General features: G+C 43.4%; 3 protein-coding genes across 5 annotated transcripts in view; 1 reads left to right on the top strand and 2 right to left on the bottom strand.

Moving 5' to 3' along the window:
* QNG1 (Q-nucleotide N-glycosylase 1) overlaps positions 1 to 10,190 on the bottom strand; it is a 14,553-nt gene extending 4,363 nt beyond the window's left edge. Inside the window, exons 1-3 of the mRNA XM_065406783.1 lie at positions 10,107 to 10,190; positions 9,478 to 9,824; positions 5,936 to 6,195 (exon numbers count right to left, since the gene is read on the bottom strand). Of these exons, the coding sequence (XP_065262855.1) occupies positions 5,936 to 6,195; positions 9,478 to 9,814 (597 nt within the window). The 5' untranslated portion in view covers positions 9,815 to 9,824; positions 10,107 to 10,190. The remainder of the gene's footprint in view (positions 1 to 5,935; positions 6,196 to 9,477; positions 9,825 to 10,106) is intronic.
* A 2,536-nt stretch (positions 10,191 to 12,726) lies between these two features.
* Positions 12,727 to 39,360, bottom strand: HNRNPK (heterogeneous nuclear ribonucleoprotein K). Of its 3 annotated transcripts, none has more exons than XM_065406959.1 (16): positions 39,276 to 39,360; positions 36,342 to 36,416; positions 36,137 to 36,219; positions 35,089 to 35,186; positions 33,343 to 33,399; positions 31,790 to 31,833; positions 30,740 to 30,812; positions 30,041 to 30,154; positions 28,626 to 28,754; positions 27,406 to 27,713; positions 27,164 to 27,218; positions 17,336 to 17,386; positions 15,086 to 15,107; positions 14,926 to 15,008; positions 14,330 to 14,499; positions 12,727 to 13,575 (listed from the first exon to the last, which is right to left on the bottom strand). In XM_065406959.1, exons 3-16 carry the CDS (start codon positions 36,183 to 36,185, stop codon positions 13,542 to 13,544), a joined length of 1,287 nt encoding a protein of 428 aa, XP_065263031.1. In that variant the 5' UTR covers positions 36,186 to 36,219; positions 36,342 to 36,416; positions 39,276 to 39,360; the 3' UTR covers positions 12,727 to 13,541. The 3 variants fall into 3 exon arrangements, with proteins under 3 accessions (XP_065263031.1, XP_065263032.1, XP_065263030.1); XM_065406960.1 differs by lacking the exon at positions 39,276 to 39,360 and adding an exon at positions 38,938 to 39,083 and having other exon boundaries at positions 12,727 to 13,515; XM_065406958.1 differs by lacking the exon at positions 39,276 to 39,360 and adding an exon at positions 38,938 to 39,081.
* A 127-nt stretch (positions 39,361 to 39,487) lies between these two features.
* On the top strand, positions 39,488 to 43,742 carry RMI1 (RecQ mediated genome instability 1). The gene is made up of 2 exons (XM_065406957.1): positions 39,488 to 39,632; positions 41,844 to 43,742. Exon 2 carries the CDS (start codon positions 41,880 to 41,882, stop codon positions 43,740 to 43,742), a length of 1,863 nt encoding a protein of 620 aa, XP_065263029.1. The 5' UTR covers positions 39,488 to 39,632; positions 41,844 to 41,879.
* Positions 43,743 to 71,824: the final 28,082 nt, after the last annotated feature.

The following is a 71,824-nucleotide window of genomic DNA, read 5'->3' as shown; positions in this document are numbered from 1 at the left end:
GTTGTTTTGTGGCAATGCAGCTCGGCATTTAATAAAACCAGGCTTGCTCTATTGTGTTCTGGCAATCAAATAAAAAGGCTTGGGTGACGGCAGCATTATTTCTGGATTAGTTCCACAAGTGTTTCATTCCGGAGGTCAAGTGGTACCTCGAAGAGAAAGGACTTGACTTTAAAGTGTTGCTGATTGTAGACAATGCTCCTGGCAACCCTGCGGCACTCCGGTTTCCACATAACGTTGAAGTCGTCTTTCTCCCCCCCAATACCACCTCCATCCTCCAACCTCTCGACCAAGGCGTGATTAGCTGTTTCAAGGCTACGTACACGAGGCTTACGTTCTCACGGATACGTAGCGCTATGGATGCTGATCCCAATCTTAATGTGATGTAGTGTTGGAAGTCCTTCAACATTGCCGATTGCATCACTTATATTAAACAGGCAATGGATGCAATCAAGCCTGAAACAGTCAATGCATGTTGGCGAAACCTATGGAAAGAATGTGTGAATGATTTTAAGGGTTTCCCCACCATTGACAAAGAAGTGAAACGCACTGTTCAGGTGGCCAAGGCAAGTGGGTGGTGATGGCTTCGTCGAGATCCTTGAGGAAGAAATTGAACAATTAATTGAGCGCCATAGAGAAACATTGACTAACAAAGAGTTAGAGGAACTGATAAAATGGTCTACAGAAGACGAAGATGATGACAACGAACAGGAAGAGCCAGCAAGTTGGAATCTTCATAAATTTGCTGAACTGTTCCAAGCAGCGAAACACTTGAATGATTTAATTTCTGAATACAATCCCTCTATAGAACGAAGCCTCAAAATCACACATAGTATTACGGATGATTTGAGACCGTATCTCTTGAGCAGCTCAAGAGACAACAGCGACAGTTGCCGATCACCATGTTTTTCAAAGAAAAACAACCAGCAGCAGATGAGCCTACGCAATCAACTTCTTGAGCGGAACCAGAACCAACCACTTCGTCTACAACTCGCTCTCCGTCACCCAAGCTCTCCCACACCTCTGTCTCCTGGATCGACATCAAACCCTGATGACCCCCCTGTAATTAAAAATACAGTACTGTAAAATTATATTGTGCATATGTACTCTATTATATAGTGTACATTACTGTAGACATTATACATATTATTGTACAGGGTTGTATACACAAAATCATGTACAGTATACTGTACTTTATGGGCGATTTAAGGGATTTTCAAGGGTAATTTTGACTATACGTGATTTTCGCCTTACTTTAGAACCTAATCTCCGCGTAAGATGCGACTCCACTGTAGTTTTCATGCCCTGGCATGCATGCACTTTTATCCTTCCCAAAATGCTACCATAGTGACCCCATCTCCCTCTAAGCCTCCATAACTTGTCTGTTGGACAGAGTGGAATTAGCTAGGGTTGTTGGTGGCAGTTTCCAGGAAGAAGCATATATCTTTAGGGAAATAGTGTTACCATTTGAACTGCTTTCTCAGATTGTTTCGGAGGGAAGTTGGGCCAACTATCAGTTTTGGCAGTGGGACTCCATTGAAGGATTGGATGGTGATCCCTCCTCCCCAATGAAAAGAGGAAAAAACAGCTGGAACCATCAGAACCCTTACTAATTCTGACCGACCAATAGATCTCATCTTGAGAGTCAGACAGAGGCCTAAGTACCATGTTACCAATGCTAGTTGCTGCTAACAAAGCAGTGTATTGAGCATGTAAGGTATGATAATGCTTCTAGTACCAAATCAGAGAAAAGGTGGATTGTTAGGGAGTGAGGATTTTACAGTTCCAGAATGTTGGACGCAAGGGATATATATCATTCATGGGTCACTGCTTGGAAAGGATTCCATGGTTTAACTGGCAGGCATAAGACTCCTGCAGTGTGAATCTCAAAATTCTGGGACACATTTCAAGTACAGCAGTGATTTTGAGTACAACAGTGATTCACAAGTAATATGTCTCTGGTCCCCACTTCAGCGCTTGCTTAATTGTGGCCTAGAACAGCAACTAATTTTTGTTTTGTTTTTTTGGGGGGAAGGGGAGCACACGGGGGGGGGAGAAGAGAGGGAGGGCAGTCTATTAATATTGTTAAGGGCACAAACAAAACAAAAAGACTTTTTTGGTTTGTAATTTGCCTTTAAGATCATAAGGACAACAGGGACTCTGATTTCTGTAATTTTAGTAACAAAGTGTCTCGTATGTAGTACCTTTTGTGAAACTTATGCTCATAGAGTTGGGGACATCTTGTTTTAGTTGTAAAAATTCCCCTCGAAAAATCAGAGCATGACAGAGAAAAGCTGAAGCCTATTTTGCTTATACTTTTTTAATACGAATGTGTGACACTAATACACATTACATTTTTGTTCCTAAGTGTTATTAGGGAAATTTGATTTGTTTTCAGATTCCTCCCCTACCCAACTTCAGTTTCTGCTACTTCCTGATCCTGTATCATGTCATGGTCCTGCCTTGTGACACCTCAGTCTTCTACCATGGAAGCACTGTTGAGAACGTGCAAACTGGGACTGTCTCTCAACTGCTAGCACTGATTTTGTTACAACTAGGGTGTAAATTTGGCCAGCAATGTTTCATCCATCTTCAGAACATATAGCTGCCGGGCAAAAAACAGAAAGATAGGCCATGCACTAGTGCAATAAACTTTGATCATATAAATGTTTATGGTGCAACATCAGCATTAGTGACTGATTTTCATTCTGCAGTTTGTTTGCAGCTGCTATTTATAATGCAAGACTCATTAAGCATTCAGGCTCTTGTGAAGGTTACATAAACACATTTTGCCATTCCGCAGATAAGAAGCATATTCTGCTTATCACTTTCCAGTAAAGTGTTTATCTTTTAATCAGACATGTATTTGCTGGAAGGAGGAAAAATATGCTTTGAACTGTTTAACGTGAACAGCATAGTAAGTTCAGAAACTAGTTAGGGTGGACTTATTGTAGAATATAGGCCCACCTTAGATTTGGATGAACTATGATTTTAAATTGAGTTGGGATATTAGCATGAGCAACAGATCCAACACAAATGACCAAAAAGAATAAGACCGTGAGAAAGAAGAGTTGTTGTGTTAAACGTGTAGTGACCCTTCTGCGGCAACACTGCGACATGATCCCATTCTGGCCTATCTCGGAGTGAAGCTGGATCGCACGCTAACCTTCCATAACCATCTGAAGAAGGTAATTGCCAAGACGAAGACAAGGGTCAACCGGGTCCAGAAACTGGCAAGCACAAGCTGGCGAGCATCACCATCAGTGCTAGACACATCAGTCCTTGTGTACTCCGTAGCTGAGTACTGTGCACTGGTATGGACCAGAAGTAGTGATACTCAACTTGTTGCTGTCCAATTGAACACTGCAATGCGGTGCATCACTGGAACCCGCAAGTTGACCCCAACACCTTAGCTGCCAATGCTGTTGCACATTGCTCCCCCATCCATTTGCTGCAATGCCACAACCCTTCAGGAATTCCAGAGGACCATGGAAAATGAAGTCTTCCCATCCCCCAGGACCTTAACACCATTTCTCACCAGCGCTTGAGGTTGCATAAGCACTTTTGGACCCAAGCATTTAAGCTTCAATAGTGTGATTTCAACCCTGATGAAGCTTGGAAAGCAGAATGGAATTCATAAGATGTCACAAATAAATGCCTTGTGAAAGACCCAATGCAGAAGATCCCTGGTTTGATCTCCCACAAAGTTAATGGGCAACCAAAACCACATCTGCAGAAACCATGGCAGATGCGGATTCTTGCTGTACAAATGGAAAATTAAAGACTCTCCAGTGTGCGACTGGGGTCACCCAGAACAGACCATGGAACATATAACAACTCAATGCCCGATTCACAAATACGAAGGAGGCATCGTAGCAATACACTCTGCTACTCCAGATGCAACAATCTGGCTTAGCCATCTAAATGTAAAGATGTTGCTCTACATTTACATCAGCCATACGAAGAAGAAATAGTGACTCTTCAAATATTAGTGCTATCTTATTTAAGATTCAGGCGAAATAACAGAAATAAAACACGGTTAATTGGGTACCAGGTGCAGTAAATAATCAGTTATAAAAGAAACTCCATCTGGCCTTTGCCGATTATTGGACCTTAGCTATTACATCACTTATTTGTTAAAAGGTATAAAAAAGGAAACTCTTAAAGGGTTCATTGCTAATACCTGCCTGACCATGCTGGAGCTAACCAATATGGATCTAAGCACCGTTGGGTTTAGGCCATTTGTAAGTATCTTGATCAAATGCTTATAAAATGTTTTGTTACTGTTTGGAAGTAGTAAATTACTTATTATTTAGGCTTTTTAGACATGATATTTATACAGTTGATTCTAAATATTTGGTTGATTTAATAAAGGAATTTATGATTAAATTAATATCATGGTAATACCCTGCATAAATAATAATTCAAACTCATCTGAACTGTTTCCCATACAGAAGACATCTTATTTCTCAGTAGGAAGCCACACAAAGAAATAAAATAACCTCGCCTACTGAAGACTAGCTAGGGAAAAATTAACAATCAATTATAAATACCATTCTGCATTTTATTGGCCTGCTTCCTCTTTGCATGTTGTCAGTATGCTTTAGGTTCAAGTTAAGATGTTCAAAAAAGGTATCTTGAAAAGACCACCTATTATCACTAATGCTCGTGCAGGTCTTCTTCATGTGTGGTGTGAAAGTGGAGTGCTAGTATAGACAGGACTAAACACAGTGAAGCTCACTTGCTCTGACACCCGGGACAGAATATGCTAGTACAGACCAAGCTCCAGTATAGACAGGAGATGCCAACAAATGAAGCAAAAATTGACTAGACCCAATTTCCTGAAAGGCAGCCCTGTAGAGATGATGTACGAGCAGAAGTATAACATTATGGGTTCATTCTATTTTATATTCATCTATATAACACCCACTGAAATCAACAGGAGTCATGGGGCAGATCCCCAATTGGTGTAAATTGTTATACTCCATTAAAAGTAAAAGTTTCTTCAGTGGCTGCTGAAACCCTTAAAAAATGGGGAGAAGGGAAGAAAAAAAAAGTCTGGAGACAGATAAAAGGAAAAATAAAGTTAGTGGGAGCAGAATATGAACTTTCAGCTACTGGAATCATCTCTTCCTGTGTGTTTATATAGATCCTGGTACAATGGGGCCCTGATTTGACTGGGAACCCTGTCACTCCTAGAATACAAAAAAACAAAACAACAACAAAAGTGGTGAAGAGGAAAAACAGAAGGGGGGGGAAAAAAAAAAAAAAAAAACCAACTGTGCACTTTTACTCAGAAGTGTATATCATCCACAAGGAATGCATCACTGACTAGTACAGGAATTATTTATCAGTGCAAGTAATTATGGAAGTCCCTACTGGGTTTCAAGGAGCACGAAAGCTTTAGTTAAGCAAGTGATTTTTAAGTAATTCTTGTAATTTTGTTATCTATTGTTAGCTTTATAAACAAAATAAAATTTTACCACATCTTAAAAATTAAATTATTTTTTAAAAACAAAGTTCCCTATATTACTAATGATTACATATTATTAAAAACCCATTAAAAATATCAGATTTTCTTTTCACTAAATGCTGTTTGCTTTTTACCCCAGAGAAACATCAGTAAAAATTGAATAGTCAATTTCACTTTCAGGTTCTCAAGCACTAACACCCTGATATAATGTTTGGATAGCAAACATAGCAGAAGAATTGTTACCATTGAAATTCAAAAATAAAAAGATTTCATGGCAATATTTCTGTTAGCCTTTGATTTTATGGAAGCTTATTTTCACAAAAATCTCAATTCTGGGCAAAAATCTGACCTGTTGTCATTTAAAAAAAAAAAGTTTTCATGGACAGCCTAACAATAATTTTGGGGTACACTCAGTAATAAGTGAGCTCTTTTTAAGTTCAAAATTCCCCAGCAGAACTAACTTACCTTAAATGTAGCCTCATCTCTGTAAGAAGGAAAATTCTCTACTACTATACGCAGTAGTTTCTGAGCACTTTTTTCACTCATTTTAACACAGGTGACAAAAGAGCCTCCAAACTTCTCAAGCAGAATTGTCCCCGTTTCATTCAGAATACGATGTCTCTCTTCAATCAAAGGCATGGGGACATCTGTGTTAGAGCGAAATACATGTCTAACCTGCTCAAGTGTCATAGTGGCGTAATATGCAGCACTGGTAATAGGTATTCCTTCAGAAAAATAAAAACAAAACCTTTTAGAATGTCATGTTATATAGGCATTTGCGAAATAATACACTTAGGATTGGAACAGTTATATTACAGCTGTACACTAGAAAGTTATGTTCACAAATTAAGATGAAGCAAGTATTCAGTCAACTGTCCATTTAAAACCAAACTTGAGACAATGCTTTATTATGTCTTTAGACTCCTATAGATAACAGCTCCCAATAGCAAGTCATCATTGTACATTTCTTCTCTTTTTTCTGTATCTTTCCCCATTTCTACTAGTCTTCAATACTTGACTTGATGTTTAAATAATATCCCATGCAAATATCAGCACCCAATTCTTACTCCTATTTTTACTTTAATTGCCAGTCATTCTGAATCCACATAAAATATCCTTATAGCTTTCCCCTTATTTGTATGCACTCATTGTGGTTTCTTCATAAAGACATTTAACTAGACCCACACTGAGAATTTTTGGCCATACCTTCACCATTGGTCTAGCGCTCCTTCAGTGTTAGCAACTGTGGAAGCACCAGCCAACACCAGGTACAGGTGTTTCTATTACTGTGGTTTCTAGACTTGCTGGAGCTGCATTGGTGTTAGATTAACAGGAGAAAATTCCCTAAAATTCTCAGTGTAGACAAGGTTTATTTGTTAATCACAAAAATATAAATTAATTTTAAAAAGTACGTACCTGAAATAACAGGAGTCACGTATGCATATAACTACAGAATTGTCAAAAGTATAGTTTATCAGAAAAAATATAACCCGAGACAGAAATGGTTTTGCATATATATGATTAAGTAGTTTACTTTATTTTCTATAAGAATGGGTATCATTAGAGCCCTTCTAGTTCATCTCATGTAAACTTAATAGGACTACCCAGGTATACTAAGCTGCTCACCTCCATGTATTTGCAGGGTCAGGGAGTAAATTTGAAACTGACTCTGAGACAGTTTTAAGCAACAGAGGGTCCTGTGGCACCTTTAAGACTAACAGAAGTATTGGGAGCATAAGCTTTCGTGGGTAAGAACCTCACTTCTTCAGATGCAAGTAATGGAAATCTCCAGAGGCAGGTATAAATCAGTATGGAGATAACGAGGTTAGTTCAGTCAGGGAGGGTGAGGTGCTCTGCTAGCAGTTGAGGTGTGAACACCAAGGGAGGAGAAACTGCTTCTGTAGTTGGATAGCCATTCACAGTCTTTGTTTAATCCTGATCTGATGGTGTCAAATTTGCAAATGAACTGGAGCTCAGCAGTTTCTCTTTGGAGTCTGGTCCTGAAGTTTTTTTGCTGTAAGATGGCTACCTTTACATCTGCTATTGTGTGGCCAGGGAGGTTGAAGTGTTCTCCTACAGGTTTTTGTATATTGCCATTCCTGATATCTGACTTGTGTCCATTTATCCTCTTGCGTAGTGACTGTCCAGTTTGGCCAATGTACATAGCAGAGGGGCATTGCTGGCACATGATGGCATATATAACATTGGTGGACGTGCAGGTGAACGAGACGGTGATGTTGTAGCTGATCTGTGATGATGTTGCTGGTGTAGATATGTGGGCAGAGTTGGCATCGAGGTTTGTTGCATGGGTTGGTTCCTGAGTTAGAGTTGTTATGGTGCGGTGCATGGTTGCTGGTGAGAATATGCTTAAGGTTGGCGGATTGTCTGTGGGCGAGGACTGGCCTGCCTCCCAAGGTCTGTGAAAGTGAGGGATCATTGTCCAGGATGGGTTGTAGATCACTGATGATGCCAACATTTTTATGGCTGACCTGGAACAACGCTTCCTCAGCTCTCGTCCACTCACGCCCCTTCTCTACCTACGCTACATTGATGACATCTTCATCATCTGGACCCATGGGAAGGAGACCCTGGAAGAATTCCACCATGATTTCAACAGCTTCCACCCCACCATCAACCTCAGCCTGGACCAATCTACACGGGAGGTCCACTTCCTAGACACCACAGTACAAATAAGCGATGGCCACGTTACCACCACCCTACACCGAAAACCCACCGACCACTACGCCTACCTTCATGCCTCCAGCTTCCACCCCGGACACACCACACGATCCATCGTCTACAGCCAAGCACTGAGGTACAATCGCATCTGCTCCAACCCCTCAGACAGAGACCAACACCTACAAGATCTTCACCAAGCATTCTCAAAACTACGATACCCACACAAGGAAATAAAGAAACAAATCAACAGAGCCAGACGTGTACCCAGAAGCCTCCTGCTACAAGACAGGCCCAAAAAAGAAACCAACAGAACTCCACTGGCCATCACCTACAGTCCTCAGCTTAAACCTCTCCAACGCATCATCAGTGATCTACAACCCATCCTGGACAATGATCCCTCACTTTCACAGACCTTGGGAGGCAGGCCAGTCCTCGCCCACAGACAACCCGCCAACCTTAAGCATATTCTCACCAGCAACCACGCACCGCACCATAACAACTCTAACTCAGGAACCAACCCCTGCAACAAACCTCGATGCCAACTCTGCCCACATATCTACACCAGCAACACCATCACAGGACCTAACCCGATCAGCTACAACATCACCGGCTCGTTCACCTGCACGTCCACCAATGTTATATATGCCATCATGTGCCAGCAATGCCCCTCTGCTACGTACATTGGCCAAACTGGACAGTCACTACGCAAGAGGATAAATGGACACAAGTCAGATATCAGAAATGGCAATATACAAAAACCTGTAGGAGAACACTTCAACCTCCCTGGCCACACAATAGCAGATGTAAAGGTAGCCATCTTACAGCAAAAAAACTTCAGGACCAGACTCCAAAGAGAAACTGCTGAGCTCCAGTTCATTTGCAAATTTGACACCATCAGATCAGGATTAAACAAAGACTGTGAATGGCTATCCAACTACAGAAGCAGTTTCTCCTCCCTTGGTGTTCACACCTCAACTGCTAGCAGAGCACCTCACCCTCCCTGACTGAACTAACCTCGTTATCTCCATACTGATTTATACCTGCCTCTGGAGATTTCCATTACTTGCATCTGAAGAAGTGAGGTTCTTACCCACGAAAGCTTATGCTCCCAATACTTCTGTTAGTCTTAAAGGTGCCACAGGACCCTCTGTTGCTTTTTACAGATTCAGACTAACACGGCTACCCCTCTGATACTCTGAGACAGTTTTGAATTTCCTCCTTCCCCCATCATAATGATAACTGGGTATGTAGATTTTTAGTTTAATAAGCAACTCAACCATATAGCAGCCATGCAGTTCCACTACAATTCAGAGTAATTATGTACTAACCATCATCAAGTGCTCTGTTGATTGCAGCACAAAGAGACCAGTAACCACTGTACATCTTGCCTCTGTACTTCACCAGACACTTACGGTCTTTGTGTTCGGACCAAAAGGAAAAGTTAAGGGTATCTGCAAGAAACACCCAATTCACTGCATCATCACTAACTGCTTGAGGGTTCAGCTCGTGAAGAGATTTCCAGCCAGCCAAACTGAACTCTTTTGTTGAGACTTTGTCAAACAGAGCCTCTGCAACTTTCCTCACCCCCTCTTCTTCAACGAGCACGTCTTGGCTGTTCTCGGCTATGAACTTGGCAGAGTCTTTAGGGGACAGGAACGCTTCCATGGCTCTCCTTCTAGTGAGGGAAAGAAAAACATTCAGAGCCATCCTCTGCGGTACTCAGAGAGCGCGAGGTGACCCAGGGGACTGACAGGGCCCAGCACGAATAGGGCCATCATTAGATCCATACATCACCCAGGTCTCGCGGTAGGTTGCCCCACCCCTTGCACATGGTTAGCTACAGGCCGCCACCACAGCACTTCTCTCCGCAGAACGTACCGGAAAAAGAGAAAAACTAACGCCCCCACCGGGCGGGCGCTGCTGCAGCGGGGACAAGCGTCCCCGGCTCTCTGCTTACCTGGGCAGGTGCGCGGGCGCTTCGCAAGGAGGGCTCGGCACAGCAAGTGTCAGAACGGTGAGAATAGCAGGCAGAACGAGCAGCAGTAGCAGCGCATAGCCCGCCCCTTCCGCCCTTCTTCCAGCCGTCAATCTTCAGCCGCCAATGAGAACTTGCCTCATTTGCATAATAGCGGCGATACGCCCAGAAGACGGTGAGCGCCAGCTTCCGAGCTAAGCCACAGACTGCACGAAAGAGCCGTTTAACGGAGTGGGGGCTCAGCAGATTCTATCAGAGGGTGGTGAGGCGCTAACTCCGCCTTAGACTCTTTATGGCGCTTCTGCCAAATTCTTTCCCTCTCTGTGATTCCTGGTCCAATGAGGAGAGGCGCCAGCTGCTGATTTGGGGGTAAGGGAGAATGCAGGGAAGGCGGAAAAAGGCAGTTCTGATGGAATTATATAGCAGCGCGGATAATGAGTTGCTTGCAGAGTGATTTGAACACAGAACGCACCATGCTTTATTTTGAAGTGTTACACACCTACAACAGGCTTAAGGAAAGTGAACAAAATACCAGGTCACGTTCCCCCATAGAAGCCGTTTGTTAGCCTCTGATAGTCAGAAAGACACAAGACACTATGCTCTATAACTCAAAGCCTTTAAATCATGCTTTGAGGATTTCAGTAACTTAGCCAGATGTTATGTGTCTATTACAGGAAAAGATGGGTGAGATTCTGTAACCTGCAACATGCAAGTCACTCTAGCCCAGTTCTCAAAGTTCATTGCATCCTGACCCCTTTCAGGCAATAAAGTCTCTACATTGGGGGGGGGGGGGGGAGAGAGAGGAGAGCGGGTAGAGTACAGGGTTTAGCTTCAGCCTTGGGTCCCAGCAAGTCTAATGCTGGCCCTGGCAACCCCAGTAAAATGGGGTCCCAACCCAGTTTGAGAATCACTGGTCGAGCTGAAAATGGTCCCATCTGCCCTCAAAAGCTAATGATTGTAACACCGGTTTCAGGCTTATTTACACTGTATTGTGAAATAGTCTTTACAGTCATGCTAAAATAGTCCCCATTTTATAAAATACAATTGGACACTACTGCCATTCCATGCACAGCAAATACCAGCAACCCCATATATTCTTTTCAGTGGAACACTACTTACTTGCAGCATTAACACAGACCCAAAGCATTGAGTTGGATACATATCTTACATCCGTAGGTATTTCTCCTGCAAGAGCACAACAGCAATAGAAGCAGCACAGTTCACATATGAAGGGATTCATTTTTGCAGTGTTCTTTCCCCCAGACACTGAGAACTCACTCAAATGAAAATAAATGAAATGGAGACAGCATAATAATTCAAGGGGCTAGATTAGCCAACTGGCTTTCTTTGTACCATTGCTAGAGGTCTAGATTTAATTCAGTTTATATGGAAAAACATGTGTGCCACTAAACATTGTCCTATAGAGAGCAGGCTAACTGTAGAATTTCCAATATAGCAGGTTGTAATGGACTTGACATTCTGCATGGTTTAACATATTTATATTGGCTCAGTATGGCCTAAACACTGATTCTTAAGTGGGACAAAGGTAAGTGGACCACTGACAACTTGAACTTCCATTTTTTCCCCCATAGCTAATTAAAATACTTTTACCTCTTCAGCACAAAAAGTAGAGGCAGCTCAACATCAGAACAAAAGGTTACAGGAAAAATGAGAAGAGGCTCCAAATACCTTCAGTGTGGTAGTTTGTATTTAAACTAACTTTCACATACAAAAGAAACTCCCAGTGAAAGCAAACAACCCTAGGTTTTGAAGCAGGAAAAGGTTGCAATTTGTTATTCTTACAACTGTTGAAATTGACCGTATAGTACAGCCAACTTACTTCTGCTAGCGTTCAAATAGTCTTATGTGCATTTTAACCTTTCATATGCAACGTTTCAACTGTAATGTATTAGTTTTAAGAAGCAGCTATTTTAACTTACATACCCACAACTTTCTAAACTACTAATGCTTTAATATAGATTTGCATGAGGAAGCTGACAATTTCATTTCCTCTATAAAAATAGCTTTACTAGATCTTACTTAAGCTAGAGCAATGTGTAAGAACATCTAAACCTTTCCTGCATGAGTGTTGCCAATAGCTGGGTGGGATGGTGGCTGAAGTGAAATGCCCCAGTAATCAAAACAAGCATCCACACAAACTGGATTTATCAGATCTAGCTGTGTGTAAGGTGGGTGGTTTTTTTTTTTCCATTTATTTTTATTTAGGAAGTGAAATTAAAACTTGTAAACTATCAATACAAATGCCAAGGTACATGAGAGATCCAGAGGTACTTTTATAATTTTTTGAATTTCTCACAAATGTTTCCTACATAATCCAACATTCAACAGGGAAACAATACAAGTGTTTCATGTAAGCCTGTATACAATGAAAAACCAGGATATTTTTACAAGTTACAGAGTATCTACCAAATTGCCAATTCTTTAAAAATGTCTACCTCATACAATTGAAAGATGTGAAAACAATCAAAATGTATTTATTAGAGGTACACCATCTTTCATCTCTATAACAGTGTTATTTGATACAGCAAGGCTGTCAATGACCAGACTTCAGGTGGAATCTACCATTGTAACTCAGATATCACAAAGTTTTAAAGATTTTATTCACATACAGTTAGTAATATAGACAAATGTGCTACAAATCAGGTAAATAGGGGCAAACACTTGCAACAAACCCAAACCCAACCCAACTTTTGCATATGTTGCAATTTATTCCCAAGCAGCAAAGCTTTGAACCATGGTATTTTCACCAATACACTTTAATTTGCCAAAACACAAGTCTATATCAGAAGCAGAAGAACTTAACAGCAATTTTCAATTACAATTTCTTGCGGGGGGAGAGGGGGGCGGCAAAAAAGAGCATCAATTTTAGATATTACCTTCATGAATATCTAAAAAAAGACAACCAAGTATAGATTCACTAAATTTATTTTAAAAATCATAAAACATTTCTTACAAAAGAGTATTACATTCTGCACACTGCTCTGAATGGATGCCAGGAACATGTGGACTACTAATATTTTCTCCCTTCAAAAAAAAATACAGTGTACATAAAGCAGGGTGTTCACAACAGTTACAGAAAAACATTACAGATTACCACCAACTAACAAAAATAAAAACCACTCTCTCTGCTGCTGTTTCAAAATTCCAATGTTAGTCTCGCGCGCCACCCTGTTCCCCCCCCAAATATTTGTAAGGAACTAAAACATTACATCTGGTGTACAGCAAAGCTTTCACTACACCTCAAATGCAGAACACCTATGAAGCAGAGGAATGTTGGCTTTTTAAACAGAAGCAGATAAAAAAAAAAAGATGCAGGACTCCTTCAGTTCTTCACTAGTCTTAGAAAAACTTTCCAGAATACTGCTTCACACTATAAAAAAGAAAAAATATCTTGCATTAGAATCCTTCAACATCTGCATACTGCTTCACACTATAAAAGAAAAAGAAAAAAAAAGCATGTATTAGAATGGTTGAACATACATTTTTGCATCAATATTTACACACATTTTTAAAAAAAATCAAAATTACAAGTTCTCAAAACACTTGCATATTTTTAAAGACTAAAGATTTAATTCACATTTAAGCATTAGTACTCTGAAGTCCAACATTCAAGTCAATTATCACAAAACATTTACTAGTTAGCCAACATGTTAATACAGAAAAATTAAGCAAATTAAATCTAAAGCTGTTAATATTTGGCAGAAAAAACAAGGTAATGCCAGTAAGGTGTGAAATGCTGCATTAACAGCACCAATCGTTTTCAACTTGTCCTGTAGAGGCATGGCCTGTGCCATATGGCAGACTGCGATTTGTTGTCGATTTAGTTATCTAAAAACAACAAAATCACTAGTCTTCCACACAGAACTAGACCAACATCCACTGAAATCTTCTATATTTTCTACAGGCTCTATATAATTTATTAGAAGTAGTTTTTGCAGCAGTTTTCACCAGAGAAATGAGAGGACTGCTTGGTTAAGGCGTCTTCCAGCAAGATTAGTTTTGAGGGCGTCTTCATTTTAGTAAGAATGGAGAACAAAAGAGAATAAAGGCAAAACTACCAAGTGTAGAAGTCAGGTCCTAATATAGATATTTTTAAAACCCTGCCTTCTAAAAGCTACATCATATAAATAGAGAAGAAGAGCTTTAGAATTTAGTGGGAGTGCAACATTAAAACTTCAACTTGCCTGTTCTGCAGTAAATACTGTGCATTCTGTATCTGATCCTGTGTGCCTGTAATAGTTATTATCCGGTCTTCTGAGCCTTCTAAAGGTTCATCAATTTTGATCGAAGCCCCTGATTCATGACGTATTTGTTTGATCCTCTGACCTCCTTTCCCAATAATAGATCCAGCCAACTAGAAAAAAAAAGTCAGTCATTTACATTTTAATATAAAATTTCTCTGTAAAAGCAGTTACAAAATTCAAGGTATTACTCTCAGTAGTTTCTATGATTTTTAAGAGTGCCAATGGAAATTGCTCCCTTGTGGCAACGATTTGTTTGCAGCATTTGTGAGAAATAGTCAAATTGACTAAGCAAAAAATCAAGCTGACTAGTCTATTTTCATTGCTCAAGATCAGTAAAATACTAAGTTTTACTATTAATTATTTTTGTAAAATGGACAAAATGAACATCCAATAAGCGAAGAGTGGCAGTTTGGAAAAATGTGTACAGTATAGAAAGAAAAAGGTAAGCATCTGAAATATTTTTGGTTCATTTGTACAATCTGGGGAAGATGTTTTAGAGAGCTATTACAAAATTACAAAAAGAATAAAATACTTACATCTTTGGGAATCGTTACTTGTGTTGTGATGATGGGTCCACCGAGATCACCGTATGATCCACGACCCCCTGCATAAGAATAGTCTGATTTAAACGTATGCATCAAGTCCTTATAATACTAAACAATAAATCATGCGTAAAATCTATAAATATGAACTTACCATATCCAGACCCACCCTCAAACTATAGGAAAAAAGAAAAAAGCTTAGTGTTCTTATTTAACGAAACAAACATTTAGATGAGACAAACTTTTGTAGCAAATATACTTAGCACTCATTAAAGGTGCTGAATTGTTAACTCTGGGTATATCTACATAGCAAAGAAAAACCTATGGCTGGCCCATGCCAGCCGACTCGGACTCAGGTTGTGCGGCTGTTTCATTGTTCTGTAGATTTCCAGGCTTGGGCTGGAGCCTGGAAGTCTAAAGAACAATGAAATAGCCCCACAGCACAAGCTCAAGTCAGCTGGCCTGGGCCAGCCGTGATTTTTTTCTTTGCTGTGTAGACATACCATCTGAAGACTAACCCCATTTTGTGCAAAAAAACCCATCACAGTGCCATAGAAGCATATACAGAAAGAAAACGATTGCTCTGCACAATCTTCCCAGCCCATGTACCTCAGCCCTACTCTGGAAGAAACATCTAGGAGTGAGATACATAGCAATGATACCTAGGATCTGAATAAGTTAACAAAAGAATGTGAATAATGGTATTTAGATATGCCACCAAGTGGACATCTCACAGTAGTGACCTACTGATCCAAGATCCGAACTTATGACTCAGAAATGAAAAGCTCACCATTTCAAAGCCACCTAAACAACTTGGTATGAGATAACAGCTCAAGTGCTCTAAAACTTTCTTTTGAGCCCAAATATGTGACTTTTATTGAATCTGCAGATCATATCAGCCCTCCTCTCACTCTGCCTAGGTCTAGGCCAACGGTTCTCAGCCTGCAGCCTGCTTGCAGCCCAATTGGCACATACCTGTGACCCATGTGACTCCATGCAGCCCACATAACCCATAGAGAACTGCATATGAGAACCACTGGTCTAGGCAAAATCAAGTGGCAATTGTAAGGCAGTGCTTTAAGAAGGTTAGCCCCAATATAATGTGCCTCCCCAATAGCCATAGCCGCCCCCCGCTCCCCAATCCAGGGTAGAAAAGTGTTAAAAAGAATCAGAGCACATGATCAGTGCAGAAAACTGTCACTACTCCCATGGAACTTTACTTGATGTCTACAGTGCTTCTTCACTTTATGCACTTAATTATCCAATCTTCCTGATTAAACATATTTTAACCGATTCCTCTAATTAATCACGTGTAACCTCTTAACCCCTTTTTTAATGTGTAAAACTAACTAGATTTGGATACTTATTAAAATTCAAATTATAATTCAGCAAATTAGTCAGAAATATGGGAACATGCAGAATTGTTATTGGTTTGCAGAATTTCTAATTGAGTTGCTCCTTAAAATAATCTCGCATTTACCTGCTACCTCTGGTCCTTTTTGAGAACTATGCCAAAAAGGAAGCTATTTAGAACCAAGTGTTCAGTTAATCATCTGTTCCTAAGCAACGAATATGGTGTAATCATGTTACTTAGCAATAGAGTTATCAATGCAGTATAACAGAATTTACAGTGGAACACAAAAAGAGAATGAAAGCCACTGTACAGGGCTTCATTCAAAACTATGATTTTATATTTTATCTGTACACTCAAATAGTACAAAGGCTATAGACCAAACAATGCATACCTGATAAGATGCTTATCCATAAGTGTATGTAATAACCCAATTTTAACAGTTTCATAATTAAAATTTAGCATGATAAACCCAATAAAATATTTAGCTTCTTACCAATAACTCGTTAGAGTACATTGCCTCAGCAGATACACAGTGGGATACAAGCACAAACAGTGCTGTTGTAATGGAAATTTCTGCAAAGCAGCAAGTGATGTGGTGGTAGAGTAATAGCATCTCATGGATCAAATGTTAGGACTAAAAAAAGGGGCAAAAGGGGAGAGTGGATCTAAAGAGGCAAGATATTGAAATAACAATAGAGTCTCTTTACCATTATCTCCTTTGACAAAGCTTCTGCACATTTGTACTCTGGGATATTAATTGGTAGTACAATCCCCAGGAGAAAGCCTAGTAATCGCAGCACTTGCTCTCAAGAAACGGGAATCCCAAATGAAGAATATACCTGATGAATCTGTAGCCAAAGCACTAAATGGCAGGTTTCTATAACTTCATAGTACTACACAAGCCTGTCATGGGCTACACCCAAACTGAAGAATTGCCCAATGTCCTTCTCATTGTCTGAGGAGGACATCCTTAACCAGCTAAAAAGGCACTCCCTCAGAAGCAGTGTTAATAGCAGACCAAAATAAAAAGGAAAGAAGGAGCTCACTCACCAATTCTGGTGGTTGTATGTCATCACAGGCGTCCACATGACATTGCATCATCTTGTGAGACGGGACACGGTAAAGGGAGAGAATGGGGAAAAAGAGAAATGTATCTGAGTCCATGTCCTCAAGCAGACCTATAGCTAACCAAGCGAAGGTGTGCGTGTACAAACACACACGGTGGAGATGTGTAGGGGAATACCCTTGTGCTCCCAACCACCTGCCCCAGTACAGAATACTGAAAAGGGAGAAGGAACCAAAGGGGCCATTCTGTTTCCTCTAGATTCTGGCCAGTGGCAGGGCTTCCTCCCTTTTATTTTTGGAGGAGGGAGCTTGAAATGGCTCATCATCACTCATTCTCTGCCCTTTGGATGGGACAGATTTTCCCGTTAAGGATGCAAAAGACAAATAGGGTACTCAGAGTTAGCTTTACCACTTATTGGCAGAAGTTACCCCCAAGCACCAAACCCTCATGCTTTTACTTCAGATTCTTCTGCCTGATGAACCCTCATTTCAATAGTGAGTGAAGAATAAAGAAGAGTGGGAAGCTAAGGCGCTCTCTCCTTTTTGCAGAGCGGGAATTGTACTTCCTCCTTACTTTAGTATCCCTACTCATGGAGACAAGATAGGTGAGGTAATGTTTTATTGGGCCAGCTTCTGTTGGTGAAAGAGACACGCTTTAGATCTTACAGAGAGTTCTTCAGGACCTGCTCTTTCACCAAAGGTGGTCAAGTTAAAGATATTATCTCACCCACCTTGTCTCTCCATTATCCTGGACCAACATGGCTACAACACTGCAAACAATGGAAGATATCCCCATTCAGAATTGTTTCACTTGGGCTGAAGGTGCAACCTACTCTCCCTTCTCTCCACTTATGGACTATGTTCCTGACCTTGAGATTCACATAAAACATCTATTGTCAAAAGATTCAGTTATCTCTGAGTTGTGTTTTACACACAAGTACTGCTTGTGGCTCCACAGCTAAGTCTGAGTACTCAAAGTAGGGCTAATACCACTGTGTTACAGCCTTACAGCACAACCTTCCTGAAATTACAGCGCTCTTTGGGCACAGAATAAACTTCCTAAAATGCTGGAAATAAACCCATTAATTAGTTTCAGTTAATGGGTTATTTAAGATGTCCAGTACTCAAAAGTTACATCACATATGTCCCAAGTGATCTTAACTGAACATACAGACCCATCAATAATTACAAATAACCGAAGTCTCATACACTGGCTACATTTAAAAAAAAATTTTTTTTTTAAAGGATTAATACATTTTTGCATTATTTTTCGACTTGAAAAGTTCCTCCTTCAGCAAAGCCTCACCAATAATTTTCCACAAGAAACTGCTTGTTACCCTGTGTTTTAGGGCAAAGACTAAGCATCTGTAGCATGGAATCAATATCCAGAGAGTGGCTACACTAATGTTTAACATGTTAAACTTGACTTAGTTGGCAATTAACTCACTGAAGGTTAAATAAAAAAATCTGGTGTTGATAAAACCCAATGTAAGTGAAGCTGCCATCAACAAAATGACTTATTTGAAAATGACCACCATTCCCCATTACTCCCAATGGGATTGGTGGCGCCCTACAGTGGCTGTCAGGGGCTACCATCTTCCCCTAGGGCAGCTTGACGTCATCCACACTGGGAGCAACGGAAGGCTATGACCATTCTGAAAGTGAGCATTTGCTGTGCTGAAGGAGAAACGTTCAGTAATGGGGTGGTGGGGGTGGGGAGAGAAAAGCTACCTGTTGCACCAGGTCTACTCATCAGCAATAGCAAGTGGATATTTGTGGGTGGTCTCTAAGAAAATTTGGGGTACTGGCGGGAGGGGGGGGTAACTGGTGTGCATGTATGGAAGAAGGAGAAAATTAGGGGATATGCACAGGGAAGTGTGAATATCAGGAGTTGGGGTATCTGACAATATACGCAGGCTGCTTTGCGTCCATCTACACTAACACAAAGCAGACCAATCATGCTAGTGAATTTTGCTTTAAAAAAAATGTGACATCTTATCTTCAAATGATTAGAAATATCACATGGTAATAAAACTGTCAAACTGGAGTTAAGGTTTGAGTACAAATCAATAATGTAACAGAACCAATAACGTCAAAAAAAAATCCAAACATGTTATACTATGCAGCAAAAGCATCCCAAAATAACATTAATTCCATCCTGTCGTGACACCATTCAACCACAATAGATTTATTAGCGTGTAAGTGTTTGCAGTTCCAGATTAAATTAAACAGAATTTTTAAGTGTTCAGGGATGCTTCCCCTCTCCTCTCTTGGCATCATTGCAGGGTAGAATATAGCTGGCCTTTAAAGCAATTAAGGTTAACAAGTTTGGATTTCTTTTGATTTAAACAATTTGAATTTCCTGGATTTGTAACATCTGGATTTGGGATAATTACAACACCCTTGTAATGCTTTCACCATTATGATAATGGTATGTACTCAACTTTAACAACAGTTTAATGGAGTTTTTAATTTGGAAATATACACTTATGGAAAAAACTTGAATCTGTGTTTAGAGATTAGCTATTAGGATACTGATACTTTTTCAAAATGCTAGAAATGTTCTCTCTCCCCCCTGCCACCTGCATTTGTGGAAATCTGCACACTGCCCATTTTAGAATCTCCCCTCCCACTCTTTATAGATAAATTACACCCTGTTAAATATAAGGAAATAAATCTTCTCTTTTCCTTTCTTTGATAGGTTTCCTAAGAGAGATTTAAAGAATAAGGAAGATAAAGAAAACAACTATGTGTTATCTACTACAGGTCCAGCTGTCAAGGAAGTAACGTCTTTATCAATCCCTTTCCATTCCTCTCATGTAGCTACTGTCCAAGTTTCCAATCTATTGGTACCTCCAGTTTGTTTGAATTATCCCAGTAAATTAACTTAAGTACACCTCTACCCAGATATAACGTGACCCAATATAACACGAATTCGAATATAGAGCGGTAAAGCAGTGCGGGGGGGGGGGGGGAGGAGGAGGAGGAGGAGGAGAAGGGTTGCTGTACACTCCGGTGGATCAAAGCAAGTTCGATATAACGTGGTACGATTTTTTTGGCTCCCGAGGACAGCGTTATATCGAGGTAGAGGTGTAGTAACACTGCTTATTGTTTTAGGATTTTTTTTTTTTTTTAAAACACAATGCACAATTATTCTGTGGAACTCTCTGCTATAAATCACCATCAAGGCCAAGAAATTAGCAGGATTAAAGAATTAGACATTTCTATGAACAAGAGTATCCAGAGTAATAGTAAACACATTAAAAAACCAAAAGCACCAGTCCCTCCACCCCCATAAATCCTCACGTTTTAGGGCTTAAAACCAGCCTCAAATTACTGGTAAAAGAAGGAAACTTTCCCTGGGGCAGGTTATCCCCTAATTGCAGTTTCTTGCAGCACCTTCCTCTGAATCCTCTGGTACTGGTCCTTGTTGGCAAGAGGCTAGAAGACCACATGGACCACTAGCTTGATCCACCAGTAAGGTAATTCCTATATTCCTAATAAGCTACCCATTAAGTGTGTTTATAATAGTTTTAATTAGAACATTGCACTTTTTACAGCTTAAGGTGAAGCAACATGGAAGTGGAAAAACTCATTTACTGTCCAGAAAAGACAACAGCTTCAGTATTTATATCAGATTTCCTTAGAAGCTTTTTTTTCTTTTAGTAAATGAATTTAATTGTGTATAACCTTCAATGTCAACCATCCGTTTGTGCAGATATTGCTAATATTTATTTATGAAACATTATGTGCCAACAGTGGTTTTTCCTTTTTATTTTTAAACATCAGAAATGAGATTTCTTAAAGATTTAGTATTACAAAAGAAAATAAGATCAAAATTCACTGTATGTGCTTCAATCTGGTTGATAATTAACGTTTTCTAAAATCTAATAAACTATTAACACATACCATGACACAGCTTCTCAATGAGCAGAACAGAAACAGCAGCTAAATTATAAATCTGGAAACATGTTTCACTTTGAAATGGAGATTGACGTCTTAGGTTTGCAATTCCCAGCTGTACATAATTCATGTCCATTCTATAAAAGTTTTTGGGAAAAAATTGGTTTGAAGGCAACTATTTATCTAGCCTGGACTAGATTAAATCCAATGTCTAGCAATATATAGTTCTAGCTCTTATCTGAGAAAATAGACTTGAATATTCCAATCTAACGGATTTTAAGTGAGGAGAACCAAAAATTAAAAAAAAAAGCAACAACTTTTCCTTTTTCAGGATCTGGAAGATTTGTAATGATTCTTAACTGTCAGACAAAGTTCATAACCGAAACTTAAAAATTCTCAAACTACCAAATCTATTTACCTTCAATCTGGATAGAAAATCTAATAGTTCTAAGACAAGAGAGCTGGGACTACTGCAGGAAATGTTGACACCAAAAGTGCTAAGCACAAGTTGGGGATAAGAGAATAATAGGACTCATGCTGGTAACAGGAAAAAAGTGGAAGAGAAAAACAAGCACTCCTGTGTGCTTCAATGCCATCCAGCCATGTGGCAGCTGAATGCTGGATCTTTTCCTGTCTTATCAGAATAATGTTGTGCTGTCTTTTGAGTCATTAGAGTTATATAAACGTGATCCTACTTTCTGAAGATGGCCTTTACTAGAGTCCTTCAGGGACTATATTCATATTGGTTCTGCTGAGATTCAGACATTCTGCCAGAGAATTGTCCTTTCCTGTTAAGTGAAGGTAGCTGGGAAGATCTTATGCTTTATGTATCACTACTCCTACAGGCTCTGTCTCCAATCAGGAGCAGCATCTTTATATTTCACATAGAACCATACTTCCCAAAACACACATGTACAGTTGAGGTTGCTGGGACATTAGAATTTTTGCTGGCCCTAAGAACAGCAAATGGATTCAATCTGTTTTGGGGAAGCAGCAGTTCTAGGCAGAGTATACATGATCATAAAAGTGAATTAAGCTTGTAATATGAGGGAACAGAAAAAAAGTGAACTGATTTCTGTAGCTGTTTTAAGATAGGAAGATGCATTCTCAAGTCTTGAGACTTCTGTTCTGAGAGCGACTCTTAGGGCTGATCTACACTGGGGGGGGGGAGGGGAAATCGATCTAAGATACGCAACTTCAGCTACGCGAATAGTGTAGCTGAAGTCGAAGTATCTAAGATCGAATTACCTGGGGTCCACAGGGCACGGGATCGACGGCCGCGGCTCCCCCGTCGACTGCGCTACCGCCGCTCGCTCTGATGGAGTTCCAGAGTCGACGGTGAGCGCGTTCGGGGATCGATATATCGCGTCTTAACGAGACGCGATATCGATCCTGGATAAATCGATTGCTACCCGCCGATACAGCGGGTAGTGAAGACGTACCCAAAGGTCACCAAACAATCAAAGGACACCCAATAAAAGTTGGCTTGAATGGGACAGAGTGGACTTTCTAGGTTTATTCCATGTTTGAGTCCATAATAAAGAACATTACTATGTGAAGAGAATATTTTGAAGAGATTGTGCTTCGATCAGTCATCCAAGTAAACACATCACTCCAGAAGTCTTTTCAGACACAGATCAAAATATGAAAACCAGTCTTGAGAACATGAGATTGGAGGTTGTCAAATGGAAGGCAATATCATCTGGTATTTGCATCTGTTGATTAGTTCAATTTCTGAAGATGCAGGAGTACAAAACTCTTTCACAATTACAAGAGGAAACTCTTCCCTTCAATGCTTCTGAGAAATTTCTACTTCCCTGTTACATAAGGATAGTAACTTCCTGCCATAGCAGGTTGTGAAGTATCGAAGAATTGGATAAGGATGGAGTGCAACTGGATCACATAGCTTTCTTGAACTCTAACATCACAGATCAGTATGCTCAACTTTATGTTACATGGAAGAGCTACAGAGAGAAGAAAAAGGCATGTCTCATCAAACTTACTGCCTTCTCTGAGGTTCCAGACTGAGCCAACAGAGTAGAGAACAATACCTTAGATCACTGTTACCTCAGTGATTCATCTCCCTGGTGCCCAAAATGAGCTTTGATATACACTTTCCACACGCCCTCAACAAGACTTAAGAAGAGGAAACCTGAAATTTGTTGTGACAGTGGATGACTACTGTGAATGTTTCTTTCTGAATCAAAACTGACAGCCTGAACAGCGAGGCTGTTAGTGTAGTTTTGTTTTATTTTAGTGAAGGGGTCCAACCTTCAATGGACATACATCTCTACCCCAATATAAAGCAACCCAATATAACACGATGAACCAGCGCTCGGGGGGGGGGGGGGGGGGGGGGAAGTTTGATATAACACAGTGTCACCTATAACGCATTAAGATTTTTTGGCTCCCAAGGACAGCGTTATATCGAAGTAGAGGTGTATTTTCATACCAGCTAGGAGCCCTGAGGACTTCACTTGTGCATGTCTATGCAGATTTAGCAGGTAACCACAGCCTTTGCAGCTATGATCACTCAACACTGTCAATGAATATGCACTGAAATTTTGCAAGAGGATATTTAGCTTTCTTAAAAATCAAACAGAAAATATTACAGATATAATTATGCCTGGGAGAAAATTTGTAAGAAAAGAATGACCTGAAAAATGGCAAAACTTAATGCCTAGTAGCCAACTAAGCCTTTCTTCCTAATTTCCTTTGCTCCAGATTTTTCTGCAGATATGGAGAACAGAGAACCAGGAATGGGACAGAAAAAGGAATATGCAAAAGCCTTGATAGAGGATTTGATGCAGATTATTCAGATTCTTCACCACAGGCATTATGGATGCAGGGGTGAACCAAAGACATTGCTTCTTAGTGACAGATTACTGAAATCTGCTAAAACAGCATCGTTCTGACAAGATTCCAAAACAGACTGTACATTTAAGTCTTTTCTTGAGTTAAAGCCACTTCCAACTCCAGATTTTCTGACATCTGGATCAAGAAGCCTTAAAAACTACCCTCAAGTCACCACCACCTAATGTTGGAGCAATGGAAAGAAACACTCAAAGACTGACAGTTTATGCTCAACCTTGCCTTATAATCACTAATCCAGTGATCAGACATCGTGAACAGGTCAATTCTAACCTTAATACAAGAAAAAATGATCGAATAAGGTAAAGAATCAATATCACAGAGTTTCTAGGAGTCGAGAGAGAAAATACCCCAGGCTTCTCTGTGAACTCTTCAATCCTCACTCTCTAGACAACAGAGACGATTGTCTTATAGAAAAGATAGTAACTTTTGTCAGGGTAGACGGACTAGGAATCTCTCTATGGACTTCTCTTGTCCCCTAGAGTTCATCAGGCTCCTTGTGACCATGAAACAAATGGGCTGTATTGACAGAATCTGACAAACTGCGAAGGACAAGAGAAGTTAATGGAAAATAGCTGCAAGAGCACATACTTACTAGCAAAATTCAAAATCACTGGTAAAAATCACAAGTCTATTTTTTCCTAATGTAAACAAGGATCTAGATGAGGGGTTCTCACAACTCATTTTTTGGTGGCCTCAGGGTCACCAACTCTTGCTGGTGGCCGCTCTGACAATTTCCCCTAAAATACTTAATTAACTTTAGAAAAAACAAATAAATATGCACATTTATCTATGCAGGGTTTTTTGTTGTTGCAGACTCAATAATACAAATAATGTACAGTTATCTCTATTATTTACTGGACCAAAACAGAATAGAAACATAAATAAGGTGCTTTGAACATTTTTGTCTTTTTTCTTGTTGTTTCTTTTGCTTTTTTGGGTTGCTGGTTTGGGTTTTTTTTTAAACTTGTTAGCTATAAGTAAGTCTGCCGTGAAAAGTGGTATTTGTATGTTTGTTAGTATCACTTTTCACAGCAGACTTACTCAGCCCCAGCAAGCCTGGGGCCAAATTAAGCCCCGGATGGGGAGGTGGGTTCAGAGGCAGCAGGGGCCAGAGGTGATAGGGGGGTGGGGGCAAGCTCAGGGACAGAGCCCGCCACCACACAGCCAGGGAATGGAACCCAAAGCCCCACACACAGGGGACAAGGCCTGGGGACAGAGCCCGAAGCCCCGTGGCTGGAGCCTGCCATCCCCACCCCATCTGCCACTCCCAGGAAGGTGGGGAACTCACTAACTGCCTGCTCCTCCAACTTGTGTCTCCCCAGAGGGAGGCAGGGCCCTGGGGAGGGGCCGCTGCTGATGGCCGCATTTGAGAAATGCTGAACTAGATGTTTGTGGGTACATTTAGAGACAGAAGGCATAGAAAAGCCATTGTGAAACATCAAATTTATAAATTCTGATTGGAGTACAGATTGAGTTGAAATCCAGGTACCTCTGGAATTTACCTGAACTCTCAATCTAGAGGGAAAAAAATCAAGTGAAGAACATGAGTGATAAGATATTCAAGGTAACTGAGGGCAGGTGACAATATGCAGAAAAGTGGAAACTGACATCTGAGACTTGCACTGGGGGCCAAATGTGCAGTACCTGCAGCAGGATCCAACAACACTAGAATAGAAAGCAGCAAACCATCTGAATGCTCATATTTGGCTTGCCTTTTAACTCAAAATCATTCTTGGACCAATGGCATCTCTCAAATGATGGCCCCAACTTTAAGTCAGGATAGCACTCCATCACTTTTTCTGAAGCCATGATGGTAAGTCCCAGAAGCTTCAGAATACACAAAGCCACAAAGATCCAATAGCTTTAGATCTTAACATCTTAGATACTTTTCTATGAAAAGCACTTTTAGACAAGATGTGCACAGCACTATGTGGGCAGAAGAACTTCTCCTGCTGACATAGCCACCACTGTTCGTTTAGGTGGGTTTATTATGTTGACAAGTCGGCATAGTGGCTACACGAGTGATCATGCAGCTGCACTGCTGTAAGCTTGCCAGTGTAGACATGGCTTAACAGTGTCTCAGCTATCTACAAGATCCAACACACTGTTTAGCTTGGGTAGTTAGCACATATTCAAGATGAAGTGGCCTATTAGCACCCATGTGGTCATAGGACAAAAAGGCGAGGTAGTGGAGACTTGAGGGCATGGCTACACTTGCAGATGCAGAGCGCTAGGAGTTAAACCAGCCTTCGGAGACTGCAGCTGGGAAAACGCTGCCGTGTTTACACGGTCAGCTGCAAACACACTGGTGTGGCCACATTAGTCTCTTTGTGGCGATGCAAGAGCTCAGTGCATTGTGGTGGCTATCCCAGCGTACAAGTGGCTGCAACATGCCTTTCAAATGGGGTGGGGTGGAGTGTGACAGGGAGTGTGTTGTGTGTATGTGGGGGAGAGGGAAGAGTGTTTTTTGGGGTGCTGAGAGTGTGTCAGCATGCTGTCTTGTAAGTTCAGACAACAGCAGACACCCCCCCCACACACACACACTCACAGCAGCAGCATTCCACAGTAATGGTTGCTTTGTCACGGGCAGATAAGCATGCCCGCTGTCAGAAACGGAGCTTTGAAAGGGCATATCCACATTCTTGCAGCGGATTGCAAAACAATGACAAGAATGGCCACTCGGGATTATGCAGTAATGCAACACCTTGTTCACACTGACAACACCTTGTTCACACTGACGCCTGGGCGTTTCAGCCAGGGCACAGGCTGAAACTGATAGAGCACCACAGCTGACAACAGCAGGAAAACAAGCTGGCTGAGGCAGTGGTGTATGCCCCTTGTAGCTTCAGTCCTAAGTGTCCCTTTCCATGAGGGAACTGTGAAGTGTTCCTTTTGCACTGTTCTGATGGGCCCCTGCTTGCTAGAACTTTGAGAAACAAAAACAGGTATTTGAAGAGGCAATTCTTGAAAGAGAAAAAACAAATAAGGTTTTTTCGTGACCACATGGTAAATTACAATACAAATTAAAATCCTTACCATTCCATCGTAACGGTCTCCAGGTCTGCCCCTCCGGTCATAAGACATAAGATCTCTACAATGAAGAAAAAACAAAACAAAACTGGTGTGTAACTTACGTATTTTCACTTATGTAAGGTCACATTTTAGTTCAAAATTACTAACTCAATTTGATAATCTGCAACGAACACAGGAAACACAAATAGGAATCAACAAATTCTACTCTTTAGAATAATTTTATAGGTCTTTGCACAACAACTCACCCGCCACGAGGAGGCGGAGGAGGAGGAAGAGGAAGATTACGTGCTCTGCTACCACCTCTGCCACCACGACCTGGAGGAGGAGGAGGGGGTCCTCTGCGAGGGCTCATGTCATCATAATCTCTTCTTGATGGTGGCATGGGACGCCCACCACGACCAGGAGGCATTCGATCAAAGCCTCCCCTTCCACGCATTGGAAATCCTACCGGCCGTCCCCTTCTATCATCAAACATCATTGTGAAGCCACCATAGTCATATGTTTCATCATAGAAATTGGGATCATACGGCTGTGCCCGTCCTTTGATTGGAGACTAATTAAAAAGTAAAGACAGTTCGCATTTGACTGTTAAAATTAATAAACCTCAGTATAATACACAAAAGTATAAAACAATACTTTAAACCACCAATTTAAAAAGAGTTTGAAAATTATCCTTGTACACTTTGATAAGTATCACGTTTGTGAAGAGTACATCTAGCAACCCTGGCATGTCCTCACTTTATCCACAGAACAGGAACAGAAGAGGCAGTACGAGCATGAACTTCCCTATTAGGCAATGTCTATGCTACCACTTATGTCAGCAAAATTTTGTGTCGCTCAGGGGTGTGAATATTCCACCCCACTGAAAAACAAATTATGCCGGCATAAGCGCTAGTGTGCACAGCATCATGTCGGCAGGAGAGCTTCTCCCGCTGCTTATTGAGGGTGGATTAATTATGCCAACAGGAGAGATCTCTTCCGTTGGCACAGAGCCTCTACATGAGAGCTCTTACAGCAGCGCAGCTGAATTGCAATGCTGCACTGCTGTAAGCTGTCAGGTGTAGACAACAGCCTTAATATGCTTCCTATGAAGTTCAACTCTGCTGGAGACACCACTCAAGGATCAGAGAGTAATTCAGTTTCTGTGCCCATTCTTTTCTGATTTTATTCCATCCCGGACTCCCTTTATATCATTCAGTATACAAGAGAAGGGGACCAATGCTTTTTTTGTAGAAATACTGCCTTTTTTTTATTGTAAAAAGAGAATGTTTTCTAGAATTGGCCTGAAACTTATTTAACACAGGACATCAGTAGCCAAATAGTAAACTTTTGGTTATAATTTCCATATGCTAGAATAGAAATGGAACCCTGAAGACTGAAGTGTCATGCACCTATCTTGAAAACATCTAGGCCCCTCATAAACAAAATACTGATCTTTTAATAAGTTAATCTAAAAACATGTTACCTCTGATATAAGATCCAGGATGATCTTGATGCATTCCACAACTCTATCAGGCTTTCCACCAATAAGCACCACTCTGTCTGTGGAATGAGGACAGCACTCTTGAAAAAGTTTAATGGTGGTCTGAGTGTTCTGTTAAAAAAAGAAACATTTCAACTAGAAGTACTTAAGCACAACTTTAATAGCTTATCAAGAAAACTAACAAAAAAGCCAACAATATCTGTGTGTGTTTTTACACACACACACACACACACACACACACACACACACACAATATGGTCAACTTAACCTAGTCAATTAAAATTCTTAGTAATTTTCAGGTACATTTGGTTCCTGAGCTCCCCAGCAAACATCTGAAACCGATTCTGCACAACATTGTCAAATGCACAAACTGAAGGAGAAATTTTTTTCCTCTCATCTTTCAGTTATAGTAACCCAAGATTCATTTTAATGATAGGATAGATTTAACTTTTAATGTAGGTCATTGTCTAATGTGGTACAGAAATAATAAAGCTCTTAGACTGCCTATTTTGTTTTACAGTTGAAATATTAAATATTTAACTATTTTATACAATACAAAACTCAAGTAATTAAATTATACCAATCTGTTTTGAAAAGCTAATGATGCATCTCAATTATTAATGGTTTAAAATGAAAGACTAAACATTAAATAATAGATCAATTTTATCAGTATATAAATTTAAAATCAGTGGACACGAAAAATTTAATTTTTTTGTATATAAAAACCATTACACCAATTAAGAGAAGTCAGGGATTTAGGTATTATTGGTAAAAATTTGTTACCGAACAGCAGTATGTGAAAAATATTAGAATCTTCTAAGCAACTATAATTTTACAAATTTGTAGGACTAGCTCTATCAGTATCAGGCTATTTTTCATATCCTTCCAAAAGCTAGGTAAACATTTACTAAGTTATTTGACCCGACATAGCCTAAATTTTTTGTATTGGTGTCCATGCCATGCAACACAATATATAATGGTTATAAATACTGTATATTTATAAAATAAACAAAAACGTTAAGGATCTCTTCACAGGTTTCTAAGGTGTTTTTTGGGGGGGGGGGGCGGAGAAAAAAAAAAAAAGGAGTGATCCAATTAGACGTCAACACAGTGCACTTTAGTGGACAGGATGGACCAGAAGTCCTAGGCTTTATCACCATCTGTCCCTGGCTCACTGTAGCCAATCCTACAATAAGCTATGTACAAGCAGACCCCTTTGCTAGCATGGAAATCTGATGTCAAGTCAGTTCTGAATAAGTCACATTGCCAGTGTTAAAGATACAGCAGTCACTGACTGCACCTCCCCCCCACCCCCATGCTGGAACCCACCTATAAATACAAAAGTAGTAAATAGCTTATAAAACCAAACTGGATAACAGGGCGGAAAATTATGATACCTCTCGGAGTTCTTTGATTTTAGCACCCTTGACGCCAATAATTCCTCCTGCCAGACTTTGGTGAATCAACAGCCTTAGCTCGCAGTCAAAGTCACTTCCTTTGTAGTGCTGGTACTGTGGTAAAAGTTCATAGAAAACTTGTACACAAAAAAAGATCAGCAAAATATAGCACAAATCTTTCTCGTATAAATATTTAGCATAGGGCTATTTTGATTCTTTCAGATCTTACAAACTTCTAAACAGATCTATAGCTGGCCAACAAGACTGAAATTTGTTTCTGTATTTGCTATGCTTTGACTACATGACCACTGAAGAACCATGTAGCACTGCGTGGGGTCAAGATAGCATGTTGCAACATCAGAACCGGAGCAAGTAAAATGAAGCGTTTAGGAAGGAATGTTCTCAATGTCCATTTTTGCCTGATTATTGGAAGCATTTTAGTAATTGTGAAGTATCAAATTCTTGTATGTTTGTAGCTCACAGTTGACTTATGTTAAGCCTTAAGACAATTTTTTCTGCAATTTGTGATAAATTGAATCCAAAAACTGATCTCTTAAATTATTGATACTTACTGTCTAAGAGTTTGTAACACTTCCCTCAATTAAAAGAAGCTTAATTTACATATAAAGAACAGCACAGACAGAATTGTCATTTGATGTTTTATATTTCTGAAGATGCAAGTAGAAGAAAAAGGCATACCTCTTCTAAGGTAGGGATAATTTTCTTCAAAATTTCTCCAATTGTTTCAATATCTGCACTTATACTCAATATGCTGTCAAAGGCCACAAGTGCCAGATAATAAAGAGAAGGTAAAAAAAAAAGTAGAAGTAAGTTTTGCATTCATAATCATAGAACTCAAACAACAAACTTACTACAGAGTAGAATTTACAGTATTCCCCATTTAAAGTAAACCTGTTTACTGAATTTACAACACATGCATCTTTGTTTATGCCCAATATATACACATGATAAATTTAAGATTAGGTCTTGCAGAGGCAGAGAGAGCAAGAGACAGAGCAAAAGACAGAGCAAGAGAGAAAATGGGATTTTGGAAGGGCTCAGATTAAGTGGGCAAGAAACTGACGCAGAACTGAAAAGTCGAAGTGAATATTCGTGTTCCCCACCACCACTAATTTAGGATATCCTCGCTATTACATTGGTAAAACTGGCACACCTTCTCATAGGAAAAGTGGGGATATGCAAGTGGTGAACATTATATTCGGAGTAAGGTTATGAGACCAGTTAGAAATTACTAATGGGGCTCTGCAAGAAAACAAATACAATGCAAGACAAAACAAAACAAAAAACCAAAAAAAAAACCCACACCCCACAATAAAAAGACAACACAAATAAATAAAAAGACAACACAAATGAGAAGTGAAGGGAAGTGAACCAGAGAGTTAGCATTTATTCAGAAAAAATTATGAACACGCAATGTTGGGGGAGCAAGGTGGGCCACAAAGACAGAGCGAGAGACTATTTTGAAACAATTTGATTTACAATGCAGCGAAAATGCAACACTTGAAGCTGTGCTCCTTCCATTGAAATAAAATTAGTGGATTGTTTGGGTGGGCAACTCACGTAAAAGTTCAGTGACAAAAAGACTTAATGGGGAAAATAAGACAGAAAACTTGAAAAAAACAATACACCGTCTATAAGGGGATACTATTTAATTATATAAAAGGCAGGTAATAAAATACATTTCTCTCTTTCTAATCAGGCAGTGAGGCATAAACTGTTGGGACATACCGCTCGGGGCCACTGCTGTCTGGGACTGAAACACTGGCATTGTACTGCATTGATCATTGGCGTTCGTGGATGTTGGCATTGGGCATGGGCATTCAATCGGAAGTTGTCAAGTATGGCACCCGTTTGGCAACGAGCACATTTTTGGGCATAGCCAACCAGGGTTTTCACATGGGCGTTCAGGGGCGGATGGGCCAACGTCATGATGGGCAACGCAGGGGCAAGTCGATCCAGTACATGGGCAACGGAGATATATGGCCAAAAAAACAAGGAGAGGGAAAAGGGGGAAAAGCAATAAATTTTAATTTAATACAAACTATACTCATTACTCTCAATTAATGAAACAAGATTAAGTTGTTCTGAAGACTAACACAATAACGGATTGCTACATTGACTGTGGCTTAACATTTATGGACCTTAAAATGAGTTACTTGATCTAACTATACTACTTTTTACTTTTAGCATACGATGTTTCAGTAGTAGGCTGGCTCATGAGGGTAGACACAAAACCTGTTGAGATTCAGATTACTGAAATCCTGGGCAAACTGGGAACGTTAATATTCCAGATAATTATATATAATATCTGGATTTGTTTTTTCCTTTAATAAAAACACTAGCTGCCAAAGAAGTCAGTTAATGTACATATGATTCCTGACCATTTTCAATTCTAGTTGGTGTTTATGAACTTCCAAGCACAATTTTTCAAGGAGTTCAGTTTACATATTTAAAATTTAAACAATCTAATGAAAAAAGTAGACCAATCTGATATCAACTGTGAAATGATATACTACCAAATACTGTGTTTAACAAAGTGTCTTTCAAGAAAGAAAAACTGCTGAAATCATATCTGATGTCAAGAACAAGAGTGTAAACTAATGAAATTTCTTTTTAAGTGTTGTCAAGTTTTATAAACATTTTATAGAATTTATATTGAACATGTGTCTAATCACAAGAGTCAACCCACTATAAAATGTGAATAGTAGATAAATCATGATCATTTAAAATCTTCCAAGTTACAGAATAAAATGTTTCTATGCTGTTCTATACCCATATTTAAATCATGCAATCTTCTTAACATTAATGTCTTTGTGCTTCATGTGCAAGCTGTTAAAGTAAGAACAGATGGACAGTTTTAAAAAAGGAAGTTTAAAAAATATTCATCTACAATTGGGTTAAGCCAGCCACCTGCAATGGTTTTCAGTAATACTATAATTGATTCACACATACGGGAAATGGTGCAATTAAGGGTTTTAAGCTCTGTCAATATTTCTAATTAAGATGTTAACTCACTTGAAGTGTATAATTTAGTGGAATCCTGTTAAAACGCGAAGAGGTTTAATACAAACCTCCTCCAACATAACTCAATCTGGGTTTTAATTACAATATAAACTCAAAAACCTTGAGGTTATCTAGTCTAACAGTCATTACAAATGGCTTGTAACTAGACTACTGAGGTCTACAACTGATTTTCTCAATTTCTAGAAATGCATGTAATCAGGTTTAAATGCAGTGTTCTGAAAGAATCGTTAAATTAGTTCAAACTCTCAAATACTCACGTCTGTACGAAGTGCCTTAATATTTTTGCCACCTTTTCCAATCACTGCTCCAGCATTCTGAAAAAATATTCAAAAATTACACAATGCCAATGCGAATTTTATTTTTTCCAAAGAGAAGTAAGTTTAAAAGTGACATTTACTTTTGCACCAGGTTGATTTTAGGATGCCTTTAAAGACTTTTTTTTAAAAAGGGTTCAAATTAAATGATGGTGAAGAAACTGAGACAAGCTATGCAAACTGAAAAAAGGCTGATAGAGCTGCTAATGCTCAATTAAGAAAAAGCAAAATTTTGCAATCTAATCAAATTTCCATGTTAACTTTAAATTTCTGGGTGTTTCAGTCTCCATCACTACAATATCAAGATATAGTTCACCTCTGAAAAGTGACATTGGAGAAAAAAGGCATTATGAGGTTCCACATTTCTTGTGTAGGTCAATGGCTTTCAGATTAAATCTGTTCAGTTTAAGAGGTTTATCCTCTTAATTGCCAGCACTATAAAATTTGACTTTTAGATTGTACAATGCTCCTTGACCACTACTTGTAATAAAGGGTCTACAGTCCAAGTGTTGCCCTTGATTACACCTATGCAACTCCCAGTTCACATGTAGAATCCACCATGTTGTGAAAAGTTAACGGTAAAAATCTTACTTCAACTAAAAAAATAAAGTAGGTATAACTGAATACATATAGAGAGATTTGCTGAGTAAGGTGATGCCAATTTAGACGGTCACTTTTCTGAGTAAGTCTGCATTTCAAGTTTTTGATTAGCAGAATAAATTTGCAACAGTCTAGATGTTCAACTGGCAAATAAATCTATCAAACTAGGCTGTTACACTGACTGGTATATTAAAATCTCTTGATTACTATGCAGCAGGTTCTTGGAATACCACGTACAGTTAAAGAAACGTAAATCCCAACACTAAAACCCCCAAATAGAATACTTTACTTGAGCAAAATGCAAAACCAAGCTGTGCCCAAATTTTGATGACTGTAGGGCAATTTCTGAGAGAACCAAGGAGTCAGCCAAAGCAAGATTATCACCTTCTGTCTCAGTGTCGCAGATAAAGATAGACACAGTGGGGGTAAATCCTAAACTAGAGTAAACTGACATATAAAAATGTACATCCACTGAGGAGCTACCCTGTATTCTTCCACACTGCTGTTTGTTTACTATGAGGGTAACTTTAAAAACAGCACTGTTGAAAACCAGAATTATCAAAATTCACAGGCATAATTTCCTCCCCCATATTTAAGTTCATGATCCCAATTTAACAATGTTCCCCGTACAGCCTTATTATCTGAGGTTAATGAATGATATTTGGGTTCAAATAAGCAATTTTTAGTCCAAGTCCAGGAAATAGCCTGCACTTTAGCTGTTATTGTTTAACTTCTTGGTTACTGGCTTAAAATGTGAGACCTTAAAATCACTAAGGACTAATCCTTGTAAAATTACATTAAAAAAAATAATCACTTTTGATCTGCAACATCCCATCACCACATTCAATACTCCAAACCAGTCAAGTTTCATTTGACTATTTTAAAAGATGAACTACACAGTGTTGCTATTTCTGCTACAACACTACACATTAGTTCTCTCAGCAGAGTGAAAAATAAAGGTTTTCTTTACATTTTTATTTATAAACCTTCAACTAGAAACTCAAGCACCAAGATTATATGCTTTGCTTTGATTGTCTACATAATTACTACAACACACTTTAAAGGGGCAACATATTTCAAGTATATTACTTTGCTCTGAAGCAGGATGCGCAGTTCTACCATTTCATCAGTGTTGCGAGATCTTTTGAAAGCCTGTTCTTCTTCCATATCTTCTGCAGGACGTTTTCCTATAGTTTCATAGGGAAGGAATGCAAACACTCATTTAGCTTTCTCTATGCCATATTCAAAACGTGTGCACTTCGACCACCCGGATCAATGTTCTTGATTAAGCTTTCTGTCTGATTAAGCGGATACCAATGTCAAATCCATAAGCTGAATATACTGAATATCTGTAACAAAATAATTTACAATTCCAATACAAGAACTGTGGTAATTAAGATTCTTACAGAATGATGACCTTAATATTGCAATCATTTATAATCTATGAAGTACAGTTTAAACCAAGATGTTGGGGGTTTGTTGCTTTCATGAAATTTAGGACTCACGATTTATTAAGACAGCACTAGTGTCATCATGAGAACGTTTTAGAATTTACAAAATTCTCAAAAGATTAACACTAACATATCCAAAAGGTTGAAAACAGTTTACCCCATTGCTGAGTACTACTGGAATAATTTGCAATGGAACAATTCAAATACTCTCTTTACAAGTTGGCATCAATTACTATGAAAATTGAATTATTGCTGCTGTTTTGAATTTTACCACTGATTAGAAGATCTTGAGTAAGCACTATGTGTAGCTCTTTTGTGCAAAATACTAAGTAAATAAAAGCGCGCAACAATGATGCTGACTAGTACTTACTTCTGTTGAATACAAATACAAGCTAAATAATGGATGGGTAACAAAACAATTTTTAAATCCTTAGCTTTGACACTTATTTGATTAGCATGTGTGTATAAACATACACACATGCTAAACAAAAACATGCAGTAATGCACTGACAAGATAGCTAACCCAAACACACAGCACTGAATCAAAATTAAAAATGTAACATTATTGGACCATTGAGAAATTCTAAAGTGTCATAATCAATGCATAAGAGGTACTGCTACCCACGGTCCTGAAAACATTCAGTACATCTAAGGTTTTATATATATAGTTCTTTTATAGAACTTACCATTTGTCTCTGTGTTGGTAAAGGTCTCCTCTTGCTGTTCAGTCTCCATCACTACCTTTTATTTTTAGATTGGTAAATGGAACCTGTTAAAGAATAAAAAGGCTAGCACAAGTACTCTTTACAGAAAAAAAAAAAAAAAAATCAAAGTGTGCATCTTGCTAAAAGGAACAATCAAATCAAAGAGACAACTGCTTCTAGAACTTACGATTATATATCCTTGCAGAGCAAAACTGAAGTGTTCTGGGCGGGATCAAAACCAACAGCCTATTGCTTCAGTAGCCTATGAAAACCAACATACATTAGTTTTAGTCTTGTTCATTTACAGTTATTGTCACAGTCTTGAACGAAAGCACATCGAAGTTGATGCATTGAGCTTTCACTGTTAACACTATTATCCAGTTTTTCTTTAGAACTCAGACAGCATGAGGCCTTAACATAAAAAGGCCAACAACTGATTTTTCCCACTTCCAGTTAAAATGTAGTTATTGAAATATTGTTTTGCATTTGTTCATAATTTTCAGATTATGTTTAGCAGCATTTCAGTATTCACATTTTACTCAACAAATGGGAACTTCAAATTCTAAAATTAAATGAGCCAAATCAATCCTTATTACACACAGTACACTAACACTTGCACTTCAGACTTATGCAAATCTTATTTTGAGGAGTTTCCACAGTCTATCTGTAAATAGGAGAGTACTCAAGTATAATTACAATAGCCAGTAACAATGTTTTAGCCACATCAACTTGTTTTTAATAGGGCTTTTAACTGCAACATCAGCTATGAGTCGTTAAAATGATAAAATCTACCTGTAAACTTAGATAGGATGACTTTACTAAAAGCACTGCATTGTATAAGCGTATTTTACCCTCATGTATACATATACAACGGCTATCAAACATTAAAAGCAGTTGAATGCATTCAAGTGTAAACTATACATTTGCCTGCTTGTGTAAGTCTGCATAAGAATGTTCAAAAATTGCATTGTCTGAAATCTTATGAACTATAGATTTGAACAGTATTCTTTAAATCCCCATTTCAACTGAACACTCAAAAAATGGGTTTCCTAGGCTAACAAAAACTCCATGCTGGTTTAGAATACTTGGTATTCTCGCCATGAAGTTTGACTTAATATTGTTGATTAATTCAGAGTAGTTAACATGTTTATGCAGACCAATGGGCACTACCCATAGTAATATTATAAAAGGTTGCATTATTTCTAGAAACAAATATTTGGAGAGTGTCCAAACTAACCTTTGTAAATGTATATTAACTATCTGAAATTAACACCACTATTAACTGGGGGATAGAAAAAGTCTAGTGCAGACATATTTTCAATTCTGTATTTCTGCCACAATCGAGGAAAATAGTTAACTCCAGAAAGTTCAAATGGATTGTGAATATATATGCCCCTGGGGATGTAACCGTTACATTTCCGAGCCTTATTTACATTGCTACTAACACCACTAGGAAAGCCCATAAACGTAGCCATTGATACGCCCCATATTTACTGAGCTGCTCAGAGACGGCTGGAATGCTCCCAAACTGGAGTGGTGTGTGGCTAATTCACGCTGGCTATAGTGCAGGCTAGAAAATGGCGATTCAAAAGCATTATACGAATAAAACATTAAGTCATAAACACTGTACAAGAACCAATATTCATTAGGGCAGCGGAAGGGAGATTAGAGTGCCTACAACTTGCCCTGTGCGGGTGTAACCCCTTTGCGCATCGGGACGGGAGGAGCTAGCGGAGATTGGCCACAACAGCCGCACCGCACGATGCGAAGCGGGGGGGGGGGGGGGGGGGGGTCGGCCGTCACCCCAACCTTCTCGCCCAACAAGCGGGACACTCGCTGTCTGAGAAGCTAGCAGCCCGCCGCAGGACTCGGCCGGTCCCGGTCCCGGCTCTGAGATAGCTGTCCCGCCCCCAACCCCCCCGCTGGCTGAGCCACCCAGCCTAAGCCACCCGGGGGCCGCGTCGCGCTCAGAAGGGGAGGAAGAGGCCGACCGGCCGAGTTATATAATCTCTTCTTCTCCCCCCGAAATGACTCCGGATCTTCTCTCTTTCCCGGCGGCAGTTCAGGGAGAAGAAATGGCGGCCGCTGTAATGGCGCCTACGCGCTGCTAGGCGGAGCCGGGAGCGGAAAAGCCACCACCACGCGGCCACACGGAGGCCTACCCCCTGGCTGCCCGGGCGGACACAAAAGAGGCGCCTGGGAGCCCTCGCATCATGTCCTGCTCGGGCGGATAAAGGCCTCCCAGCGAGAAAGGAGCCCCCCGCTGCCACGATCGCCCTGTGGGAACCGAGACCCAACCCGGATCCCACAGAAATCGACACAGGCCCTGCCTGGGTCATAGGCCGCCGCGCAGATTAGACGCCTCTCCCCGATTGCGCGCCCTGATCCCACACCGTTAGCAAAACTAGCTCGCGGAGATCAGCGCTTCTCCCATCCGCCATGGCCGACTGCGGTGGGAGGGGGAAGAAACTCAGCGTGTGCGGGGACACAGCGAGGGGGGCTACAATCCCTCAGGGCACTAACCTACTCAACCCACCCCAGCGAAGGGGGAGACTTCTGCCCCCGTGCAAAGGAGGCAGTGCCCTGGTGCGGGAAGGGAGCTGGCAGCGTGACAGTGTAGGCCAATGCCCGGTTACAACCAGGCCGCCCGCATCGCTGTGTCATGAGACGGAGACGGATTGGCGCAAACGGGGCCCGACTTCATTTATAGCGGGAGGAGAAATCCCACGCGCTGCGATGTTCCCCCCTCCCCTCAGGGCAGGCCTTTCCTGGCTACGTCTTACCGCGCTGCACGCTCGCTGGTCCCCGGCAGCAACACACCAGCCGCCTGCCCCACCGACTCGAGTGTGAGAGAGAAAGGGGTGTGGGAAGGAGCAGCCCCCACCACCAACGCGCACACACAGAGCACTTTGAGCCTATTGGCTCAGCCTACAACCCAAGATGGCACGTCACGGCTCTATTGGCTAGTAGAGCTGCCCATCGCGGCTAAAGGCGGTTCCCACTTAGCCCCGCCCTCCGTGGTAGCTACGCAAATCTATTTGGGCCCGAAAACCGTAAGAAAGGTGCCCGGCTTTATTCTCCGGTCGCTCCGTATCGCACCGGCATGTCGGACACCCTTTACCTGACAGGCAGGAGTCACGATAAAGGCTACGACAGCAACACGAACCAGCGAGCGGTGTAAGGGAGGCAAGAGCAACCTCCGTCGTGTGGAGAGAAAATGGCGTTTGTGAAAACTCCGCCTCCCTCGTCCGTCTCCGAGATGGGCGAAGGTCTCGCGAGGTTCAAAGTCGCGCGCGCTTGGCAGGGCAGTTCCCGGCTCTAAATGATCGTTAGGAGTTAGGCTCGTACTGTGGGGAGAGTACGGAGCACGCCTAGCCCTGCGCATGCAGACAGTGCGCGCGTGTGTTATGAGGGGTGGGAGGAGTGGTCTCTGTTGCCCATGCCTGGTCGCTTGGCTCGCTGCCCCGCCCGGGAGCGGGTAAGTGGTGCCGCTCCCCGCGAGACGGGGTTCGTGGGGGCTGGTACCTAGCGCGTGCTCCTCTAACTTCTCCAGCCCCACTGCCGTGGCCGTGACACTCACAGCACCTTGCAGCCGGGCTCTACCCCTAGAGCCTCGGGGCCATGGCGCCTGCGCTCTCAGCCGGTTCGAGCGCCGCAGCCATGTGGTGAAGGTGTTAACGGACGGTTTCCTATGTCCGCTTTCGGAACGCTCTCGGCCGCGTGTCTGGGCGGCACCAATGGCTGCTCTTGTTTGGAAAGCAGCTAAATCCACTGCTTTTGGGGCAGGGCCTGCGTTGCCTTCTGTCTGTGGGGCACCCACACCACTGCAGGAGCCACGGCAATACAAATGGCAAAAACAATGTACAGCAAAACAATCCGTCCCATTGTAACCATACTGAAGCCAATGGTCCCTGCTTGAACAAGATGACCAGGCCCATAAATATGTGAACGCACCTCTTTCTTTTCACTTGGGGGAGGGGAGAAAGTTTGCTTGCCTTGCAACGTGACTGATTCAGGCAGAAGTTTAGGCCAGGTTGGCTTTTGCCACAGACTAATATATAATTTCGAATATCACAGAGGAGAAAGGTCTTTTTGGCTTCTGCTCTTATAATGCTTCTTCCATAGCTCCTTTTAAAAAAGCAGAAATAATAAAATGTTAAGCTTTCTGATTACATAATAATGAAGTAAAAAAGAATACAACCCAGCTGTGTATGTTTTATTGATTTTTCTTGTTTCTTTTGTTGATCAGTTTTTAAGACTATATAACCCCCAAAATAGTTTTTATTAGTAATATGGGTGTTCCCCAAGGCCTCACTGATACAGTTTGGGACTATCTCTACCTGGAATTGCAGTTTAGTCAAGGTGCCTGGTTGTATGATTTCACATCTTTAAAAGTACTCTGCAACTGGATTCAAGACTTGGATGTATCTAGATCAGGGGTAGGCAACCTGCGGCACGTGAGCTGATTTTCAGCGGCACTCACACTGCCCGGGTCCTGGCCCCCGCTCTGGGGGGTTCTGCATTTTAATTTAATTTTAAATGAAGCTTCTTAAGCATTTTAAAAACCTTATTTACTTTACATACAACACTAGTTTAGTTATATATTATAGACTTACAGAAAGAGACCTTCTAAAAATGTTAAAATGTATTACTGGCACGCGAAACCTTAAATCAGAATGAATAAATGAAGACTCGGCACACCACTTCTGAAAGGTTGCCAACCCATGATCTAGATGCTACTTTAGTTCTAAAGCTTTCATCCAGTTACAGCACTTTTAAGGTCCCCTCTCTGCCATAATTGTACACAAATCCCTTGAGTTGCTTGTAGAATAAATGGGTCCTGTCACTTCTATGCATAAGTCTACTGGCAGCAGTGAAAATAAGGACCATGTTCCCTTCAAAAGTAGAGAAGGTACTAGAGCCATTCCAGGAGGAAGAAAGCAACCATAAACTGAGGCTGAGGAGGACCTCCCCGCCTGCTTCCACTATTTAGTCTGGCAGGGTGGGAGGGAGATGAGAGGATGACAGCAAGAGTTCTTTCTGCCAGCAAGAAGAAAGGTTTTTGAGTCGCAGGCTTGTCAGAAGTCTGTACAAAAGATGGAGTCACCAAGATGGGTTCAAGGAGAGCAGCCTAGTAAAAATCTCAACACTTTCTCAGTTCTTTCTGGTGACCAGCTGGATACTTAGGCCTTGTCTACACTGCCACTTACAGCATTGAAACTTTATTCACTCGGGTGTGAAAAAACACCCCTCTGAGCGATGCAAGTTTCAGTGCTGTAAAGTGGCAGTGTAGATAGTGCTACAGCGCTAGGAGCCTCCCCTCACAGCGATGGTTTTATTACAGCACCGGGAGAGCTCTCTCCCAGTGCTGGAGCCACGACTACACAGCCGCATTAACATCGGTTGTGTAGACAGACCCTAAGATTATATATGCCAGTTGGAGTTTATTTGCTGGCTACATTAAGGCCACGCTTAAATATTGAAAATATGTGTATGTTTGTTTTAGAATTCCAGTTCTACAGCAATGCATTTATAACTTATTTAAAGTTTTTTTTAAATTGTTTCTGTGTGGTCACTTTGCCTTATTTCTCTCTAGTCACATATGTGGAGTAGCTACGTTTCTATATTTCTGCTGTAGAATACAAATTAGTAAGTGGCCGAAGAATAAACTTTTTTTGTTTCTTTTCAGGGGATTCATACATTTTTTCCTATAACTTAAAAGAAAATGAGTGCATCTAGTGTTGCAGGAAAAGTGGAAACCTGGCTTTCTTCTGCATGGCATGTTAAAGTTCCTCTGACGTGGCTAGAAGCTTGTATTAACTGGATCCAACAAGAAAATGGTTGTAATTTAACTCAAGCTCAGATTAACAAACAGGTATTTGAGCAGTGGCTTCTTACAGATCTGAGAGATTTGGACTATCCTGTTTTGCCTAACTGCATCTTAGATGGTCCAAAAGGAGAACTGAATGGCTTTTATTCCATACAGATTGATTCACTGGTGGATGTTAGCCAGCCTGCGTATTCCCAGTTGCAAAAGATAAGAGGAAAAAATACTGTAAATGAAGAAGTAACAGCCAACACTCAGGCACCCCAAAAGTCCTGGGAAGCAAAGCCTACTCGAATGCTGATGCTGCAGCTAACTGATGGAATACATCAAATTCAGGGTATGGAATACCAACCCGTTCCTGTCCTCCATAGTAATCTTCCTCCAGGTACAAAAATTACAATACAGGGTAACATTGCATATCGTCTTGGAGTTCTTTTGCTAAAATCAGAAAATGTGAAATTGTTGGGGGGCGAAGTAGAAGCTCTTTTAGAGGAGTATGCTCAGGAAAGAGTCCTTGCCAGGTTAATTGGAGAAGCTGAGAACCCTAATCCTATCAAGCAGCATGATCATAAACAAGGAATTTTAGGAGCTGTTGATGAACTAGGACAAACTCTAGGACCTTCAGATGAAGAGCTTCTAGCAAGTCTTGATGAAAATGACGAATTTACCATAAATCATGCGATTCCTTTAGAAAGTGGATATTGTAGCAGAAGTAACAACTCAGATACAGCCACTCATTTGCTCCTTTCAAGCAATGAAAACTACTCACAACAGGGATTTGGGATCCTCTTGCCTGGGGCAAATGAAGAACGAAGTGTTCCAGCTGTGGAGTATGTTGATGGAGATTTAGATGACCTGTCATTGGAAGATGACTTGTTTTTAGAAGAGGAGATCCAAGAAGAAATTCAGACAGTGCAGTCACCGGTCGTAAACAAAACCATAGATATAATTACACAAAGATTTTCACATATGCCTAGATCTTCACTAAGTTACACATCTGAAAAAGATGGCAGAGTTCAGTTGGATTCAGTTAGCAAAGAAAAATCCTGTGGGAGAGAACTGTCTGTTGGTGATGAAAGTAGTACAAGTAATTTTTCACTACACCATAATGTACAACACTCCCAGAGCTTTAGCAATGATTTCTCCTTGGAAAATGTTCTTGAACAGAAGTGTAATAAAATAGATGTAGTTAAGAGCAGTCAAAAAAATTGTAGTTTTTCTGGCAACAAATTGTTAAACAAAAGACCAGTTAAAAAAACTGATTCAGAGATAAACAAACAAACTTATTGTGTACAAACCTTTTCTTACAGAACAACAGAGAAATGCAAAAGTCTTGAGTTAGATTCCCCACCTTTTACATATATTTCTGTTCTACTCGCAAATACCCCAGAAACTGTTACAACAGTGAAAGTTAAAGCTTTTATTGTAACCCTTACTGGAAATCTCACGAGCAGCAGTGGCTTCTGGAGTATAATGGCAAAAATCTCTGACAGTACCGCTTATCTAGAGGTAGACATTGCTGATGAAATTCTAACAAGCTTAATTGGATTTCCAGTGCCTGAAATGAAACAGTTAAGGAAAGATCCCATTCTACATCAAAAGCTTAAGGATGGTTTACAGAAATGCCAAAGAGAACTGATAGATCTTTGTTGTTTGATGACTATTGAATTTAACCCCTTTCAATCTAAAGCAACAGTACTAATTTTACAAGATGTTGATGCAGTAGATCTAGAAAACTTGAAGAAACGTTTAGATAAATAATTGGAGGAAAAAGTCTATAGAAAGTAGTCTCAGGAAATATGTAATTCAAGGTATAGCAAATAAGTGTTGAGAACTCCATTAAGAAGTCCAGTGGTTTGTGTTTGTTTTTCTTAACGACAGTGAGGGACGGTGGAGGGGAATATCCATTCTTTAAGGGGAAAATATTTGAATAAAAATTACAAATAAATTTGTTTTGATAAAATGTTCATGTATCTAATTAGTTTTACAAAAGCCACCTTGCTCCTAATCAGGGAGCTGAGGAATACCAGTTTCCTATCTGAAAGTTTATCAAGCGCTGATCAGCTGATCCTTACATTTTTTCAGTGGCGTTACCATTAGAAATAGGGTCACTGCTATGAAGTTTTATACAAGGGAGTACTATCCAGTCCCGGAAGTAAATATAATCAAATTATTTGCTTTAATCACAAGGCACTGAACCTTTGTAAGATACAGAAGTTTCCTATATTATGACATACTATCAGGACAAACCTCAGAGGATTTGTAACTCAAATTTGTATGTAGTGCATGAGAACCTGAAAGTGAATAGACATGGTTTATGATCAAAAGTCAAACAGACAATTTTATTCTTATTGTCCAGTATGAGAAACAAAGACTAACCAACTGGAATAAATAACTTTACACTTCTGAAAATCTCAGTATTTTTAAAAATTTTCATTTAACAGAGGGTGGTGTCTATCATATAAGTAAGCAGATTTGTTTATTTTAACCTGACAATGCCACTGATCAATATAATAGTACAACAAGATTGAACCTCATTAACATAAATTTCTTCTCTCCAAATTAGTTATTTACCTTAATAACAGTTGCTTTTCTAGTCTTTGTGCTATTTAGTCAAAGGTTTTTCATGTTACTGAAATGTTTCATGTCAATATGGTTATTATATTTATTAAAATCTCACTTTGTACTGTCTTAAGACTCACAGAAAGGTCCAATTTGGAAATTCTGATAGCGTGAATGGATCCAGAGATGAACATTTTTAATATTACTGGATCATACATAAAAATTAAAATATCAGATGACTAAATATGATTTTTTTTTGGTAAGAAGTTTTAAAGCTGACCTTTAAAAAAATGGGTGTATGCTTTTTTTTTTTTTTTTGGATCCTTTATGATATGTGAGGAAGGTCTGAAAGCATTTGTTTTTGTTTGTTTGTTTCCCTTGCACCTTTTTTACAGTAGAAATTTTAATCTACTGTAAAAAAGTGATAATACTTTTTCTCTTCCACCTTTATATCGTCTATTTAGATTGTAAATTCTTTGGAAGAAGGACTGTCTCTTTATATGTTTTTACACTGTAATACAAACTACAATAAATAATGGTCTTAAACCATTACAGTGTAAAAACATACACCAATCACACTATAATACAAACAACAACAATGGTTTAATTCTTTTGACACCAATGTAGTTACTGCTGATGAGAGTAGAATCAGACCTGTTGCCTTTATTAGGGAGTACTACTTAGAACTCAATAGCAAAATATGACCCTTTGTTTTCTGGCAAATTAACACAAAGGCTGATTTTTGCACTCCTTAGACAGACTGTGTGCGAAAAGTGAACTGATTATTTCTATATTGAGGAGGAAATGCTTTCTTTGGCAACATTGAGGATAAGCACAGAACAAGCGTGGGGAAAATTGCATTAAATTGCATTGTGGGGAAAATGATATTAAATATGGCAGATGAATAACTGATTTTAGTTGACAGCACCAGCATTCACAACACATTTCTAAATTGAATAATAGATTTTAAAAGATGAATGTGAAAATATTTATATGTGCAAAGGATCGCTGGTACAAAGAAAGCCTGATTTATGATAATGAAATGGTAATATTCTATACTACTAACAACATTTAAGTAAATGTAATAACCAACTAAAAAGTTGTTTATGACTGGCTTTTCTGACTTTAAGACAGTTTAATTTAATATTTACAAGTACATTGCAGTCAACATTTATCAAATGTATATGCGCAAAAGCATTGTCAATATTAAACCCTGAAACTTGCCTTAGTGATACAGAAGAAATGTGCAGCCCAAACAAGTACTTAAGAATGTGCTTCAGAGGAAGGAAGGGCGCTTACTTCCTTGATCCAGCTACTAGTATAGAACCAGTCCTCATACAATTGCAATTTGCTACAAATTGAAGGATACAGTGCATTTAAGAAATGTATTAGAATGTGGGAGGAAACTTCTGTAACTTTAAAACACTTATTTTTACTCAATGTGTAGACATTTTATGAATGCACACTGGTGATATTGGCTGGATCCCTTTATTTACAGATTAAGATGGTCTTCTCTTGTGTTCTTTGGGTACAAGAACTTCACAAAATATTCTTAATCTGCAAAAACCAGGACTGACATAACATATACAGTGTAGGTATAGCTGAGGCTGATTTAAACTAATAGGGTTAGATTTTTAAAAAAATACACATAAGTGTTCATGAGCTGTTGTATGCACCAGACTTGCATGTGCTCAGATCTTGATGTGGGTGTACAAGTTGGGAGCACGCATATATCAGAATTGGCTGGACTAGTGGCTCATTCCTCTTATCTCCCTATGACGTTTCTGAGCCACCAGATCTGTGCAAGCCTGATACCAATGGCATCACTCTGAGCAAACCCTCAAGTGTCCCTTACACACCAGCCTATTTGGCTTGCACAGACTACCTCTCTGAAATGCACCAAGTGTGTAGCGATTCCTTTGTAGGGCTGTGCAGTTTGTGCAACCCTGGATTTTCTTACAGGGCTTAAGTAGTGCAGAGGTCCTTCAATGAGATGAATTTCACCCAGAAAATATAAACACTGCAGAACCACAAATGGTATAACTACACTATGAAAAGAGTTTTTTTGTTTTTTTCCCCAGGGAAGTTGGCTCAATTGAGTTAACATGCTAAGAAAGTCTCCTCAACACCCATGGATCCACTGGGCCAGTATAGTTGTAAAGGTGTTAATTGGAAAACCCATGTAGACATAGTTTATGTCAAACTAACGCAATGGGGCTAATTCAATTGAAAAATCCCTACCTTTTTTCACTATGTAGACATGGCCTATGACTGCAGAAATGAGGGAGTCTTATTCTTGTTGGTACCATCTCTTTTTCTGTGTTTGTACAGTGCCTAGCACAATGGGGTCCAGGTTCATGAAGGGGGCTCTGAGGCACTCTGCATAATAATTCTATTGTATCCCATGTAGCATAAGACTCTAATTTCTAACTAAACACTAAGGCCCAAATCATCAAAGATATTTAAGCACCTAAATGCCATTGACAATCTGAGCCAAAATATAAAATTAATTTATGTACTGGTGATGGCTGGTAAAATATGAAGCAGAAAGAATCCAGTTTGATTTACAGGGATATCAAATGGATTACTACTTCTTCCCCATTGGCATTTGGAACTTCTGTTGCAATCCTTCCTTATTTCTGCTTGAGTACTAGATTCAGTACAAAACTGGAATTCATGAGATCTAAGCCTCACTGATACTGACTCTCTCTGTGACACTGAGTAAGTCCTGGCCTACACTACAAAGTTAGGTTGATGAAACACGACTTGCATCGACCTAGTGCTGCATGCGTCTACTTTTAAATGTGTTTCCCACTGAAAGCTCTCCATGATGCCAGCATATAAATACCACCTCCCCAAGCACTATGGAGCAATGATCAATGTATTGAAGACAATGCAGCACGAAGGTAGACACTGCATTATATATATCAACCCTAACAGTCCTCCAGCGACTGTCCCACACTATCCAACACTGACTATTCCTGTCAGAATTGTGAACTCTACTGCCCAATGGTCACAGAGATTGGAAGGCCACTCCACCCTTTAAAGCCCCGCACATTTTTGAAATGCCTTTTCTTGATTGTCCAGCTTGGAGAGCACACTTACCATCTCTCGACTGTTGTGCACATCTGCCCAGCTGACCATGCCAGCTACATGATCCAGATGTGCTCCTGCTTGGAGTAGACAGGTGTCATAACTATAAAGGGAAGGGTAACAGCTCTCCTGTGTACAGTACTATAAAATCCCTCCTGGCCAGAGACTCCAAAATCCTTTTACCTGTAAAGGGTTAAGAAGCTCGGGTAACCTGGCTGACACCTGACCCAAAGGACCAATAAGGGGACAAGATACTTTCAAATCTTGGGGGCGGGGGGGAAAGGCTTTTGTTTGTGCTCTTTGTTTTGGTTGTTGTTCGCTCTTGGGACTGAGAGGGACCAGACATCAATCCAGGTTCTCCACATCTTTCTAAACAAGTCTCTCATATTTCAAACTTGTAAGTAAACAGCCAGGCAAGGCGTATTAGTTTTCCTTTGTTTTCTCAACTTGTAAATGTACCTTTTACTAGAGTGTTTATCTCTGTTTGCTGTACTTTGAACCTGAGGCTAGAGGGGAATCCTCTGAGCTCTTTAAGTTTGATTACCCTGTAAAGTTATTTTCCATACTGATTTTACAGAGATGATTTTTACCTTTTTCTTTAATTAAAAGCCTTCTTTTTAAGAACCTGATTGATTTTTCCTTGTTTTAGATCCAAGGGGTTTGGATCTGTATTCACCAGGAGTTGGTGGGAGAAAGGAGGGGGATGGTCAATTTCTCCTTGTTTTAAGATCCAAGGGGTTTGGATCTGTATTCACCAGGAGTTGGTAGGAGAAAGGAGGGGGATGGTTAATTTCTCCTTGTCTTAAGATCCAAGGGGTTTGGATCTGTATTCACCAGGGAATTGGTGAAAGGTTTCTCAAGGCTTCCCAGGGAAGGGAATTAGCTTTGGGAATGGTGGCAGCGGACCAGATCTAAGCAGGTAGTTAAGCTTAGAAGTCTTCATGCAGGCCCCCACATTTGTACCCTAAAGTTCAAAGTGGGGAAGCAGCCTTGACAACAGGAGATACTGGATCTCTTGGGTGTGTGGAGAGAAGACACTGTGCAAGCACAGCTGTGGATTAGCTATAGAAACATTGATATCTACAAGTAGATTGCATGGCAGATGCAGGAGAAGGGGTATGACGGGGATCAGCAACAGCAGTACCACCTGAAACCAAAGGAATTGTAGCAGGAATACCATAAGGCCAGGGAAGCCAACAGTTGATCTGGTGCCAAGCTGCAGACCTACCCCTTTTATAAAGAGCTTTGAATGCCATACTTGGCAAAGAAGCCATCACCAGCCCGCACGCCACTGTGGATACTGATACCAGACACCTCTGTGTTCTTGGGGAACCAGGGTGCAGTATCCAGCCTGACTCATGAAAGATACCTCCCCCCCTCGCCCCAGCCTCTGCTTAAACCAAAACCCATCAGAGGAAAAAAACTTGCAGAGAGAGAGAGCAGTGAAGGACATTGGGAGACTCACCTAGACCCCTCCTGACAAGGGTGACAAGATTAAGACATCCCCATTAGCATACAGAATGGAGAGCAGAGACAACTCCCCTAGCCTCATCTGCACGAAAGATGGGACAGGAAGACATCTCAATTTACATACAGAATGGAGAACAGAGAACCGCAACGAACTCTGGGACCAGAAAAATCAGGGAAGCACTGCATCATGGGAATCTCTGCTCCAGATGCTAATAAACCTATGTCTGCACACACCCAGCTCAGCAATTATTAGACCAATTCTAGTAATGAATCCTTAATTGATATCCAAATACTGGAGCAGCCTAGTTGCATTGTGAGCTCCCTAGAAGAAAACACCACCCATAGCCAAAAGTGATCAGCTCCTATTGTCTAGCCTAAAGAAAACCCTTGAGTCATCAGCTTACCTATAAACAAATCTAGTGTTCTCCCTTCAACCATTGTAATTTCTCTACAAAAATCCCTACTCACCCTCCAGTCAGTGTTCTGATGCTTAGATCCAAACTATGCATCAGTTCCACTGGAACTCCATCTTCTCCTGACTGATCGTGCTGGGGGCTCTGCCTGTCTCCAGCACTCAGGACCCTCTGCTACCACCATCACCTGGGAACCCTGACCAGTTCAAGCCTCATGGAGTGGGTGAGATCCCCCCCCTCTTTCTCTCTCTCTGTTTTCCTTTCTACCTAAGGTATTAACCTTTAATAATGTATGTTATGTTGGTTTAGCTCTTCTTGTGTAGTTATCACTATTATTCAATAAATAACTTTTATGGTTAAGTTAGTTGCTTCTCTTTCTCTTGCTGAACTTTATTTACTCTTTTGTGTTTTTAGCTTCCCCCCTTCACTCTACAGCAACACTTCTTTTACCTAAGCTAAAGATCCCTGCAGCGCCCAAAATACTGTAGGGTTTGCTCATCAAGTAGGTTACTGCCAGTACAATTGTGTTGTGAGAGTGGGGATAGGGACGGGCTGAATCTGGGACGCATAAGGGTAACAGCTTGAAAGTGCTGCTTGACCCAGTCCATGGAGTCCAGGGGCATATAAGGAGAGTCAGCTTGAAAGTGCTGCTTCATCCAGCCCAGTGAGTCCAGAGACATATAAGGGGTCAGCTTGACAGTGCTGATTAACCCGGTCTGCTCAGACTTGCTCTGTTAATGTGTGTGTGTGTGTTCATCCGGTTCTGGGGCTGGAGAAACCCAGCCCTAGGGAACCTAGGTCCTGCAGGATAGCTCCATTGGGAGGGGACTTGCAGAAGGGAGAAGTAGAGCTCCATATGAAAACACAAGTGACACAAGCAGTACATTGATAGAATTACAGAATCCCCTTCCCCAGAAGAGTAACCCGAATAAATGAGCATACCCCAAAGTAATGGGCAAATCTGGTAACAATACCTCCAAAAAGCCCGAGTCAAAGGCTACTGGCATGAACAGTGAAGAGGAGGAGGATGGGGGACATGCAACCAGAGGGTGCAGTTATGCCATGAGCCAGGACTTATTTGAAACTCTACCACAATCCAGTAAATTCCAGCAGTCGAGCACAGATGAGCCCGATGCAGGGGAATAAACTTCGGGTAAGTGTGTAAATTTATTTCCAATTACAGTGATCACACCCCCAATTTAGCAGGATCCAGCTATCGACTTTTTATTAATTTACTCATACTAGAAGAGGTAACCTTACAACAAAGAGAGGCACAGTTGTTATCTGCCTTTCATTCCCCTTTAGGAGGGGCAAAGCATGCTGATCAGTTTGTTTATGTACACAGGGATGTCCCTTCAATCCTCCTGAGAGATCTCGATGAAACTTTCATGGAGGTACTGTGCAATCCTCTCCCCAAGTTTTCTGGGAATGGCAGCCTTATTTCTTCCTCTGCGGTAGGACACTTTCCTGCACCAATCAGCAATAAGTCACAGTCCTGTGTAGCAGGAGACTATTAACAGCCCTGCACGCTTACATGACAGTAGCCCCCAAGGTGGATTTTCTAACTCCAAAATGAATTTCCACTGACTGGTAGCAAGCCAGTGTTGCAAGTTTCCACAGTTTGATCGCTGCTTGCTGCTCCACTGTCAGTGCAGTTCTCATTTTGGTGTCCCTGCGCTGGAGGGCTGGGATGAGCTTGGCACACAGATCCAGGAGTGTGGTGGCCTTGTGCATCCAAAAGCTCAGCAGCTACTGCTCGTCATCCTAAACATGCATTATGTTGTGATCCCATCAGTCAGTGCTCATTTATCAGGTCCAGAAGCAGTGCTCCACGAATGGCACCAACAATCTTCAATTGGTTCTCGTTATGTCCCACATGCTTCTGTCAGAGATCAAGTCCTACATGGGTTTGTGCACTTTTCAAAATACGAACAAAATTATGGGACAGAGATGGCATTATGGGGTGGAGAAAGTTGCATGATGGGAACTTGCTCCCTTGCTCCCAGTCAATCTTGCATAATTTGTTTTAGCCCCACCGTGCATGTCCATAACTTCCCAAAAGATAGTGTGCTGTATGGTGGCGAGTTGCATTCTGGAACACCTATCCATGGTGCACCATATCATGCACTGACACGAGCATTCCTAGAGGGCAGAGCTTGCCCGTGATTGCCGACAGTGGGGTGGCAGAGTGAGGGCAGCTGGCTTCAGCAGTGTTACTGAGCATGCTCAGTCCGTGTGACCTCTGCTAGTCACGGTCACTTCTGCTAGTGAGCATGCGCAGTACCAATCTACGGCACCAATTATACATGCACACAAGCTATATGCTAACTACAGCAGCTTTATGTCAATATAATGTGCTGCATCAAAAGTTTGTAGTGTAGACATGCCCTAAGTCATTTGGGCCACTGATTTTGAGTGCCTCAGTTTTGGGTGTGGTATTTAAGACATGCTGGACATGATTTTTAGACATGCAGAGTAACCACCATGGGAACTGTGGGGGTCAAATTTACTAAAGTTTGGTATCCAAAAACAGCCTCAAACATGAATGGACACCTTTGAAAATTGTTGCTTTAACCTCAGCCTCAATTTCTCCATCTTTAAAATAGGTATAATACTTTGACCTACCTGGCAGGGTTGTTGTGAAGATTAACTGCAAAGCATTGCAGAAAATTCTTGGTCTGATTACATCTCTCCTCATGATCCAACTTCTGTCCTTCTCCTGGAGAGAATAAATGATCCATTCCCCATACCACACCCAGAAAAGCTAACCGATGTTCTAATATTGACTCTTGGGGCTGAATAATCAGTGGTTGCATGTGCAAAAATGCATGCACAATTACAATACTATTTTGCCTATACAATTACTACAAGTGCTCATACAAAGAGCTAAGTAAGGGGTATCAATTTGCATGTGCAGTTACTCAGTTTATATAGGGTGTTGCAGCAATTGTACAAAAATACATGCATGAAACTGCACAGACAAGTGAGTTTTCATTAATGAAATTTGTCTACATATGTGCTCTGTTGTTCAAATGCCCTTTTGTCATTTCTGTACCATTGGCAGCTGCACAAATCACTAGTATGGTATATTCTGAGGGAACTAATTTTTTAAAAAATGTCTGATTTGCAGACAAAGGTGAAATATTGTTATCTCTTCTGTTTATGATTCTGTGTAAAGAAGATTTTTTTCATTTGCATGTATATTCCCATGTGAGTCAGACTGAAATAGCTTCATTTTTAGAATTCTATTTTTTCTTTCTTACATACTGTTACAATAACTGTACCAGTCTGATATATTCGCAGGTCAGCAATGTAAAATAGATATATTGCACTTGATTTTGCAAGATGAATGCCTTTAAATCAGTGGTGAGCAACCTGCGGCCCGCATGTGGCCCATCAGGTTAATCCACTGGCAGGCCACGAGATAGTTTGTTTACATTGACCGTCCGCAGGCACGGCCGCCCGCAGCTCCCAGTGGCCGCGGTTCACTGTTCCCGGACAATGGGAACTGTGGGAAGCAGTGGCTAGCATGTCCCTGCAGCCTGCACCGCTTCCTGCAGCTCCCGTTGGCCAGGAACGGAAACCGCGGCCACTGGGAGCTGCGGGCAGCTGTGCCTGCGGACGGTCAATGTAAACAAACTGTCTCATGGCCCACCAGCGGATTATCCTATGGGCCGCAGGTTGCCGACCACTGCTTTAAATGAATAAAATAAACTGAAAAAACAAGAACACTGCTTCTGTGTCCTCAATAACCTTGTTGTCCTTACTGTAGATCGGGGTGGGCAAACTTTTTGGCCCGAGGGCCACATCTGGATGGGGAAATTGCATGCAGGGCCATGAATGTAGGGCAGGGGGTTGGGGTGCGGGAAGGATTGCGGGGTGCAGGAGGGAGTGCGGGGTGCCGGAAGGGGTTCAGGGCAAGGGGTTGGGGTACAGGAGGGGTGCAAGGTGTATGAGGGGGCTTAGGGCAGGGGGTTGGGGTGTGGGAGGGTGTGGAGTGTGGCAGGGGGCTCAGGGAAGGAGGTTGGGGTGCAGGAGCGGTTCAGGGTGCAGGCTCCGGCCTGGCGCTGCTTACCTGAAGCGATTCTGGGGTGGCAGTGGCACACAGTGGGGCTAAGTCAGGCTCCCTGCCTGCTCTGGCCCTGCGCCCTGCCGTTCCCGGAAGCATCCGGCACCACATCCCTGCAGCCCCTGGGGCATAGGGGGTGGGGGGGGACAGAGGGCTTCGTGCAATACCCTTGCCTATGGGTACCTCCCCCGAAGCACCCATTGGCTGCGGTTCCCCGTTCCCGGCCAATGGGAGCTGCAGGAGGCGGCGCCTGCCGGCAAGGGCAGTGCACGGAGCCCTCTTGCCCCCCCCCCCATCCTTCCCCAGGGGCTGCAGGGATGTGGTGCCAGCTGCTTCTGTTAGTGGCATGGGGCCCACGGCGCCATGGGGGTGGCAATCCCGCGGGCCGGATCTGGCCCGCTAGCCCTAGTTTGCCCAGCCCTGCAGTAGGTAATGCTGAACAATATGGACTAGTATAGTATTTATCATTTATCTCTGACGGACATCAGGGTTCTTTCTGATCTTTCAGGATCCAAGAGAAAGATATGTTCTATTAAAGAAACAGGTGTCTAACAGACATGCATGTTGATGTTGCTCAGTTAAGGTTTTGTATTACTGTGATTATGAGGTATGTGACATACTTTTTTGTCATTATGTGTGTTAGAGGAACACCTCTACCTCGATATAATGCTGTCCTCGGGAGCCAAAAAAATCTTACCGCGTTATACCACGTTATATCGAACTTGCTTTGATCCACCGGAGTGCGCAGCCCCACCCCCCCGGAGCACTGCTTTACCGCGTTATATCCGAATTCAAGTTATATCGGGTCGCATTATATTGGGGTAGAGGTGTATAAAGGTTTTATTTATAGAGGTGTGTAGTCTGTCAGTGAAATGAAGATGTAATGGAGGTTAAGGTATTATAAAGAAGGATATTTCAATTGGATATTCCCTTGCTATTAAGGGATTATGTGGGAGAGCATTCTCCTTAACTAATTTTTAACAAAGTTTTGTCTTTGTGGAAATATATATTTAAACTAAGGCATCTGTACTAGGTAAGGAAACAATGGCCCTTACATACCCTGGCCCTAGGTATTTATGTTGTGTTGCTAGCCTTTACAGTGTGAAAGCCTAGCCGTGCTGAAATCAATGGCAAAACTTCAGTTGACTTCAATGTGGTCAGCATTTCACCCACAGTGAATGCCTTCCAATATTTCTGCACTGCCCACAGATTTTCAACAGGAAAACTGTAGACTGCTGAGCTTGACAATAGTGCCACGTCCAGCATATCACAGGGACCAATAGCTTTGATGGCTACTTCAGGGAAAAGACCTGTAAAAAGGTCAAAGTTCTTGGCGAACCTGTGGCCTCATCCTATTAAGAGATTTTTGCAATAAACAGAAATTCACGGAAACCCGTGACTTGTCGGTGATTTTTACTAAAAATATCCCTGACAAAATGGGGAGGGAGGAGGGTCCAGCACCCATAGCAGCTGGGCTGCTGCAGGTGCCAATCCCAGCTGTGGCGGCTCGGCAGATGTAGGGAGCTCCCGCTGCCCCCGGGGTGGGGCTGCTGTGTGAGGGGGGTTCCTGCCGCCCGCCGCAGCTGGACTGCTGTGGGGTCCCCCCCTGCCCTCCTCCTGCCAACCCCTGTGGCTGGCCGTGAGTTCCGTGACCTCCGTGACATAATCGTAGCCCAACTATAGCTATGTCAGTAAAAAGAGGCCTGAGACAGAAGTGGAAAAAGAACAAGGAGTAGATCATTTTGGACACAATGCAGTTTCTAATGAATTGGGATGATGACAGAATGGTTGTCTTTTTGAATTGGCAGGAGGAAACGAGGAAAAAGATATAGTTAAAGGTCAAGAAAAAACGCAAGATAGGAAAGCTGAGATGGATTCAATTGTTTGAGTATAGCTAGAGAAACAGCTGGTCGAACCCTTTCTTTTTGTCTCTTTTTGTCTGTTTCTGTCAGCCCAGTTAAGAGCAGAAAAGGAAACAAACAAGGGGAAAAAAATCAAAGATATAAAACAAGTGATAACTAGACTGAAACACTAAAAAAAGTCAATAGCTGTAGAGAGTCAGACTTGAGTGCAGGAGACAGAAATGGGAAAAAAAAACAAAAAAAAAAAACACACAACGAAGAAAAGAAAATAATCCAAATACACTTTTATATGAGTAAGGATATGATATGCTGGGAAAAGGTTACTTAAATTAATAGGATTTACCATCCCCAAGGTATTATCTGCTTGGATTTTCATATTTCTTTTTTAAAAAAAGGTAGGTACAGTGACAAAATATTTGTTCTATAAGAAATGAAAGTTGAATAGAATACTTAAGTCTAAAATCCCTGAAAATATTTAGTAAGTCTGTTTCTTCCCCCAACCAGAGGGTATGCCTCAGCGTAATTTAGGGCCCAGTTCTGCTACCTATACGTTGAGTAGTACATTACTCTGCCAATAGACCTACTGAGTTCAACTTAGTGTGAGTAAGGACTCAATTCTGCCATTGCCTTCATTAGTAATTAGAAGGACTCAATTCTGCCATTGCCTTCATTAGTAATTAGAACACGTTCCCTCATGCTCGCTGCCATACTCACCCTGTAAGAAATATGTTTTCATATGAAAAGAATCAGACACCGCCAGTTCCATTATGTAGGCTACTTAAGCCATTAGAAGAGAGCCCTGTATGGTGAATATTGTAGCATTATTTAAGTATGGGAATAGTAGTTAGGAAAAAAAGAGAAAGGATTATGCTCAATGCTAAGTTTTCCCCTGCTGCTTTTTAAACAATGCATTTATCTGGTCTACATTTTTCCAAGTATCTTCTCCAGCTGTGCAGTTCTAATTTAGCAGTAGTATGTACTGTCACTTCTGCATTAGTAAATACCCAGGACCTGCTGAGTAATTACTGAATAACCTCATAATGAAATGCAGCAAAGAGTTCTAATTAAAATTTAAAGTTGCTTAACAACTACTCTACTTAAAATGAGAATTTTCCAGCTATGTACCCTAATGAGTTCTCAGAATACATTACTAAAAATTTGTAAATGATAAGGTAAATATAGACTATTTCCTCCTGTGTGTGAAGAACATTTGCAAACAAAATAAACACAATATACTCAAAATATTAAAATGCTAAATAATATTAAAATGCTGGGACAGGTACATGAAATGATTTATGAACTCTTGTATTACAAGTCAGGAAAATGCAAAGATAAGGCTAGGTCTACAATATAAACTTTTGCCAGCATACTAGGGGTGTGATTCTTTATGACATTTTTAAAATCATCCAAAGCCCAAGATTTGGTGGTGATGGGGGACTTCAACTATCCAGATATATGTTGGGAAAATAACACAGCGGGGCACAGACTATCCAATAAGTTCTTGGACTGCATTGCAGACAACTTTTTATTTCAGAAGGTTGAAAAAGCTACTGGGGGGAAGCTGTTCTAGATTTGATTTTAACAAATAGGGAGGAACTCGTTGAGAATTTGAAAGTGGAAGGCAGCTTGGGTGAAAGTGATCGTGAAATCATAGAGTTCACAATTCTAAGGAAGGATAGAAGGGAGTACAGCAAAATAGAGACAATGGATTTCAGGAAGGTGGATTTTGGTAAGCTCAGAGAGCTGATAGGTAAGGTCCCATGGGAATCAAGACTGAGGGAAAAAACAACTGAGGAGAGTTGGCAGTTTTTCAAAGGGACACTATTAAGGGCCCAAAAGCAAGCTATTCTGCTGGGTAGGAAAGATAGAAAATGTGGCAAAAGACCACCTTGGCTTAACCACGAGATCTTGCATGATCTAAAAAATCAAAAGGAGTCATATAAAAAATGGAAACTAGTACAAATTACAAAGGATGAATATAGGCAAACAACACAGGAATGCAGGGGCAAGATTAGAAAGGCAAAGGCACAAAATGAGCTCAAAAGAGCTATAGGAATAAAGGGAAACAAGAAGACTTTTTATCAATACATTAGAAGCAAGAGGAAGTCCAAGGACAGGGTAGGCCCACTGCTCAGTGAGGAGGGAGAAACAGTAACAGGAAACTTGGAAATGGCAGAGATGCTTAATGACTTCTTTTTTTCGGGCTTCACCGAGAAGTCTGAAGGAATGCCTAACATAGTGAATGCTAATGGGAAGGGGGTCGGTTTAGAAGATAAAATAAAAAAAGAACAAGTTAAAAATCACTTAGAAAAGTTAGATGCCTGCAAGTCACCAGGGCCTGATGAAATGCATCCTAGAATACACAAGGAGTTAATAGAGGAGGTATCTGAGCCTCTAGCTATTATCTTTGGAAAATCATGGGAGATGGGAGAGATTCCAGAAGACTGGAAAAGGGCAAATATAGTGCCCATCTATAAAAAGGGAAATAAAAACAACCCAGGAAACTACAGACCAGTTAGTTTAACTTCTGTGCCAGGGAAGATAATAGAGCAAGTAATTAAGGAAATCCTCTGCAAACACTTGGAAGGTGGTAAGGTGATAGGGAATAGCCATCATGGATTTGTAAAGAACAAATCATGTCAAACCAATCTGATAGCTTTCTTTGATAGGATGACGAGTCTTTTGGATAAGGGAGAAGTGGTGGATGTGGTATACCTAGACTTTAGTAAGGCATTTGATACGGTCTCGCATGATATTCTTATCAATAAACTAGGCAAATACAACTTAGATGGGGCTACTATAAGGTGGGTGCATAACTGGCTGGATAACCGTACTCAGAGAGTAGTTATTAATGGTTCCCAATCCTGCTGGAAAGGTATAACAAGTAGAGTTCCGCAGGGGTCTGTTTTGGGACCGGCTCTGTTCAATATCTTCATCAATGACTTAGATATTGGCATAGAAAGTATGCTTATTAAGTTTGCAGATGATACCAAACTGGGAGGGATTGCAACTGCTTTGGAAGATAGGGTCATAATTCAAAATGATCTGGACAAATTAGAGAAATGGTCTGAGGTAAACAGGATGAAGTTTAATAAAGACAAATGCAAAGTGCTCCACTTAGGAAGGAACAATCAGTTTCACACATACAGAATGGGAAGAGACTGTCTAAGAAGGAGTACGGCAGAAAGGGATCTAGGGGTTATAGTGGACCACAAGCTAAATATGAGTCAACAGTGTGATGCTGTTGCAAAAAAAGCAAACATGATTCTGGGATGCATTAACAGGTGTGCTATGAGCAAGACATGAGAAGTCATTCTTCCGCTCTAGTCTGCACTGGTTAGGCCTCAACTGGAGTACTGTGTCCAGTTCTGGGCACCGCATTTCAAGAAAGATGTGGAGAAATTGGAGAGGGTCCAGAGAAGAGCAGCAAGAATGATTAAAGGTCTAGAGAACATGACCTATGAAGGAAGGCTGAAAGAATTGGGTTTGTTTAGTTTGGAAAAGAGAAGACTGAGAGGGGACATGATAGCAGTTTTCAGGTATCCAAAAGGGTGTCATAAGGAGGAGGGAGAAAACTTGTTCATCTTAGCCTGTAAGGATAGAACAAGAAGCAATGGGCTTAAACTGCAGCAACGGAGGTTTAGGTTGGACAGTAGGAAAAAGTTCCTAACTGTCAGGATGGTTAAACACTGGAATAAATTGCCTAGGGAGATTGTGGAATCTCCATCTCTGGAAATATTTAAGAGTAGGTTAGATAAATGTCTATCAGGGATGGTCTAGACAGTATTTGGTCCTGCCATGAGGGCAGGGGACTGGCAGGGCCGGCTTCAGGGTTTTTGCCACCCCAAGCGGCAAAAAAAAAAAAAAAAAAAGCTGCGATCGCGATCTGCGGTGGCAATTCGGCGGGAGGTCCTTCACTCCAAGTTGGAGTGAGGGACCGTCCGCCGAATTGCCGCCGAATAGCTGGACATGCCACCCCTCTCCAGAGTGGCCGCCCCAAGCACCTGCTTGGCAAGCTGGTGCCTGGAGCCGGCCCTGGGGACTGGACTCGATGACCTCTCAAGGTCCCTTCCAGTCCTAGAATCTATGAATCTATACTAGAGTCCTATTGTAGACACAGTTATAATGGCAAAAATGTCCCTTTCTCAGCATGACGATTCTCGGGGCACCCAGGACTGAGAGTCACCTTGTTACCCCCTGCGTCCAGCATGACAGTCTTGCTTGTGCCTAGCGGGGTGTCAGCTCCCTAATGCTACTAGCCTGTTAGCCACTCAAGCACTCTCCTCTGACAGGGAACTATGATAGCCCTGTCTTCACCTTGCAGGTTAACAATAGGTGCAGCGCAGTCCCCGAATCCCTTTGAATTGTTCCCCTCTGATATCCAGCCCCTGACATTGGCTACTCACAGATATCCCAGATCCTCACCCCACAGAGGAGCAATGTAGATTACTAGTTTTACCTTAAACTACTCATGTGAAAATCACACAGAACTTGTGAGCGCTTATAGTAAAACCAGAGGTTTATTGAAGAAAGAATAAAGATTCAGCTTGAAACAGGAGAGAGTGATGGAAACAAATGGTTACAATACACAACAAAATAATCAAACATGAACCTGGGTCTACCCTTATTAACAGTTACCTTTCCTAACTAATAAAGTAGGTTCCCCCCACCAAAGTTCAGTCTCTTGCAGAGCTGGCTGCCTTCACAAGAACCAGGATCCAATTTTTCATGAGAACATCCCCGCTCCCCAAGATGTCTGCTCTGTGAATGGATACAGAGTGCCTTTCTCCACCCTATGTTACACTGAAACAGCCTTTTGTCTTCATTCATAGGCAGCATGATTCTGAAGCATGGAGCCCGCACAGCATTGTTATCATGAGCACTGCAAGCGCAAGACACATGATCCTCCGGTTTTTACAGAGTCAAGAAGAGCTGTGGGGAATACGACAATTTCCAGGACTCAGATTGCTGTGGGACATAATGAGAACCAATTGAAGATTGCTGGTGGCGTTCACGGAGCAGCTACAAATGGTGGAGTGCCGCTTCTGGGCCTGAGAAACGAGCACTGTTTGGAGGGATGGCATTGTAACGCAGGTTTGGGATAACGGGCAGTAGCTGCAGAACTTTTGGATGCACAAGGCCACATTCCTGGATCTGTGTGCCAAGCTCATCCCCAGCCCTCCTCCAAGGGACCAAATGAGAACTGCACTGACAGTGGAGCAGCAAGCAGCGATCAAACTGTGGAAACTTTCAACACTGGCTTGCTACCAGTCAGTGGAAATTCATTTTGGAGTTGGAAAATCCACCTTGGGGGCTACTGTCATGCAAGTGTGCAGGGCTGTTAATCATCTCCTGCTACACAGGACTGTGACTTATTGCTGATTGGTGCAGGGAAGTGTCCTACCACAGAGGAAGAAATAAGGCTGCCATTCCCAGAAAACTTGGGGAGAGGATTGCACAGTACCTCCATGAAAGTTTCATTGAGATCTTGCAAGAGGACTGAAGGGACGTCCCTGTGTACATAAACAAACTGATCCACACACTCTGCCCCACCTAAAGGAGAATGAAAAGCAGATGATAACTTTGCCTCTCTTTTGTTGTACCGTTACCTCTTCTAGTATGAGTGAAAAGTTGATAGCTGTGTCCTGCTAAGTCGGGGGTGCCATCACACTAATGGGAAATAAATTTACACACTGATCCGTGGTTTCTTCCCCTGTGTCAGGCTCATCTTGCTTGATTGCTGGGACTGACTGGATGGTGGTGGAGTCTCAAATAAGGCCAGGCTCACACAGCATAGCCAGACCCCCTGGTTGCATGTCCCTCATCCTCCCCCTCCCCCTCATCTTCACTCTTCCTGCCAGGGGCCTGGGACTCAGACTTCTCTGAGGTATCCACGGTGGTGTGTGGGCTGGTGGTGGTGTCTTCACCAAGTATGGCATGCAAAGCTCTTTATAAAAGGGGCAGGTCTGCAGTTTGGCACCAGATCAACTGTTGGGCTCCCTGGCCTTCTGGTATTCCTGCTACAATTCCTTTGCTTTCAGGCAGCACTGCTGCTGATCCCTGTCGTACCCCTTCTCCTGCATTCCCCATGCAATCTGCTGGTAGATGTTTATGTTTCTATAGCTAGTCCATAGCTGTGCTTGCACACACAGGCGCCGACTTCCCCTCTTTCCCCTGGGTGCTTGACCCCTCCTCTGCCCCTACTCTGCCCCGAAGGCGGGGAAGGAGGGCAAGTCATAGAATGGACATGAGCAACACATCTCGAAGAACACCGTTTATGGAAAAGGTAACTGTCTTTTCTTCAAGTGCTTGCTCATGCCCATTCCATATTAGGTGACTCCAAAGCAGTAATCCTGGAGGTGGGTAGGAGTTCACAGATGTGTAGATTGCAACACAGCTCTGCCAAACCCAGCATCATCGCTGGCCTGCTGAGTGATCGCATAACGAGTGGTAAATGTGTGAACAGAGGACCATGTTGAAGCTTTACAGACATCCTGAATAGGGATGTGCACCAGGAAGGCCGCTGAAAATGCCTGAGCTCTCGTCGAGTGGGCTCTGACAATCGGCGGCGGCGGAACCCCCGCCAGGACGTAACCGGTCCTTATGCATGAGCTAATCCAATTGGAAATCCTCTGCAAGGACACCGGATGACCCTTCATCCTATCCGCTATAGCGATGAAGAGCTGAGTTGATCTACGGAAAGGCTTGGTACGTTCTAAGTAAAAAGCCAAGGCCCTCTGGACGTCCAGGGCATGAAGACGCCTCTCTTCACTGGCCTTGTGTGGTCTGGGACAGAACACTGGAAGGAAGATGTCCTGGTTCATATGGAAGGCGGAGACCACCTTTGGCAGGAAGGCCGGGTGGGGCTGCAACTGAACCTTATCTTTGTAAAAGACCATGTATGGCGGTTCTGAGGTCAAGTCTTTAATTTCCGAGACCCCTCTCACTGACATCACCGCCACCAGGAACGCGACCTTCCATTACAGATGGGAAAGGGAGCAGGACCCCAGCGGTTCAAAGGGCGGGCCAGTGAGCCTAGAGAGGACCAAGTTAAGATCCCACTGCAGGACAGGAGCCCGCACCTGCGGGAAGAGTCTCTCCAGCCCTCTCAAGAATCTGACCGTCATGTCATGGGAAAACACTGCCTGTCCTTGGATCAGTGAGTGAAAAGCGGAGATGGCCTCAAGATGCACTCTGATGGAAGAGTGTGCCAGGCCCTGGTTCCTCAAATGGAGCAGGTAGTCCAGGACATCCTGTATGGAGGAACGCAAGGGAGAGATGCCTCGTTCAGATGCCCAGTGGGAAACCTCATCCATTTGGCCAGGTAAGTCAGGACTCCTTTCAAACAGGTCTGTTCCTCCAGGTTCAGCCACGCAGCATCCATGCCGAGAAGTGGAGGGGGACCCGAGGTTGGGGTGTAAGAGCTGACTCTGGTTTCTTGGGCACAGGCCAAGGAGGGGCCGCTGACAGGCTCATGAGCGTGCCGAACCAGTGCTGACAAGGCCACACTGGGGCGATCATGATAACCTGCACCTGGTCTCTCTTGATTTTTGCCAGGGCCCTGCTGATGAGTGGAATTGGAGGGAATGCGTACATCAGGCTCCCTGACCATGACAGGAGGAAGGCATCGGAGAGGGAGTCCTTGCTCAGACCCTGGCGAGAATGTCGGTGGCATTTCCTGTTCTGTCTGGAAGCGAACAGGTCCACTTGAGGAGTTCCCCACCTTTGGAAGATCATGCCAGCTACCTCTGGATGGAGCGATCACCCATGGTGAGAGGAGAAGTCCCTGCTAAGTTGGTCTGCCAGCATATTCCTGACACCGGGAAGGTGACAAGCTTCCAGGTGGATTTTGTGGCTGATGCAGAAGTCCCACAGACAGAGCGCCTCCTGACAGAGAGCCGACGAGTGTGCACCCCTTTGCCTGTTGATGTAGAACAACAAGCCTGTGTTGTCTGTCAGAACTCGCACCACTTTGCCCGACAGGTGGGGCGAGAAGCCTCTGCATGTCAGCCGGACTGCTTGGAGCTCTTTGACGTTTGTATAACCGCACCTCCTCTGCGCACCACATCCCCTGTCTGGAGGTTGCCGAGATGTGCCCCCCAGCCGGTGTCCGAGGTGTCTGACACCAACTCAATGGAGTGAGGAGGGTTGTTGAATGGAACTCCTTCCAGGACAGTCCTGCGGTCGGTCCACCATCTCAGCAAGGTAAGTCTCGCCTGGGGAATGGTAATGATCTTTTCCAGGGGGTCTCGGGACTGGGAATAGACAGTTGCCAGCCATTGTTGCATGGCGGACCATGTAAGTGCATGCTGCCATGTGGGCCATCAGGCGCAGACAGACCCTGGCTGTAGTCAGAGGGAACACAGAGACTTCTGCGATGAGGTTCGCCATCGTGTGGAACCTTTCCAGCATCAGGAATGCACTGGCGCAGGTCGAGTCGAGGACCACTCCCATGAACTCTATCCTCTGCACTGGCACTAACGTCGACTTTTTGTTGTTCACCAGTAGGCCCAGAGAGTGGCACTTGGCCTGAAGCACCGCGACATCCCTTCAGACTTGAGACCTGGAGCCGCCCTTGACGAGTCAGTCATCGAGCGACGGGTAGATTTGGATATCCTGGCGCCTAAGGTAAGCCGCTACCACCGACATACACTTGCTAAACACCCTCAGTGCTGTCGCCAGGCCGAATGGGAGGACCGTAAACTGGTAGTAGTGGGGCCCCACCATAAACCAGAGGAAGCATCTGTGTCCTCGAAAGATCGCTTTGTGGAAGTATGCGTTCTTCAAGTCGAGGATGGCATACCAGTCTCCTGGATCCAGGGAAGGGATAATAGAAGCCAGAGAGACAATGCAGAACTTTAGCTTCTGTAGGTACTTGTTAAGGTCTCGCAGGTCCAGGATGGACCACCCTTGGCCTTTGGGATTAAAAAGTACCGGGAATAGAACCCCTTTTTCCTGTACTTGAGAGGAACTTCTTCCACTGCACCCAGCTGTAGTAACCCCTTTACCTCCTGCATGAGGAGACTCAGGGGTCCCTGAAGAGGGATGGGGAAGGCAGGTGGGAAGGGGGGCTAGAAAGGAACTGGAGGGTATAACCCCGTTCCACTGTGCTGAGGATCCAGCGGTTCAAATTTATAGCAGTCCTTATAGAAAGGAGAAATGCGGTCGGAGAACAATGGGAAATATCATAGGCGCTGACTCCACGGGTGCTCTGGGGCTGGAAAAATTGGTGCCTGCTTAGCACCCACCGGCAGCTCCCCGCCCCACTAGGGTGACCAGACAGCAAATGTGAAAAATCGGAACTGGGGTGGGGGGTAATAGGAGCCTATATAAGAAAAAGAACCAAAAATCGGGACTGTCCCTATAAAATCGGGACATCTGGTCACCCTACGCCCCACCCCCCCACCCCAGCTCACCTCCGCCTCTGCTCTGCCTCCGCCTCCTCCCCTCAGGGCCGCCCAGAGGATTCAGGGGGCCTGGGGCAAAGCGGGGGAGCTTGTACTCACTGGGCGGTGCTCCGAGTCTGTGGCGGCGGCAGCGGCATTTCGGTGGCGGGGGGCCCTTCAGTCGCTCCGCGTCTTCGGCAGCACTGAAGTGCCCCCCGCCACCGAAATGCCGCCGAAGACCCGGAGCGACTGAAGGGCCCCCCGTCACCGAAATGCCGCCGAAGACCCGGACTGCCGCCGAGTGAGGATATGGATTCTCAGCCAAGGCTTGGGGGCCCGGGGCAAATTGCCCCACCTCGGGCGGCCCTGCCTCCCTGGGTGCACTGCGTGCCCGTTTTTCCCCCCTGTCTCCCAGTGCTTGCACCGCGAAACAGCTGATTCGTGCGGCAAGCGCTGGGAGGGGAGAGGAGGAGGGGGAACGCGGAGCGCTCGGGGAAGAGGCGGGGCCGGGGTGGGGATTTGGGGAAGGGGTCTGATGGGGCAGGGAGGGGGCAGAGTTGGGGCGGGGACTTTGGGGAAGGGGTTGGAATGGGGGTGGGGCAGGGAAAGGGTGGAGTTGGGGGGGGCGCTAGCACCCACCGGCGCCGGGGAAAGTTGGCGCCTATGGGAAATATGGATCTGGGGAATAGTCTGGTAGGTCGCCCTTGGGCGCACCCTCAAAACGACCATTTGGCCTCCTGCTTATTACGGGTTGAGCCCGACTGGGCCAAGGGTGGAGGCGGGTGGCTCAGGCAGCATTTGTAACCCTTGGCTGGTTTATGGGGCTGGTCCTGCCGAGGCTGGCTCGCCTGGCCCTGAGGCTGTTGCAGTTTGAACCACTTACGCCCCGGGGCTGGGACGTAGAGACCCATGGTTTTCAGGGTGGTGTGGGAATACTTGAGGCCATGCAACATGCTGTCTGTTTGCTCCACAAATAGGGCCCTGCCATCGAAGGGCAGGTCCCGCAACAATTGTTGAGCCTTGGTGGACAACCCAGAGAGGAGCAGCCAAGAGACTTGCCGCATGGAGATAGCGGAAGCCATGGTGCGGGCATCAGCAGCATTCGACGCCGCCTGGAGGGCCGCCCTGGCCGCAGTCATGCCTTCATCGAGGATCGCTCGGAACTCCTTCTTGGAAGCCTCGAGGAGCGACCCTTTGAACTTGGCCATGGCTTGCCACATATTGAAGTCATATTGGCCAAGGAGGGCTTGGTGGTTGGCCACTCTCAGCTAAAGGCTGGAAGACGAATAAACCTTATGTCCAAAGAGATCCAGCCTGCTCGAGTTTATTTTTGGGGGTGGCCCCAGGTTGTCCTTGCCTCTCCTTGTGGTTAACCACCTCAACTACAAGGGAACTAGGGGCTGGGTGGGAGTATAAGTACTCATGCCCTTTAGTTGGCATGAAGTACTTGCGTTTGGCCCTTATAGAGACAGGGGCCAGGGAAGAGGGGGTCTGCCACAGGGCATTAGTGATTTTGGAAACCCTTTCATGAAGGGGTAGAGTCACCCTGGTAGGAGCTGAGGAGCAGAAGATGTCAAACAGAGTCCGAGGGCTCTTCCAATTCCTCTGCCTGAAGATCCAGGTTAGAAGCAACCCTCTTCAAAAGTTCCTGGTGCACTTTGGCGTCATTCTGAGGAACTGGATGAGGGGGTCCCGTGATAGCCTCGTCCAGCAACGACAAGGATGATGCCGGTGCCGCGGGAACCTCCATGTCCATTGGTGGTCCAGCAGCTTGCTCCCCTGGGTCCTCCTGGACCTGCGGGGTCTTACCTCCCAAGCCTTGAGCACTGGAGGGGGATGGAATACCGAGGCCGTTGGCCTCTCCGAGGCTCCCGACACTGATCAGGCAGCCTGGGAAGGTTGGGTGAACCCCCAGGGATTCCACAGGTACCATGGCGCTGGCTACTGCGCTTGGGGCCGTGGGGCAGGTTTTGGTGCCGATAATGTAGACGGCACCACCAGTACCGGGGCTTGTCCCGCAAGCAGGGAACCTCGCTCTGAGCTACCAGTGGAGCGGTCGCTTCTGGGCAGCCAGGATTGGGCTGAGCGGTGGCTCTTGTCCAACCGGTGCCAGTCACTGCATCGCAAAGTTGACCTGTCTGAGCGACTGTAGAGGTGCTGGCCGGGGCTCGACCCTCTCCGGGGCGGAGGGGAGCCACACCGGCTCACTGCACACTGCTGAGGTTTGGGGAATTAGTCCAGCCACGGGAGTCTTTCTTGGCGGCCCTTGCGGTAACTGGAATAAGCACTGTAAGCCCAGGCCCTGGGTCAGGGCGGGGCAATACGGAGTCAGGAGCTCAGGCCCTCAGGCAGGGCTGAGCAATGACAGTAGGCCCAAGCCTCCAAGGCCTGGGAGGCGGAGACTGCCACCCACGAGTTGGGTGGCAGGGGGGACGCAGGCCCTCCCACTCCACTGCGTCCCAGCCCGGGGCCCTAGCAGTGGCAGAAGACCCGCTGCTGAGTCAGTGGGGATCCTGGCGGCAACACACTGACATGGGCTCTGGCAGTGCTGCAGCCAGACTAGGGTTGGCTGCCCCCAGGCTACTTCCGGACTCCCTCTCTTGTGCTCCCTGAGTCACGGTGGTGTCCTCCGGGGGATCCAGCACCATGGGTTCCTCGGAGTAGTGGTCCAGCGGCCGGCCCAGCAGCTCCACCATGTAGCGAGCGCAGGGCAGGTCCAGCAACTCCTCCGGGTAGCGGGCGCAGGGCAGGTCTGGCAACTCCTCTGGGTAGCGGCCGCAGGGCAGGTCCGGCCAGTTCTGGTGGGCACCTTGGGTCGCGAGGGTTTCCCAGTCGCAGGCTAGGCTGGAGGCGTCTGGCCTACCCGGTGGCTGGGGCCCTACTGAGCTCTAAGGGTTAGCGTTTATACTTCCGGGTCGCCGCCTGACCCTCTGAGGGGTGGGCTCAGAGCCCCCTAGCTCCACCCACTCCAGCCTCCGGATGGGCTCGTCCCGCTTCGGGGCGATGGGGAGCCACACCGCCTCACTACAGCGACACTGTCTTGGTTGGGCTCTCGGGGACTGACAGTGTTCGGTGGCTCTGTGTCGGCTATCCGGCGGTCCACACCTCATGCTGCTCGACCGGTACCGGGACGTCGAACGGGATCGGGATCTATTATGGGTTGGTTGCCAGGAGGATCATCCTGAGTAGGGCGACCTCCTTCTTGGAGACAGGTGATGGCCCAATGATCGGCGGTCTCTGGTGTCTGATTGGTCCCAGGATCTTGGAGATGGTCAGGGCCAGTCCCGGAGTTCTTGCTGGGTGGCACGTGCCTCAGAGAGTCTGCGCCAATCTACCGTCGAGGTATGCCTCGAGTCCTTTGATCACTGCCCCTGGTGTGGAGACCGAAGAGGGCCCCACTGAGCCTGCCTCTCCCATTCTGAGGCATGACGGTTTTGGGTGGGAGAACGCTGGCGGGACGTCCCCCTCGATGAGGAATGGTGCCGCTGAGGCGGGGACTCACGCATAGGTCCCAATGTGGGTTTTCCCTGAGACTGGGGTACCGCAGGAGCCAGTGAGGGTGGCACTAGGAGCATCAGGATCTCTTGAGCCACTCGAAGAGCTTCGGGCGTCGATGGCACCTGAAGCTGGCTAGGGCCTGCACCACTATCCGGGGTCGCAGGCAAAGCATGGGATGGGCTGCACTGCTCAACTTGAGCTGGGGTCCGACTTCCAGAAGGGGGTGTTGAGCTGCTTGGTGCGGGTCGTGGCTCACCCCCAGCCCTCTCCTGTCCCTTCCGGGAGGTAGGAGATCTTTCCCTCCCAGTCTTTTTTGGCTTCTTCCCCAGAGCCATGGAGGGGGACCGGCGCTGGCTCGTGGACAGTGCTGGTGGAGCACTGCGCACAGAAGCCGTGGTGCTCGGTGCGGAGTTGGACCGCTGCTCCGGTGCCGGAGTGAGTGCCGACTCCATTAGGAGCACTTTCAGATGGATATCGCGCTCCTTCTTCATCCTAGGTTAAAAGGACTTGCAGATACAGCACTTGTCACTTATGTGCCCTTCGCCTAAGTACCTTAGGCAGCTGTTATGTGGATCACTGACGGGCATAGGTTGTTTGCAGCGATTGCAGGGCTTAAAGCCTGGGGACTGGGGCATGCCCCATCCCACAGCTGAGTCCCGTTTGGTACTAACGAAAAGTTGAGAACTACTACTAAGGGTAACTAAGAAACTACTAACTATATACAACTATGTTACAGGTTTTCAAAGTTCACAAGAACAGAAAATGAAACAATACTAGGCAAAGCAGCAGATGTTCCAGCACCGTCACTGCTGGCAAGAAGGAACTGAGTGTGGGGGGAGCCAGTGGCGCACCTTGTGCCGCGCCGTGCGGGCTCCACTCCAGGGGGCACCAGAGCCAGTCCCCTACGGATTCTGCCGAGGGAAAAGCTTCTGGCATATTAGGTGCATGTGGTGAACACATAGGGCCGGTGCAAGGAAGTTTCGTGCCCTAGGAGAAACTTCCACCTTGCGCCCCCCCCAGCCCTGCGGCAGCTCCCCGCCCCCCCTCCACCCTGAGGCGCCCCCTCCCCACGGCAGCTCCCCCCCTACCCTGAGGCGCCCCCCCCCCCGCGGCAACCGCCCCCCCGGGGAGCCGTGCGGCAGCTCCCCAACCCAGCTCACCTCTACTCCGCCTCCTCCCCGAGCACGCCGCCCCCGCTCTAATTCTCCTCCCCTCCCAGGCTTGTGGCACCAAACAGCTGATTGGCGCTGCAAGCCTGGGAGGCGGGAGAAGTGGAGCAGCGACGGCGTGCTCGGGGAGGGGCCTAGCAGAGGTGAGCTGGGGTGGGGAGCCCTGCGGCAGCTCCCCTCTCCGCCCTGAGGCACCCCCGTGGCAGCTCCCCACCCGGGGAGCCGTGCGGCACCTCCCCACCCAAGCTCACCTCTGCTCCACCTCCTCCCAGAGCACGCCGCCCCCACTCTAATTCTCCTCCCAGGCTTGCGGCGCCAAACAGCTGATTGGCGCTGCAAGCCTGGGAGGCGGGAGAAGTGGAGCAGTGACCGTGCGCTTGGGGAGCAATGCTGTAAAAAAAAAATTGGGGGCACCACTTTTTGGCGCCTCAAATCTTGGCGCCCTAGGCAACCGCCTAGTTCGCCTTAATGGTAGCACCAGCCCTGCGAGCACACAAACCTAATATGGAATAGACATGAGCAACACATCTCGAAGAACACCATTTACAGAAAAGGTAACTGTGTTTTTCATTTTGGGAACTGGTACAATTTATACCAGCAATATAACTCTTTGGCTGGGATAATCTGCATCTCCACTACCGGGGTTTGACAGTATAGCTATACTGGTATACACATATAGCTATACTGGCAAACTCTTTGTAGTGTAGAGTGTTACCTAGATTTCACTAGAAACCAACCCAGGGTTACACTTATATTGGTTTTATTAAATGCTGCTACTGGATCAAACAGAAAAGGGATGGAGCTTATTCATGCACACACACATTCAACGCATTCATACCCTCATGCACCCACACACTCACGCAGGCGGAGAGTTACCAGAGACAGCAGAGGAAGCCGAGAAGCTGAAGCATAGCAGATCTGGTATGTCCGCCTGTGGACACGGATCCAGGCCAGCGAGCAGGTCAAGAAAAAGAGAGCTTGTGAGCATACTTTCTTCTGTTTATTGGAACTGGGCAGCTCCTGTCACTTACACTGAATTTTCCTTCTGTGTCCATCACCGAGAAGCATTCCCAGACCTCGTCCTTTTCATGCATACCAGGTTCTTCTTTTCTTTACAGCTCCCCGTGATTGCCTTCTCAGGGCAGATTACATCAGACACACCTGTCTCCTGTCTACAGGCTCTTTTCTCCTTGCAGTTCCTCTCTGCCCAGTCCCACATACACTCCCTTGTTCACACTCCCTTATCTCCCACACACACTCCCTTGTTCACACTCTCCCTGATCGCATGACGGAATATTGCAAAGCTTGGAGGTTATACAAGTGGTAACTGAAAAGGTTACAAAGCTTGAAAAAGTTACAAAATTTAAAAGGCTATGCTAACAATGACTAAAAGTCACAAAGTTTGCAAAAGGTTACAGAACTTAATGATTATACTAGCGATGACTGAAAAGTTACAAATCTTACAATCGCATTCTACTGGATTGAGTGGAGGCTTTACACAGCATAGAGTAGGTCTAAGTCATCAAGGGATGCTATCTGGTTTAAAACAATGTTTTTTCATAGTGGTTTTATTATATATTTTTGATTTTTTTAATGCAGGATAACTTATCATAACTAACCAACCAACTAAATAAAACATAACTAATTAAACATTGCTAACCAATACCAAACAGGCTTAAGCATAGTAATGGGAAATAATAATTATATGGAGTACAACTTAATATGTATAGTAATATCGAGTAAAATGGTTTATCACATTGACAGTATTCAGTATCCAGTTTATAATTAGTTATTGAAAACCAATTAACTCAAGCCTAAATTGAAAAAAATATGTTTTAAAAAACTAATTATATTACTGAGAAGAAGGATGGTCTTGTGATTAGGGCACTGGGCTTGGGCATTGGAGTCAGTTCATGGCTGGGCAGGTCATTTAATCTCCCTGTGTCTCAGTTTCTCATTTACAAAAAGGGATATGACAATCCTTTTTGTTCTCCCCTCCTTTCTGTGTCTCTTTGGACTGTAAACTCTTTGGGGATAGGGACAATTTCTTACTATGTGTGTGTACAGTGTCTAACATACAAGTCAGTGCTGATGTCAGTTTAGGGTTACCATATTTAACAAATAAAAAAAGAGGACCCTCCACGGGGCCCTGGCCCCGCCCATTTCCCACCCCAACCCCGTCCCAACTCCGCCCCTTCCCCGCCCCAACTCCGCCCCCTCCTCCCTCCCACTCCCAGCCACACGAAAAGGGCTGCCCGAGCGCTACCGGCTTCACGGTTTGCCGGGCAGCCCCCAGACCCTGCGCCCCCTGCCGGCGCTTC

The sequence above is a fragment of the Emys orbicularis genome, chromosome 6 (genome assembly GCF_028017835.1).
Source record: "Emys orbicularis isolate rEmyOrb1 chromosome 6, rEmyOrb1.hap1, whole genome shotgun sequence".
NCBI classification, from domain to species: Eukaryota; Metazoa; Chordata; order Testudines; family Emydidae; genus Emys; species Emys orbicularis.
The sequence above is the reverse complement of the archived record's forward strand: the minus strand, read 5'-3'. Positions and strand labels throughout refer to the sequence as shown.

What these genes read in the sequence shown, in the direction of transcription:
- RMI1 (XM_065406957.1), top strand. Translation starts at nt 41,880, where the DNA reads ATGAGTGCATCTAGTGTTGCAGGAAAAGTGGAAACCTGGCTTTCTTCT.
- HNRNPK (XM_065406959.1), bottom strand. Translation starts at nt 36,185, where the DNA reads ATGGAGACTGAACAGCAAGAGGAGACCTTTACCAACACAGAGACAAAT. An exon ending in TACCAACACAGAGACAAATG is followed by an intron (nt 35,187 to 36,136) that starts GTAAGTTCTATA and finishes ATGAAACTATAG; the next exon opens with GAAAACGTCCTGCAGAAGAT. An exon ending in TCCTGGATCTTATATCAGAG is followed by an intron (nt 27,714 to 28,625) that starts GTAACATGTTTT and finishes CTTTTTAATTAG; the next exon opens with TCTCCAATCAAAGGACGGGC.